Source organism: Chiloscyllium punctatum, chromosome 24 (assembly GCF_047496795.1).
Source record: "Chiloscyllium punctatum isolate Juve2018m chromosome 24, sChiPun1.3, whole genome shotgun sequence".
Lineage (NCBI taxonomy): Eukaryota > Metazoa > Chordata > Chondrichthyes > Orectolobiformes > Hemiscylliidae > Chiloscyllium > Chiloscyllium punctatum.
Window position 1 is genome coordinate 68,816,262 of NC_092762.1, and position 72,089 is coordinate 68,888,350.

The 72,089-nt window shown below is 42.0% G+C and overlaps 1 long non-coding RNA gene across 1 annotated transcript; it reads left to right on the top strand.

The window, feature by feature from the left end:
* The first annotated feature begins 25,201 nt into the window (after nt 1-25,201).
* On the top strand, nt 25,202-30,764 carry LOC140494668 (uncharacterized). Its single transcript, XR_011964024.1, has 3 exons — nt 25,202-25,430; nt 28,011-28,279; nt 29,381-30,764. It is a non-coding gene; the product is annotated as an uncharacterized lncRNA (long non-coding RNA).
* The last annotated feature ends 41,325 nt before the right edge of the window (nt 30,765-72,089 follow it).

A 72,089-nucleotide genomic window follows, 5' to 3' on the forward strand; every position in this document is an offset into this window, starting at 1 on the left:
GTTTTGTGTGGAATAAAATTGATAAAGTGACCTGTTATTTATGAAATATTATGGGCTGTTTATAGATCCAGCATCGAGATTAGGTGGGACTTCAGTTTAGTGTCTCATGTGAAAGAGACTGCGCATATTTCTACATTCCTGTATACCTCTGACAATGTAGTATTGTCTGAGTACTGCACAGAAGTGTCAATGTGAAATGATCCTATTTTTCAGTGTTTAGTTAAAAGAGATTCATGACATCTGGTCTACCTGGCATGAAGTGCCTTTTAACACACAATCTCCCATTCCTCACTACTTTAATTATGCAACTGGTCTTTTTGACTCCATCTCAGGAGTTATGTGGCAGGAGAGAGAGAAATGCTTGCTAATGGTGTGATCTTATGCTGTTCATGCTACCAGGTACCATATTTAAAGCCAGCTGCATGCCACTTCAAATGCTGCATGTCAGGAACCAGTCCTCACCTGATGGCGCCCCACCATTGTGAACCAGAGAAGAGCAAATCTTGCTGTCCGCAACCATGATATTGTAGGTCCTGGAAAATTGGGTGCTGGTGATGACGGCACCCCTTTTCCAGCTGTCCCCACACAGGAAGCCATGTCACTACACCTAGCCAGTGTTGACCCAAATAGCACCCAAACTCAGTCTTGTGTCCCAGATGATGTAGGATGCACAGTAGTGTGAAAAGAAGCTCAATGATCTTCAGCAATCCCCAAGGGTAAATGCCATTATCTTCTACCTCATACTCAGAGGATCAGCACTCACTCTGACACTGCCACTACACACACATATCACCAAAGCTGATGGGATACAACTCCCACTATTGTATGTCCGCTCAATGGCTCACATGAACTTCATCCTTGAAAGCTATCCTCGATACTTCCAATTCGCCCACTGGCAACAACTCAGTGCTTCTCCTGGTCAGTGTGTTTGCTGTGTTAGCTATTGCTGTATGTTGCAGGTATGATGTTGATGTAACATGGTGCCTCATAGCAACACATTCATCCATTTGAGTGTTCAGTGCTCTGCACTGTGACAATCTGTTTCCTCTCCCCAGCACCAAAACTCAATACAGGCAACAGAGGCTGCAGCCTGTAACTGAGTACTAAAGAACACTCAGAAAATAACGTAACCCACATGGAGGCTGGCAGCTGGAAATCAGTGAGTGTGTACTAGGTGGGCAATGTGAAGTAGACATAGTCAGCTGCTTTGAAGTAATCACAAAGTAAGTACGTTCTTAGAGGGCAAGCTAAGAGTCATAAAATGCTTCCAATGCAGATGCATAAGATGCCTATGTTCCTGTGCATAAGTAGGCCTGCAAAAGCTTGCAAGCCATAGGTGTCTCTGAGCTCCAAAATATATTGTTGAAGGTCTGAAGTGGCATGTGAGTTGGTCTGAGAGCACGCATAGTGATAGGATAAGGTTGATGGCTTGCAATTGCTCACTTGTATGGACAAAAAGTCAAGGAAGATGGTGTCCCCAGAGTAGGTGAAAAAGGATTTGGGTGATGGCTGGGATGAGTATTCAGTGAGATGGTCCCACCAGGTACTCGTGCTGACCTCTATGTCAGGAATTTGTGCCGTCTAGTTTCTTGGTGAAAGAAAGGAGAATTGAAGTGGCAAGAAAATAAAGTACCTTCTTTAATGAGATGCAAGTGCTTGGAAATAAACTGTGGCGAGATTCAACGTTGCCGTGTCAGCTTCAGGACAAAGTCGCAAAGATTTTCTCAAAATCTAGATTTGATTTTTTTTCATTCCATTCATATTTTCCCAACCTTCTTACCATTGCTCACACCACACCAGAAAGGGGAAAATTCCATCCTTCATCTAAACTGTATGCTTATCCCTGGTATGTAGCTCAAACCTGTGGTCTGCTGACTGTAGACAAGAATCCTACTTCTGAACAGGATTATATCTGAAATGCATGAAATTTATTTGGAGAAAATGAGGAACTATCTTGTTTTTCTGTTGTACCTATTCCTTTCTATGGATACAAGCCCCTCATATTTTTTTCCATGCGTTCCCTAATTCACATGCACATTAATTGGAAATGTATTCAAGTTTTTTAAAAACTTCTTCATGAGATATGGGTGTCACTAGTTGGGACTGGATTTAACAACCATCCCTGTTTTCCCCTTGAACTGGCTTGCGAGGGTCAATTCAGAAGGCAGAGAGAAGTGTGCTTGGAATCATACATAGTATGGGCATGGTAAGGACAACAAATTTCCCTCCCTCAAGGACCACATAATAGTGAAATACATTGTTTTGATAAAAAGCAGTAATAGTTGCTATTGCATCAGTGCCTTTAATTCCAGATTTTTGTTGAATTCAAATTTGACCATCTGCCATGGTGAAATTTGAGGCCTTATCTTTGCCTGATGATGATTCCAATTTTTTGCTGTTCTCTGCACAGAAGTATACCCTGTACTTAGCACTGCCCAACATTAAACACCCAAGATCATAGATGTTTACAACACAGCGGCCAGAAAATAGGAAGTCAGTCTTTCTCACTTTCCATCTCTTTGGAAGATGCCTTGCAGGTCTGTGCACGTCAAGTGCGTATCTATGAATTTCCTAAATGCTATGATGGTTTCTGCCTCCACCACTCTTTCAGCAGTGGGTTCCAAATCCGCACCACTCTCTTGGTGAAAATCAATCTCTTTGAATCTGCTTTTAACTTCCTACCTCTTCTCCTAGTTATGATTATGGACCCTTCTATCAAGGATAACAGAGCATTGCTATCCATGATCGAAATCCTGCAAAACTTTATATACTTCAATGAGGAATCCTTTTTGCTTCCTCTGTTCCAAACCAAACTTGTCCAATCTTTGTTCATAACGTAAATTCTCCAGTCTAGGCAAAATTCTCATGGATTTCCTGCATATTTCCTCTACTGCTAACATAACTTTCCTCTAAATCAGTCATTAGAACTGTACACAGTGCTTCAATTGTGGACTAAACAGTGTTATATACATTTTGAGCATTACTTCTTACTTCTTGAATTCTCTGCTTTGACTAGTAAAGGTAATTACCTTGCATACCTTTTTGACCAACTTATATCTTGACCAGAAATCTTACGGACATGCACTCTAAAGTCTCTCTTCTCCTCCACACTTCAAGCAGCCTTCCAGTTACTGTGAAATTCCTTACCTAGTTACCGTTCTCAAAATGTACTTCCTCACTCTTCTCAGAATGAACTTCATTTGCCACTGATTCATCCAGTTTGTACAAAATGAGTTAATTGTTATTTCCAGATATGGAAAGAAATTCAAAGGAAATTTCTACATTTGTAATAAAAATATGTATATATAATAAAAATGATGGAAATTTTCAGCAGATCAGGCAGCGATATCTGGGGAAAGAAATAAATGAGTTAAGTGGCAGAATCTTGCAGCATAAAGACACTGACGGTGTCCAGTTTCAGGGAGACCTACTGAAACACACACCAATGTATAGTTGAGGTAACTGTTGGAGTTGCTGGGCTTGCTGTGTATATCAGTTGCCAGCTTATCCCCAGAAATGGAAACAGAGATGTGAGGGAGGGAAGGAAGAAGTCAGCGATGGACCAGGTAAAGACGAGGTAAAAACAATGACTGCAGATGCTGGAAAGCAAATACTGGATTAGTGGTGCTGGAAGAGCACAGCAGTTCAGGCAGCATCCAACGAGCAGCGAAATCAACGTTTCGGGCAAAAGCCCTTCATCAGGAATAAAGGCAGTGAGCCTAAAGCATGGAGAGATAAGCTAGAGGAGGGTGGGGGTGGGGAGAGAGTAGCATAGAATACAATGGGTGAGTGGGGGAGGAGATGAAGGTGATAGGTCAAGGAGGAGAGGGTGGAGTGGATAGGTGGAAAAGGAGATAGGCCGGTTCAACAAGTCCGGACCAGCCAAGGAGAGTGTGCTGAGCTGGAAGTTTGAAACTAGGATGAGGTGGGGGAAGGGGAAATGAGGAAGCTGTTGAAGTCCACATTGATGCCCTGGGGTTGAAGTGTTCCGAGGCGGAAGATGAGGCGTTCTTCCTCCAGGCGTCTGGTGGTGAGGGAGCGGCGGTGAAGGAGACCCAGGACCTCCATGTCCTCAGCAGAGTGGGAGGGGGAGTTGAAATGTTGGTCCTCGGCAGAGTGGTAAAGACGAGGGCAGGCAAGAAATTGGAAGCATAATTGATATGTTTTTCCAATCCCAAATGAAAGAGGCAAGCAGCACTGACAATGTCATCAATGTACCAGAGAAACATTTGTGGGGAGAGACCTGACTAAGATTGGAAGAAGGAATGTTCAACAGTGACCATTCCCTCTGGGACACTCTGGTACATTCCACCTTTATTTCCAAAATCTCCTCACACTCCCACAGCACATCCCAGAAGGTGTAATACCTGTCCATTTACCTCCTCCAACCTCTGTGTATCCAAGGCCACAGACATACCTTCCAAGTGAAGCAGCAATTTGCCTGCACTTCATTTAATCTATCTACTGTATTCACTGTTCACAATGTGGTCTCTTCTACAATGGAAAGACAAAGCACAGGTTGGGTGACCACTTTGCAGAACACCTATGTTCTGTCCACGTGAATGACCCTGAGCTCCCAGTTGCCTGCCACCGTGTTTCCACGTCAACATTTCTGTCGCAGGCCTGCTGCAATGTTCCAGTGTGCCCCAATGTCAGCTTGTACAACACCATCTCTTTTTCCATTTGGGGAGCCTGCAGCCTCTGGGACTCAACATCAAGGTTGAGTTCAATAACTCAAGAGCCTGATTCTATCTTTCCATGCTTTTTACCTACTCCACAACCAGTCCTGTTATGACATGGGTTGCTTATAGCACAGTCCATTTCCACATTCTCATAGGCCCATTGCCAAGTTATATGGATTACATTCAGCACAGCTGACCCATTTTCTTCCTCTTAGATCTTGTTATCCCTTATTCAGGTTTTCATCTGTCCTGGCCAGCTACGCATTTTTTTCCTTATTTACCTTCCCCATATTACCTCTAACCCCTCACCCTTCCTCTTGCCAACTTCAGCTTCAGCTAGTTTTCCCTAGCTACTAATGTCTGATGAAGGGTCACCAGACTTGAAATGTTAACTTTGCTTTCTTCCCACAGTTACTGCCAGACCTGCTTGTTTCCCCAATAGTTTCTGTTTTCGTTATACATATGATTTCATTGATTAAAAACGATCCAAACCAGCTGTGCAGCACAAGAGGTAGACATTGGAAAATGTTATTAATATACAATATTCACAATTCTGTTTTCTGCCTCCCATATGGAATTTTAGAGAAAAATAGTTCAGTTGGTCAAAGGAAGTAAAAACCACTGCTGGAAGTAGCTCACACAGAAAAGAAGTATCACTTCATATGAATTGTGTGATTTTTAGAAAGATGACATCAAATTCCAGTTTATTATGACACATTACATGTGGTCTAACCTGTCAACGTAATGGGTATTAAAACCACATCCAGGTTAATGAGCAAATATCTACCTTCTTGATCATCTGCATTCAAAAATATCATAATTAATCTTTAATTGTGTGGAGAATTTTATGAAAGATTGAATATTTAGTTTCTGAAAGTGAAAGTGAAAATCAACAAATGTGAAATGACGATTAGTATTTATTAGCAGCAAGTAGGATCAATTCTAGGTTTTTAAAAAAAAGGCTTTCTTGTGGTTTATATCAAAAATCTTTAACATTAATGGACTATCTCAACAAGGAAGATACGTCTTTAAATTTGTTTGGGAGAATAAAAAGCAGTATAGCTGACATTCTGCTGCTGCTCGTGAATAATTAACAGAAGTTTTCATACATTTTGGCAAATTAGTGTAATCAGATTATTGTGAAATAAATATAAAACTTTTGCACTTGTAAGATTATTTATTATAGCTCAGAACAGTTCTTAGTTTTTAACAGATGTTACAGAAAGATATCACTTTGATATTTGCAGAACTGTATCACTTTAGTTAGGTTGAGTCAAATGTTTGTTTTATCACTGATTCATCAGTCTTTCAGAACCATATCTTTCTCAGTAATTGCCCTGATTCAAAGGTGTGGGAATTTTGATTTTAACATTAGACTGACAAAGTGATTTTCCTTAACTTGAATCACAGTTTTGCAATCTACCCACACATAAACTGTTGCTTATGATATCACTACCTTTGTAGGCTTCTAGACAATCTTCCACTCAGCCAGCTCATATTTTCCACTCATAGTTCTTGATTGTCTAAAGTTCATCATATTGCATAGAATGCAATACAAGAATGATACTCCACAACATGTGGACAAAGCTCATATTGCAGTAGTAAATTCAGTTTACCACACTTGAAGGAACCAAAAGGATATTAAAAAGTCAAGCATGAGTAGACCCTTCAGCCTTACAAACCTGATTTCTTCATTCCCTAAGACCACAGTTCATTTTCCACCTCATCCTCACATTCTCGTAGAATACCTCAATGCTTTGATTCTCATGGTATCTAAACATCTGTTAATCTCTGTTTACGCTTTATACAGAGCACCGACAGCTCTCTGGAGTAGAGAATTTCAAAGATTTACAACCCTTTAAATGAAGACATTTCTCCTCATTTTTGTTCTAAGTGGCCAATTGTAATGGTTTAACTGTGACCTTGAATTCTACATTTCATAGTCAGCCAACAGCATTGCATATTCTGCTCTGGTTTACCCCTTAATAATTGCAATGAAATCACATGTTATTTGTCTAAACTTCATGGAACATAGACCTAGTTTTTCCTCAAAGAACAATCCCATAGCCCAGGAACAAAACAGCAATTGCTGGAAAAGCTCAGCAGGTCTGGCAGCATCTGGGGCAAGAAATCAGAGTTAACGTTTTGGGTCAAGTGACCCTTCTTCAGAACAGCCTAGGAGTCAGGCTATTGAATCTCTCTTGCGCTCTCTCTTAGGTAAGTTGTTCCTTCCACCCTTCCTTAAATAGGAAGAATAAAATGGTTCACAGTACTTCAGGTGTAAGCTCACCAATGCCCACACTTCTTTCCTTTTGTATTCCAATCCCTATACTAAAGACACAAACTTTGCATTGCTTATCACAAGTGGTACACATTGCGGCCTTTCTGCATCAGTGGTGAATGGACTGTAAGTTGAAAGTGGTGAAAGGAGTGCAAATAAAGTAGGTCGCCTTGCCCTGGATGGTAGTGAGCTTTTTAAATGGTCTCAAGCTGTTACTATCCAGGCAAACAGAAAGCATTCCATCAAACTCCCGACTTGTGTCTTGTTGATGTTGAACAGGCATTGAGGAGACTGTACACGAGTTCCTAGCTGCAGAATTCCTTGCCTCTGACCTGCTCTTAGCTCTTGTAGCCATGATAATTATATGGTTGGTTTAGTTTCTGGTCAATGATATCACAGAATCACAGAAATGTTACATCACAGAAGGAGGGCATTGAGAGCATTGGGTCTGCACTATCTATCCAAATGAGCGTCATTATATACTGTCAATTTTCTGCTTTGATCCACACATTTGCACATTATTTTTATCCATGTAATCACCCAATACTCTCTTGAATGTCTCAGTTGAACCTGCCTCCACCACATTTCCAGACACTGCATTCTATACCCCAACTACTCGCTGTGTGAAAGAAGTTTTTCTCAAATCATTTTTGTTCCTTTTGCAAATCACTTCAAATCTGGTAACCCCCGCCAAGATGTTGATCATAGGGGAATTCAGCAATTAGAATGCTATTAAACGTTTAAAGAAGATTGTTAGATTCTCTTTTGTTTAAAATAGTTATTGACTGGCATTTGTGTAGTGTGAATGTCACTTGCCATTTAGCAGGCCAAAACTGGCTATGTCCAGGTCCTGCTGCATTTGGACATGGACTGCTTCAGTATCTACATGTTGCAAATGTTGCTGAATACTCAGTAATCATCAGTGAATATCCCCTCTTTTGACCTTTATGGATGACGAAAGATAATTGATGAAGCAGTTGAAGATGGTTAGCTCAAGGTTAGTACCTTAAAGAATTCCTGCAGAGATGCCCTGGAGCTGAGATACCCAATCTGAAACAATTACTCCACCTTCCTATGTGTCAGGTTTGCAGGATTTGAGAGTTTTCCCTCTGATTTCCATTGATGCCAGTTTTGTTCAGGCTTCTTGTTGTTACAGTCCATTGAATGTGGCCCTATTTGTGGGCGGCATGGTGGCACAGTGGTTAGCACTGCTGCCTCACAGCGCCAGAGATCCGGGTTCAATTCCTGCCTCAGGCGACTAACTGTGTGGAGTTTGCACGTTCTCCCCGTGTCTGCGTGGGTTTCCTCCGGGTGCTCCGGTTTCCTCCCACAGTCCAAAGATGTGCAGGTCAGGTGAATTGGCCATGCTAAATTGCCCGTAGTGTTAAGTAGGGGTAGATGTAGGGGTATGGGTGGGTTGCGCTTCGGCGGGGCGGTGTGGACTTGTTGAGCCGAAGGGCCTGTTTCCACACTGTAAGTAATCTAATCTAATCTAAAGTCAAGGGCAGTCTCTCTTATCTCACCACTAGACCTCAGCTCTTCTGTCCAGGTTTGAACTAAGGCTGTAATGAGATCAGGGTCTAAGTGGGCCCTGGCAGAACCGAAACTGTGTTTCGGTGAGCAAGTTATTGCTAAGAAAATGCTGCTCGATATTTCTGATGATGGTACTTTCCATCACTTTACTGATGATTGAGAGTAGACTGGTGGTGAAGTCATTGGCTGGGTTGAATTTGTGCTGCTTTTTGTGCAGCATATAACTGGGTAACCTTTCACATTGCCAGGTAGATACTAGTATTGTAGCTATTCTGGAACAACTTGGCTAGGTACTTAGGTACTTGGCCTGTTTGGTCAATGTAGATATCAAGTCATTCTTGGTCTCCCAACCAAAATACATTCTATGCCCTTGTCACTCTCAGTGCTCCTTTCAATTGGTTTTCAACATGGAGGAATACAGATTCATCAGCCAAGTATTGAGGGTGGGGCATGGAGTCATGTGATCAGAAGGAGACTCCCTTGTTCATGTTTGACCTAATGTCATGCAGCTCCACAGGGTCCAGAATCAATGTTGAGGACTCCTAAGACAATTCCTAACTGTACACCACTACGCTGCCACCTGTTGCCTGTGAAACAGGACATACCCAGAGATGGTGACAGTGGTGTCTGGGGAATTGTCTGTCAGTAAGATTATGTCAGGCTGTTGCTTGACCACTCCGTGCAAGAACTCTCCCAATTTTGGAACAAACACCCAGATATTAGTAAGGAAAACATTCCAAGGGCTGGATTTGCCATTGTTGTTTTTAATGCCTCATAGAGTCATTGAGTCATAGAGATGTACAGCATGGAAACAGACCCTTCGGTCCAACCTGTCCATGCCAACCAGATATCCCAACCCAATCCAGTACCCCCTGCCAGCACCCAGCCCATATCCCTCCAAACTCTTCTTATTCATACACCTATCCAAATGCCTCTTAAATGTTGCAATTGTACCAACCTCCACCACTTCCTCTGGCAACTCTTTCCATACACATACCACCCTCTCTGTGAAAAGGTTGCCCCTTAGGTCTCTATTATATCTTTCCCCTCTCACCCTAAACCTATGCCCTCTAGTTCTGGACTCCCCAACCCCAGGGAAAAGACTTTCTCTATTTACCCTATCCATGCTCCTCATAATTTTGTAAACCTCTATAAGGTCACCCCTCAGCCTCCGATCCTCCAGGGAAAACAACCCCAGCCTGTTCAGCCTCTGTTTATAGCTCAAATCCTTCAACCCTGGCAACATCCTTGTAAATCTTTTCTGAACCCTTTCAAGTTTCACAACATCTTTCCGATAGGAAGGAGACCAGAAATGCACGCAATATTCCAACAGTGGCCGAACCAATGTCCTGTACAGCCACAACATGACCTCCCAACCCCTGTACTCCATACTCTGACCAATAAAGGAAAGCATACCAAATGCCTTCTTCACTCTCTTACCTACCTGTGACTCCACTTTCAAGGAGCTATGAACCTGCACTCCAAGGTCTCTTTGTTCAGCAACACTCCCTAGGATATTACCATTAAGTTAATACGTCCTGCTAAGATTTGCTTTCCCAAAATGCAGCACCTCGCATTTATCTAAATTAAACTCCATCTTCCACTTCTCAGCCCATTGGCCCATCTGGTCAAGATCCTGTTGTAATCTGAGGTAACCCACTTCGCTGTCCACTACACCTCTAATTTTGGTGTCATCTGCAAACGTACTAACTGTACCTCTTATGCTTGCATCCAAATCATTTATGTAAATGACAAAAAGTAGAGGACCCAGCACCGATCCTTGTGGCACTCCATTGGTCACAGGCCTCCAGTTTGAAAAACAATCCTCCACCACCACCCTCAAGTAGTCAATCCATTATGCATCCTTTTCTTTAGAATTTATAGCCATTTGATATAACTTGAGCAGTGAGCTGTTTCAGAACAATTCAAAGTCATATACCAGCCAGATAATGCAAAGACAGCAGGTCACCTTTCATTTGTGAATTAGGTTGTTTTTTAAACTACTGTCAAGAATGGTTGCTTGGTTGCATAAGACCAGTTTTAATTTCAGATTTGCAAATTGAATTCAAATTTCATCATCTGCTGTGGTGGGATTTGAGTGCCAGAGCATTTGCTTCTGGATGTTCATTGGCATTGCCACTACACCACCAGCAACCCCAGGATCATGTCCTCCAGTTAAAATACAAGCCCGCCACCTCCTTGAAAAGTCTTTCTGAATGCCAACATATCCAAGTCTGTGACCACTTTAAAAAAGTCTGCTTATTTTTACTTCTGAATTTGATAGTTTCTCAACTCTTCACATGATATTTTCATTTATGGAAATGTATAGAACTGTAAAAATAAATTGATGAGATGACAGGAGTATATTGTTATCTATGACATTTTTTTTAACATTAACAGTATAAAATAACTCTTTCATATAACATGATAATTACTATCAAAATGTTTTTTTTAAACTGCAAATGTGAGAAACTTTCAAAAGAATATACAAATTGTATAGTTACACTAGTGTATTGCTAATCATAGAACTGGAGGCATTTTAATTCTTCAGGGGTACAGCATTCATGGGAACTGGAGACTGGAGGATAAAAGCAACTTTCCAGAGAGAAATGAGAGCAAAAAGAAATAAAGGTCACTTGACGGGAATACAGATTCTTTCAAGGTCTAAAAGGCCAGCAAACACTTTTTTTTGAAGAGTTAAGGGTGAGGTCTGGCGGTGACATGCAAAGTTCCTCAGCAAGGCATCAAAATCCTTTCAAAGATTAAAGAGATTAAAAATAGTTACTGAGAGGGGAGTTCAAAAGGGCAGAACGTTGGGGCTGAGCAAGCAAAAGTACACGATAAGGATAACATTAGATAATTGAGGGATGTGAAAAGAAACATCTGGCAGAGAGAGACCACTGAAGAATTGCAGGATAAGAATATGCAGTGCCCTGGGAGTTCTCAATACTGTATTGACTTTAGGCATGATGAAATCTCTTGGCATCAAGCCATACATGGAAATATCTTACTGATTACCACCTTCTGCCTCCCTCAACTGATACATCAGAACTCCTTCATGATGAGAAGTACTGAAAAGAGCAAGGGCACAGAATGTACTATGAGCTGGATTTTTAATGTTGAATCTGTGAGTGAATCAGCAGTATGACTACTGTACTTACTGAGCTGGTAAAGTTCTGAAAGAATTAGATTTGGTTAGCAGCAACTGATTAATAAGAAATAATCAGAGGCAAAACCTCACCAGTCAACCTAGTGCAGATGCAACCAGCCATGGCTGAATAGGGAGGCCTGACAACTCCATAGTTTTTGTGGAGAGGAAGTCCCATTTTCACATTGACAACATCCTTTGTCATGCTGTGTGACACCACTGTGGTTATGAATGACATAAACGCAAAATAAATCGAGCATCTCAAAACCAATCATCCGTGAGGATCTGTGTGTCATCAACAAAATTGCATGTTACTACAATCTGATGGTCCAACTTGTCTTTCATTCCACCTTTACCAATCAGTCAAGGCACACATATTTTACACGGGAGGTAATGGCCTCGTGATATTATCAATGGACTATTAATCTAGAGATCAAAGTACTGTCCGCGGAACTTGAGTTTGAATCCCACCTTGCAGATGATGGAATTTGAATCCTCTAAAAAATCTGTAATTAAGACTTGACTGTCTTTGATTGTTGGGAAAACCCCATCTGATTAATGATTGTCCTTTAAGGAAGGAAATTGCTGTCTTTACTCGGTCTGACCTACATGAGACTGCAGACCCATAGCAATGTGACTGTTCTCTGGGAAATTAGGGATGGGTAATAAATACTGGCCTAGCCAACAACATCCACATTCCATGAATGAATAAAAACAAACAAGAGAGTATCAGATAGCATGCCAGGAGCAACGGCAGACAATTTTAAAAATGACATGTCAACCTTGTGTAGCTACAACATAAGACTGCATGCATGGCAAAAACAGTGAAAGCAGCACATTGGACACAGAGTTAAGTGATCCTATAGTCAATCAAAAGGCTATACTCCAGTTGTGAATGGAGTAGATAAGTAACAATTAATGAGGAATGAGTCTCCACAAATATTTCCCTTTCCAACAATGGCAGAAACTAGCACTTAGGTACAAAAGGCTGAAACAGTCACACCTATTTTCAGCTGGAAATGTCAAGTGGATAATCAGTCTTGACCTTCTCTTAAGGTTCAACTATCACAGGAGCCAAGTTAATGCTTTCCAAAGGCTACCAAGAAATTGTTGGGTAAAGTGGATACAACAAAGTCCATGGTGTCCGACAATAATCTAGCTATCATGCTGGAATTTTCTCAAAGTTGCACCCCTTGCCAAGCTATTCCAGTACAATTAACACACTGACAAATACCTAACAAAATGAAAATGTGCCCAGTTATGTATTGGTCATAAAACAAACAGGATAAATCCAGCTAGTCAACCAAGGTAAATTTGTCATAGTCCCAGAGGATCATGGGGCTGCTCTTTCATTAGACAGAGATGACTGGTAGTGGTTTAACTAGAGGGTAACCATGCATCAAGCAAGGGGAGATTAAGAAGGAGAGTCCTTCATGGTAACCTTAGGAGTGTGAAAATTAAACCCACGCTGTTGGCATCATTCTGCATTGCAAAACAGTCATCCAACCAACTGAGCTCATCTATCCTGAGTCAATTACTGCTCCACTCCTGTGTACCAGCACAGTAAACTGTTGACAGTACTATAATGGTTACACTTACGTACCTGCTCATTGATGTTCAGTTTGACTTCTTTATAGCCTTGGTCCAAACATGGATAAATGAGCTGACTCACACAGTAGTACGAGAATAGTTGACTTTGACATATAGGGAACATTTGACTGAATATGGTATCAAGGAGACCTAGCAAGATTGAACTCAGTAGGGATTTACAGAAGTGGTAACATCCCCAGAAGCCCTGGACTCTGAAATGCCACTTCAAGACTTGTTGGCCATGGAAGAAACATTCAGAATGTGACAAGCAGGTTGACTATTTGCCTGTAAAGCTTTACAAAATGCCAGGTGACAGGAGGGAAGAGGAGAAGAGTTCCTGGTCATCCATACTGTAGGTGGCAACAGCAAACCACTGGAGTACATTGCCAGGCAAAATCATGGACTAATCCAATGGAAGTCCATGGTTGTCAATGCCCTCAAAAGGTTGATTTTTGGAAGCCATTCACCAAGGTTCAAGACAAGAACAACAAATACAGGTTCCTCAGGGCATCATCCTTGGACCAACCATCATCAGTTCCTTCATTAATGGCTTTCCCTCCACCATAAAGTCAGAACTGCTGATGATTCCACAGTGTTTTGTTCCATTCTCAAATCCTCAGTTAAAAAAAGCAGTCTATAGTCACATACAGCATGGTCTGGGCACCATTCAGATTTCAACTAATCAGTGACAAAGTACAATGTGATTTGGAAGATGGCAATACCAGTGCAATATTATCCCAATTGTGGCCTGACCCTAAATGCAGAAGAGTTTGCAGAACCAAACTGGTTCCCATTCATCCTTGGAATAGTTTTGCTGCAGTGGAATGAGTCAGGGAGCTGGCCTATTTTCCTGGCCACCCACTTCATATCTAACCCTGTTTCCACTGGACTGGGGATATTGAGCTCGTTGTATCAGTGCAAGCTTGTCGTATCTGAGCATGCAAAAGGAAAGGAACTCTCTATGGACAAGAAGACCAAAGCTCACAATCAGAATTACCACAGGATTCTAGAAATTGTGGGCAATCTTTAATTTATTAATTAGTGTTGTCTTTCATTATTGATTCAATTCTGAAGACAGAATTTCTTATCATTACCCTCAGCACAACAATAAAATGAAAGTACATTTTGACTTTCTTAAATTAACTGTACCACTCACAAGCAAACATTTCTTATGACTCAGCAGAATGGCTCTGCAATTAAACAGGTTCTAAATATATTTTAGATCATGTTTGGTTTCAAGAGTACATAGGATAAGGCAGAAAAAGTCATGAACAGAAAGTCTGTTCATGATGTGCATATTGTCAGGAACATACATGTGTTTATTAGGCCAGAGTCACACTTCCTGAGTGTGCCTCTGGCCTCATAATCATTACTAACTGAGAATGGTGTAGATTTTATATCGATGTGTATATAGAACAAAAGGTTGATTTTTGGAAGCCATTCACCAAGGTTCAAGACAAGAACAGCAAATACAGGTTCCTCAGGGCATCATCCTTGGACCAACCATCATCAGTTGAACATTTTTAGAATTGTTGTCGTTGAACATTTTCTGCCCTAGCCTAGACCTAACTAAATGTTCAAATTTCTAAAATAACAAAATAGTTTTGCTTATCATTTAAAGACATTCATGAACCTCCATAGCAGTATATTATATATACTCTGTATTGACACCTGAATGGGAGGAAGTGCTGCTGGCAGCATGGGAATTTAAGTTAACCAGTTTTAAAACAAACTAACAAGATATTACCCCTAAATCAAACCCTCATTGTTCAATTTCCTACATTAATTTATATTTATTAGTATTTTAAGAAATTTAAAAAGAGGTTTTTCGACAGTAATAGCTTTGTTATTAATAGCTCCTACAGATTTTAACTATGGGCAATGCTGTTTTGGTGGCAAAAGTATGCTTTGAATTTATTCGGTACATAGGAGCTATTGATTTCTTTGGTAATTTTGAGGTTGGCACTTGCAGAATTTTCACTTCCCTGGTGCACAGTGAGCAAAAGCACACAGCTGGGAAAATACAGTGAGATGACATCAATAAAGATTTCCCCAATTTTCGCCTCAAACCTTAAATGGCACTTCAGAGTCTTGCCATTGAGCAGTGACTACCTTATTTTCATACATTTGTAACGCATTAGAGCACCAACCCTTTATATCTCACTTCTAATTCTCTTCTCCTTCACCCAGAAACTGAACAGAGCAAAATCCCACAAGTAAATTACAGAGGTCCAGGCAGCTGCAGCTTACTGAATGCTTGGCCCAGCCATCATGCAACTGCTTCATCAGAATAAGATTCCAGCATGCTCCATGACCGCCGTCCTCCGCAATCCTTCATCTTTGCAACGCACTATCAGCCTCACCATATCATCACGCCTGTTGTCAGGTCAATTCAGACAGTACTTCAGCACTTTAGGACTTCGGTCTTGGTAGACCTAAAACTTACATGCTTCTGTCAGATCACATTGTGTGCAAGAACATATGTGCATCTGATCCAATGATGCATCTTATCACCCTTAACTTGTTTGCTTGGGAGTGACTCACATTGGGCTGACTTGGAAGTTGTCCGACTCAGTATACTCCACATTGCTTTCCTAGCACACGTTCACCGACTTATAGGCTGTCCGCCTTTGTGTGGCTCACATTATTTTTTAGCACAGATGGAGAGTCAGAGACAATTTGTCACAGTAGGGAGCACAGAACAGTCATGAGAGTGGATGAACTGCCTATAATCCCCAGACTGCTTGCATTTAACTTGCAGAACTGAGCGCGGCCCAATTCAATGACACAAATTCTGGAATCTGGTAGGACCAAGCAGCGTGACAGAGGCGATTTGTCACATTGGGGAGCACAGCACAGTCAAGAGGGTGGATGTGTCGCTGTGATGCTCCATGCTATGTCAATGTTACACCCAGCAAACACACTGCATGTGCTTCAAGCAAATGGCCATATGTCAAAGGAGGGTTGTCCTGAGAAAAGTGAAGAAGGACAACCATCAGACCTAAATGACTGTGACCTCCTAAACACCCTGGACAGGGTTTGGACAAGCCCTTGACTGACTGTGACGGCACCCCTTGTCTAATGGTTGTCCTCCTTCACTTTTCTCAGAACGACCCTCCTTTGACACATGGCCATTTGCTTGAAGCACATGCAGTGTGTTTGCTGGGTGTAACATTGACATAGCATGGAGCATCACAGCGACACATCCACCCTCTTGACTGTTTTGTGCTCCCCACTGTGACAAATCGCCTCTGTCTCACTGCTTGGTCCTACCAGATTCCAGGAATTGTGTCACTGAATTGGGCCGCGCTCAGTTCTGCAAGTTAAATGCAAGCAGTCTGGGGATTATAGGCAGCTCAGTGTTGTAGAGACATCAGTCTGGGAGGCGTTGGGGAGGAATTAGAGTGAGTGATGGCCCTATTTATGTAAGGTAGCAGAGAGAAGATGATGGTATCTGCCCTTGTAGAACACAGAATATCATTGACTCTCTTCCTGCTTTGGTGGACATTCTGCTACACCTGGGACGTAGCCCTGTATGAACTGGATGGAAAAATCCTGATCAATTATAGCTTTATTTTTTGATATTCTCAAGATACTGCAAGTTTGTATTATATTCTTGTCAATGCTAATTCATACCAAAAAAATCCTTTGATCTTGAATGATAAAAATCTAAATCAAATCACACAAATTCTACATTTAACAATGTGCAGCTTGAGTGTTGATCATGATCCTCAAGACAGTCTGCTTTATGTTGCTGGAGATCAGTTGCCAATGGAACAATTCATTTAACTGAAATTAAAGAAAGGAATTTATAATACGTTTAACATCAATAGCTTTAATAAACCTGTTTATGTCAGCATTTAAAATGTTTTCTTTGGAAATTGCGCTAATCACTTACATAGTAAGGACTATCTCATGATTGCGTAACAGACACAATATGCAACATACTCAGGGAAGGCATCTCCCTGTAAGCTTAACCTCAATCTGATAAATCTCCTGGTCTGACATCTGTTTCACTGTTTGATTTATCCAATGAATGGTCAACTATAGTGCATCAATTTGATCTCTTTTCATCTTGAAAGTTAGATCTTATTTTGCCTTGTCTTTTTGATCGAAATTTGGTCAGCAGACATTTAATGGTATTAAAATGATTAATGGCCTTTATAACATTATTTAATTGCTTGGATTAAACAGCATGTCTATTAAGGGGCTAATCATTATCCTAACTCTGCTAAGTGCTATTGCCTTCGAAAACATTCGATATTTATTGTTTTCAACATATGAAACTCAAGCATTTGGCTGCTTTCTGTTCATAATTGCACAAAAAGCTTGTTACCATGTAGTTCTATAAGCATTCATATTATAATTTATTTAATTGCATGAGGAAATATCATTGTTCTCACCTTGTAAGCAATTTTGTTTATCCTTATACTTTTTAAAAATAATTATTTTCACAAGAACCTGCAGGAGAGTGCTATGTCCATTCAATTCCTAATAGCTGTGACTATATAACAGAAGGCAAAGTAATCATTTTGGGTGTACCCATTCCACAGTATTAGAAAGAATAGTTGTAATTAGTAAATGGGCAAACACTCAACTATTTTTCTTCCTGCTGTCTGTCCAATCCTTAATAGTCATTATTCAGTTTTTGGCAAATAATTTTCTTCAGAACCTGAAAATAAAAATATAAACAGACCAAGAGCACAGATACACACAATAAACACACAATTTACCAATATCACAGAACACTGAGCCAAACATTAAAGTTCCTTGTTAAGTTGCTCAAATTACATCCAACTCTTACATATGATTTTAATTTCAAAACTATGCATCTGTTGCTCCCAAACCAATATCTGTGGAGTATGATGTGCTCTGGGCAGACCAAAGTTTAAAGTGCTGACTGTGCATTATTGCAAATTGACTTCGGCCAGCGACAAATGAATCACCATATATCATGTTTGGAGCTCCATGCTTTTTCGGGTAAGTGTTTGGGAATGATAGACTACACCTAACATTAAGTGGGTTTTTGATTTTTTTCAAAATGTCTCTGAGTGAAATTATATGAGATACAGTCAAATTCCAACTGCTGAAAATAACCTTTTGGCAGAAGTATTGTAAAGATTGTCTTTAGTCCATTTCAGAAATACGTCAGGTCTTAATTCTTGCCATTTTTGTGTCATTGCTTTCCAGAAACCATTTCTCAGTGGCTAAAAAGTGGTAGTAAAACTGGATCATATAATTGTACAAGAATACAGGAACAAATAGTAAAAATGGATATGACTAACGTAGAAACGGTCACTTTGAGGCAAGTTGAGTGACAAAATTAAACCCTTTGCCCTTGGTGCACAGTAGCTGGATCCTGAGATGATGAGTGAAATAACTCCACAGAGGCTGGTATCTCATCACCAAGTCGCCCTTTATTTACACATGCATAGTACTTGACACTGGTCCAAGTTCCTCAAAGCCAGCTACCAGAGTGAATAGAACCTCTGACACTCCTGTTTATATGTTTCAGCTAGGACCCCCTGATTGGGACTGTTCACCTTTCGAATCAGGGAACTCATATTCTGTGAGATCCACCTGGCTGACATCACTGCATTCATTACAACGACAGTCTCCAAATTCAAACTAGCCTAATTCATGGTAACATAAAAGGCTAAGTTATTGGACAACTTTAGCAAGATTGAACCAGGAGTTTCATGGAGAATTCAAATTCCACTATGCTGCCTAGTGAATTTAATTTTCATGAATTAAATAAAATCTTGACTAAAAGATTTGTGTCAAGTATGGTGACCATGAAATTACAGGATTGTCACCTGATTTCCATTGTCCCTTAGGCAAGGCAATCTGCACTGTGTGGTCTACATCTGCCTCCAAACCAACAAACATATGGTTGACTTAAATTGATCTCTGAAATGATCTTTCATCTATCCAATTGTTGTCAAGAAGATGCCTTATCAGTGTCTTCACAAGGGAAATTTCAGATGAGCAATCAATTCCAAGAGTAAAATTTGAATACGATTTATGGCGTATTCATGAAAGAATAAAATCAAGCCCCTGAACTGAAGAAAAAAGACATGACTAGTTAACCTATTTTTACAAACATTTGAACTGTTATCCTAAATAATCAGGAACAATGGGATTTGGAACTGAACCTTTCCTGTCACCAACTCATAAAAGATAGGTTCATAGAGTATTATAGCCACAAAGGAGGACGTGTTGATAAAGTTATCCAATTTTATCCAGTCTGCCGTCCTCTCCCTAAAGAAACTATAGATTTTCTTTTGTGTGTATATAGAATCCTTTTTAATGGTTGCAATTGAATCATCTTCCTCCACCCTTTCAGAAGATTAAATCTTAACTGTATATTCTGCAAAATCTCTACAAAACCGTTTTGTACTTGTTTTTACTTATAGATAATCCATGAATAAATTGTATTTTTGAAATTTTAAAAATTGCAACATTATCATTAAGATAACAATATAAACTGTATTCATCTAAAAACAAGAAAAGGCATGCACAAAAGAACTCACAATTGGAGTAGTGTGGAATGGTAAGGTGAGAGATAGCTTAATGTGTAAGCCTCTAGTTAGGGTATGGCCAATGATGGATTCACATTATAATGGTAAAATATCCCATCCTGGAATGCCTCAAATATATCAAGCAGCCATGTGTTCAAAGTCAGTTCCAACAATTCCATGGTCAAAGGTTATTAAAACTAAAGTGTGAGCTTTTAAGGTCTGGTTAATCACATTGCTGAGTTTATTTCTGTCTCGATTTAAGAAGAACAGGTGGTGGCTATTAATTGTCTGAGTGTTTACCCCTCTGAACAGATTGATTGGAAAAATAGGTTAAATAAAAAATATTTTAAAATTTATAAGGAAGTCGAGAGGGCTCTCGTGGCTTAGTGCCGCACCTCTCCCACTGAGCTAAAAGGCTCAGGTTCAAATCCCATCTGTTCCAAGAGGTGTGTAATAATATTTCTGAACAGGTTGATTGAAAAAATTATAAGGAGCTCCAGAGGTGTATAATAACATCTCTAAACAGGAATCAATCAGATTATAGTGGGGGCTAATGAGAAGAAATATAAAAGAAAGACAAGTATTTTGTCTGCTAATCAAATCAAGAGAGTGGATTTTCTTGTATTATATGTTGTTTGAAGCATTATGGAACAATTTAGAGTCTGGAATTATGTATCAGTCACATTAACTCTGCAGAATGAACCAAATTCTTGGTTTTACATTGATGTTATTTCAACAAATTGCTGAAGATTTCCATCAACTTGAAGACTGGAAAACCTCATATGAGGTCATAGAGTCATAGAGATGTAAAGCATGGAAACAGACCCTTCAGTCCAACCTGTCCATGCCGACCAGATATCCCAACCCAATCTCGTCCCACTTGCCAGCACCCGGCCCATACCCCTCCAAAACCTTCCTATTCATATACCCATCCAAATGCCTCTTAAATGTTGCAATTGTACCAGCCTCCACCACTTCCTCTGGCAGCTCATTCCATACACGTACCATGCTCTGTGTGAAAAGGTTGCCCCTTAGGTCTCTATTATATCTTTCCCCTCTCACCCCAAACCTATGCCCTCTAGTTCTGGAGCCCCCCCCCCAATCCCAGGGAAAAGACTTTGTCTATTTACCCTATCCATGCCCCTCATAATTTTGTAAACCTCTATAAGGTCACCCCTCAGCCTCTGATGCTCCAGGGAAAACAGCCCCAGCCTGTTCAACCTCTCCCTGTAGCTCAAATCCTCCAACCCTGGCAATATCCTTGTAAATCTTTTCTGAACCGTTTCAAGTTTCACAACATCTTTCCAATAGGATAGAGATCAGAATTGCATGCAATATTCCAACAGTGGCCTAACCAATGTCCTGTACAGCCGCAACATGACCTCCCAACTGCTGTACTCAATACTCAGACCATTAAAAGAAAGCATACCAAACGCCTTCTTCACTATCCTATCTACCTGTGACTCCATTTTCAAGGAACTATGAACCTGCACTCCAAGGTCTCTTTGTTCAGCAACACTCCCTCGGACCTTACCACATGTGAAGATCACAATGTCTTGCTCATAGAACAAGGGCGTATTTTTGCTGCGAACTTCTTGCAGTAATTGCCACCTTACCACCTAATATTCCTATCATATTTCTCTAACAGTGGTTTAGAAATTGAGAGACAAAGTGATACTAATCCGAAAATACCAACACCAGACCCAAACTTTGTAGCCTCATAGACTGCATTTACAACTTCCTTGCCAAAAAAAAGCTTTACATTACACTGACTTGAAAAGTTTCAAGTATGAAGACATTATTTCCAGGAAGCATTCACCATTTGTGTTCCAGAGTTAGATTTACCCTTACTACAGTTTTACACTACAGGCTTTATTTTCTAAGGCTGTACTAACAGTATGAGAAACCTAGCTGACTTGGCATGAACTGCACACATCCCTTTGAATTTTATGTTATTTTGAAAAATCTTCCATTTGTTTGGCTGCCAGAGCTGGGAGAAAACTCTGCTTGGAGGTTATCATAATTGTTCATATGAATTGATCAAACAAAGTTGAGAATCAGTTTGTCAATTGCTACCTTTAAGGTAGCTAACCATTATTAGCTCAGCAGCTCTCACAAAAGTTGAGGTGGTGTGAAGCTCAGCATTGGCATAAACCTTATAAACCTTATAAGGAAGTGGGACTAATTTCATTTGGGAACATGGTTGGTGAGTGCTAAAGTTGGACTAAAGCTCTGTTTCCATGTTGTATGACTCAATGACTCATTTTAAAAATTAGATTATACTTAAAACAAACAATGCTAACTCTAATATTTATAATTTAGGATAGAGTAATAATAAAGTTCAAAGTCTATAGATAATTGTAATTCATCATCAAAGCATTCTGCCCACACTAAATTAGAAGCCATGTTGTGGGGAATGAATGGAAAAGTGTTCACACTCATTGCATCTTGAGTTCACATTTTCAATAATGCTATTAGACCCCATAAAATTCGCTTTAATTAGCATCGACGATGAGTAAAAGAATACAAAATATCCGAACAGGATTTTAAAAATTACCAGAGTGTTGCTGGGAATGGAGGGTTTTGAGTTATAAAGGCAAGTTGGTTTATGAAATCATGAGGGGCATAGATAAAGTGGTAAGGAACGTTTTTTTTTCCCAAGAGTGGGGTAGTTCAAAACTATTGGCATATTTTTAAGGTGAGAGGAGAAAAGTTTTAAAAGGACATCAGGCAACATTTTCACACAGAGGGTGTTCAAGCGTGGAATGAACTGCCAGAGGAAGTAATAGATGCAGGTACAATTATAACATTTAAAAGACATTTGGATAAGTACATGGATAGGAAAGGTTTCAAGGGATATGGGCCAAACACAGGGAAGTGGGACTAATTTCATTTGGGAACATGGTTGGTGAGTGCTAAAGTTGGACTAAAGCTCTGTTTCCATGTTGTATGACTCAATGACTCATTTTTAAAATTAGATTATACTTAAAACAAACAATGCTAACTCTAATATTTATAATTTAGGATAGAGTAATAATAAAGTTCAAAGTCTATAGATAATTGTAATTCATCATCAACCTTTCGATTTTGCTGAGTTCAAAACAGCGGCACAGTGGCACAGTGGTTAGCACTGCTGCCTCACAGCGCCAGAGACCTGGGTTCAATTCGCGCCTCAGGCGACTGACTGTGTGGAGTTTGCACGTTCTCCCTATGTCTGCGTGGGTTTCCTCCGGGTGCTCCGGTTTCCTCCCACAGTCCAAAGATGTGCAGGTCAGGTGAATTGGCCATGATAAATTGCCTGTAGTGTTAGATAAGGAGTAAATGTAGGGGTGTGGGTGGGTTGCGCTTCGGCGGGGCAGTGTGGACTTGTTGGGCCGAAGGGCCTGTTTCCACACTGTAAGTAATCTAAAGCTCCGCCCATTAAAGATACTAAATTTGCTCTGAATCTGTTCAAGCTTTCAGGTGCAAGTTTGCAGTAACTTTGACAAGAATGCACTGAAAGGCTGTAAAATTTGGAAGCTCACTAGAAATGTCTGAGGGAGTATTACTTTGGGACAAACCTCTTATTGGTCTTGATCTTACAATGCAGAGTTGCCCTCAACCGGGTGTTGCAGACTGCCACTTTCCAACGTCCAGGACTATGTGCTGAGTGATATACTGAAGCTCAGGCAGCTATGTCAAGTCCCAATAGGAAATGTCCACTGTCTATGTCCATTCTGACATGATATCCTGAATGTCTATTAACTTTTAGAACCCCCTCATATCTTGTACTGGAGCGTAAATAATTTCTCGTAAAATTTAGTAAATGTTCCAATTTGGCATTTGAATGGAAGCACTAAAGAGTGCAATGCTCAAATGATAAATATAATATATTTTATTGCATTTTCTGTAATGTCCAACTTGAACTGTTTAGAAATGTATTTTTAGATAATTTATAAATAGAATATATTTTTACAACAAAAAACAGATCCCCCTGTTTTCAGGCACCAGGAGGGGACAAGAGGGCTCCTTCAAAGGAACTTTTATCAAGTGAAACATTTATCAGCTTGCTTAAAAGTTGTGGTCAGTGGGAGAGCACGGAATACTTATAACACAGAAGGCAGCTATTCAGCCTGTCATGTCTGCACTAGCTGTTCAAAGCAATAATATGCCGAATATCATCTTCTCTCCATAGCTGTGCACATTCTTCCTTTTCAGATAATAATCTAGCTCCCTCTTGAATAATTTGAGTAAACATGCTTCCACCACACATTCAAAGTGCCATCCATATTTTGACCAATCATTGAATGAAAATATTTTCATGTTACCATTAATTCTTTTGCTAATCATTTTAAATCCGTGCCGTTATGCCCTCGATCAGTCCAGTTTCTCTGTTTCGTTCTGTCAGATACTACATCATTTTGAGAGAGTGAGCATTGCAGATGCTGGCGGTCAGAGTCGACAGTGTGGTGCTGGAAAAGCACAGCAGGTCAGGCAGCATCCGAGGAACAGGAGAATCGACATTTCGGGCATAAGCCTTTCATCAGGACTCTTGCCCCAAATGTCGATTCTCCTGCTCCTTGGATGCTGCCTCACCTGCTGTGCTTTTCTAGCACCACACTGTTGACTCTACATCATTTTGAATCCATCTGTCAAAACCCCTTTCCACCTTCTCCAAAGAAAACAGTTTCAACTTCCCCATATTATTAACATAACTGAAGTTTATTATTACTGGAACGTTCACTGATTTGAAAACAGTCACTGATTTGAGAGCTTTCTGGAGCTGTCAAAGTGGAAAACTTATTTCTTTGGGTCGGTGTGAGTAGAAAGGTTACTGGTCACCCCATCAGATAGTGATAGGCACTGGGGTTTCCACACTAAGTGGGCTGAAAGGCACAGAGAGTGCATTTGTAATGTTGTGGCCATGCAATAGGATGCCTTCACATTGATCTCGTACAGTCTACTGGGATCACAGGGTGGCATCACTTGATTGCAAATGCAGCACAAATGTCAGTTTCTGTCCATGCAAACTCAGCACCACTGAGCCCGGCCCGGCCACAGAACAGAAAAAAAACAAATTGCACAAACTGTTTGAATACACAGAACAATTCTTTTTAATCAAAACAAATACATGTAATCTGCTTTAATTTAATGCTGATCTCAATAAAGTTGTACCATGAGTCATCTTAATGCCAAAGTTACAATTTGAGTGTCGATGAAATTCTCCCACAGTTAGCAAGTACGTAACAGAAGTAAAGTTTAGTCATTTCACATGAATATCAAAGCTAATTTTAACCTTCAACTCTCAATGATGTCATCACTGAAAACTTCATGGGTTTCTTTTTGTTTCAGCTTTTGTGGGGTTTGGGGTGTGTCTGACTTTTCCTATGTACATGTAAAAATATAGTGTGATTTTTTTTTTGGCAGGGATTTTAAGCACCCTCCCTCTTGACAATGGCTTGTGGGAGGGGTTAAAATGAGAAAATCGTCGCTCAGCTTCAGGCAGCTGTGTTCCTGGCCCCAGCAGTTTTTCCCGATGGAGCCTCATTCCTGCAAAGGTCAGGCACGCTGCTGCTTTGATCTTCAGAAATGGTGGCCTAATGACATCAGCGGTATTCCAACCTAATGTTAACTTCAATCCATGTGCAGTCTGCAGAATCACGGTGGGAGGAACTGACTGGCCAGAAGAAGCCAGTGTAAGTTTAACCAAATTTGCTTTTGTTTGCACTTCGTGTGTTCCAAACAGAGCAGGATTGCCATTTGAGGAGTTGTTTGGCCTCCAAAGCTCTGGCCTATCTTTCATCATATTCTGCTTTTTACCTCAATTACCAGTTGCCTCCAGAACTGATTATCAGAACAATCCCATTAGTTTTATTTTGCCTTCCTGCTGCCAATTTCCTGATCCTGCCCACCAGCCGAGTGACAAATCTACAGGGTATTGGTCAGGACTCCTGGACCTTTGTTGTAAAGACTTCCTGCCTGTAAAATCAGCTGCCATATCCCTGAATTCTCTGGGCATGTCACAAGCTGGAGAATACTGCAGCCTTCCCCAGTAGTAAATACTGAGACCTTTTTCTAATTATGTCTTAGTAATTGTGTGTGTTAACTGGGACAGAGTAAAAAAAGTAAAATAACAGAAATATTGGCAAAACACAAGATTGAAAGGGTTCCCAGATTTGGAAAATTATAACAGTGCTCTTTACAGTGGCAGCACTTCATCACTCAGTGATGTTGTCATGAAATTATAGCATGCATGAGTTAAGCACTCTACTTAAAATAAATCTTGTTTCATTCCTATTTGTTTCTTGTTTTGCATTCCCTATATTTACACCAGCTGAGAAATTGGCACAATCTTAATGGCAGAAGCATAGAACCACATTGACTTCTGGATGTGGCCAGTGAGTTTAGGGTTACTGCCAATTTATTGCAATTATAGTCGTACATAGCTGGTAGAGAGTAGTGACATGACTCATGGCTGTGAACCATCCTGTTTCTTATTTGGTATTTGATCGGTCAGAGAGAACATAATGATAAAAGGGGGCATTTATAAAATGCTTTGAGACATTTATAGTATTCTGTTCCGTGACAAGTTCTGTGAGATCCTTGTGAGTGATACACGTTCAGGCAATCTAGTTGACTATTTGTAGACTTTAGCAGGAGCACAGAAGGTAAAGTCTGAATGATCTCAACCTAGATTTTTCTGAATACTGTCCTGGAATTTGATAATTAAGTGAACGATCCTCAAGAAATGTATGTTGCTGGCATGTACAGGAGGCTGGCAGGCTTTTCCCTCATGGATTGGAGCCAATTAATAGGCTGTTTTGCCAGGGGGCCATTCTATTGTCGATGGAATACTTGCCCCCTAGAGCTACTTGCTTAGAGGACTAGCAACTCGGCAAACTCAGCAGCGCCATTGGGAGCAGTGGCCATTACTGAGGAAGCCTAGAGCAGCTATGCAAATAAATTTCAAAGAAAATTCCAGGACCGAAGATAATCGCGTCCAGGGAGATAATTAAACTGCAGGCAATTGCCTTCCCTACCTGCAGCTCACTCTTTGGTTTAAAAGATTATTCCTCCTGTCGGCCATGAAAAGGCTGTCACTATTTAACATGACATCCTCCTCATAAGGAGGTGGAGTGAGGGTGTTGGTGGTCTGGTGGAAAAGTGCCAATAGTCTCATTGGGAATTTCCTCATGGAAGTTGACTGCCTGCCCCCAAGGGTTTCCAATTCCATCGGTGATCTAATTTCCCAATGACCTGATTTTGCCAGAAATGCATGTTGCTGGTAAAATGCAGCCAATTGTGTCTGAACGATGCACTCTGTGGTTAATGCACAAACAAACATATGAACAGACAAATTTGGATCAGAAGAAGAAGGCCACTTGGCCCCTCAAGCCAGCTGTGCTATTCAATGAGCTTGTGGCTGTTCAGGGACTCCACATTTGAAGTTACCATGGTAACCAATCAAGCTCTGGCTGAACAAGAATCTACCTACCTTTGCATTCAATATTTCCAAGGAATCTGCTTCTCCACCTTTTGATGAAGAGAGTTCCAAAAAAATGACAACCCTCTAAAAAAAAATTTCCTCATCTGTAACCTAAATGGGCAACTCCTTATTTTTAAACAGAGACGCCCAATTTCCAACAGAGGAAACAATCTTTCCAGACTCGTCCCATAAAGATCACTCAGGTTCTCACATGCTTCAGTCAATTCACCACTTTCCCTTCTAATCTCTAATGGATACAAGCTTATACAAACCCAGCTTTCCTCAGAAGATAATTCATCTATTAGTCTAGTAAACCTTCTATGATCTGCTTCCAGTGTGCTTATATCCCTTTTTAAATACAAAGCAGCAAGTAAACTGCTGCAGATATGATGGGCTGATTGTCCTTTTTCCATGCTGCAAAAACTCTATGACTCTCTATCTCTAGCTTCTGGCAAGGAAAATATTCACCATAAATTATAACGGCATTTCACTGTTAACCATCCTGCGAATTACATGAAGTTCTTGAATTTGGACATTTTTGTACATTGAACTTGTTGCAACAAGTTAAAGTATGATGATTAGAATAAATACACTGAGCAATGTGTTAATTGTTGATGATTACTAATCAACTTCGCTTGTCTAGAAAGTAATGTAGAATATCATTCTTTCAGTTTGTACATTGTTGGAGATTTTGAAAATGTTAAGTTTTAAATAGGAAACTTGTTTTCTTTGTTTTCCTTTTTCTCATTCCATTTTTCTTCATTTAACTTTTCTTTTTCTCTCTTTGCAGCTGATTGAAGGTTGAATTAATTTATTCCTTTTCAGTGCATTCCTCAATCCTTTCATCTCATTGGTCATTGGTTGGTGTCTCCCAAGAGCTGAGATGTCCTTTCGCCTTGCAGCAATTTGCCATTCCAGGAACCACTGTGGAAATTATTTTGAAAAATTTTGAAACAGTCAAAAACAAGTTTAACAAACAAGGCTCATGATAGGATGAGCTGTTCCAAAATAATCTGGGTACTTGAGTTTCTGCTAAGTACCAGACTTAAAGCAGGTCAGGTAAGAAACACAGGAAGCCATCTTGATTGGTCTGTTAGATTTTCTTTTTCACAAACCTTGGGCATGGTTCAAAGCACCTGTCAGTATGAGGTTCAGGGGTGCTAAAAATTCCATTGCTGATTTGTCTGCTGATTTCCTAGCTCCAGTTTGCTCACAGTCCATTTTTGTCGAGATGGACTGAGAGATGGAGGATGGCAGGAGGGTAACTGATCCAAGACATTATGGGTCAATTTAGGACAATTAAGGGATTTGGAATTTTCTAGTAAGCACCCAGTTCCTGCAAAGTGCCTAGTGGTACAGCCCTACCTCTAGACTGGAAGGCCTGTATTCAGATCCCACCTGGCCTGGAGGTGTGTCATTACATATCTGAGCAGCTTGATTAAAAATAACTCCAGTTTCTGCAGCAGTGGCAGCTATTTTAATTGGCCAGTGATGGCCTCCCAGCAGCAGAACTGGAGGCCTGAATTTCCTCCATTCAAAGCCATTATACACAGATCATAACTGCAAAAGTTTTTTTTTGCAGGATTAAAACATGTCATTTACCACTCATTTGTACAGGACAAGTAATCCTTTTCACTGCATCAGAAAGCATCTCTCCAGTGGATTTCCCACTGTGCGAAATTATCCCTCATACAAAGAGCAGATGGTTATGTTCTCATGGGAGCAATGTGAAATGCTCCCTTTAAAGTGAAAATGTTCAACTTGCATATCACTCTTGCGATATTTCAGTTTTGGGTTTTTGTTGGATTAGTGGTGCTGGAAGAGCACAGCAGTTCAGGCAGCATCTCCTCTAGCTTATCTCTCCATGCTTCAGGCTCACTGCCTTTATTCCTGATGAAGGGCTTTTGCCCGAAACGTTGATTTCTCTGCTCGTTGGATGCTGCCTGAACTGCTGTGCTCTTCCAGCACCACTAATCCAGTATTTGGTTTTCAGCATCTGCAGTCATTGTTTTTACCTTTTTGGGTTTTTGTTGTCAAGTTTCATCTGAACCAATGAAATACAATAAAGTAAAAGACAGGAGAAGTCCAGTATTTTAAACAAGAATGTAAAAGGTTCAAGCAGAATAACCTGTCAAAATTTCTCTTCCACTTTGTTTGTAGGCAGCAATGCAGACTGATGCGGCTATCACATCCCCTGTTACACTGAGGATAGGCAGTGGTCACAGGAAAGCGTGGGTGGGGTATTGGTATGACAGACATGCTAATTCCGCTGTTTTCGCCTAGTTTCCACTTTGTCTTGGCGGCAAGTCTCGAGGTGCTCAACACCTTCCCAGATGCTCCTCCTCCACTTTATACAGTCTTGGAACAGTGATTGTCAGGTGTCTGTGGAAATGCTGCACTTCACCACTGAGGCTATCATTGAAGAGCTTCCTCCGTCCACTCGGGGCTTGCGAAGTTGGGACACATAGGATAGATGTCCGAAAACAGGAAGCGGAAATCACAAAGAATGACTTTTTCCTCTTTGACAAACTGACCACAAATGAAGGAAAAGGTGAATCTGAGTCTGCAATTTGTTAAGATAAGATGCAGTTAGATACATAGGACTCCCAAAGAAAATGGGAGTCTCCACACATTTCAGGACATAACTCTCAAGATGAAATTACTGAAGTTAGGATTGAGCCTGCACCTTCTTATCAATCAGGACACAACATGTCATTTAGTGACAGGTAATTAGAAAGTTAAGCATTGAAACTACAATGTAATATTATTAGGAAAATAAGTTAACTATCTCCTGTCTTCAGTGTGCAGGTATTCAGCTTTAAACAAGTTTATCCACATAATTATCGGAAGGTTACACTTTTAAAGCTGCTCAGGTTCCTTTTTTACGAGGAGTCTTGGAGGCTGAAGGGTGAACTTAGAGGTTTATAAAATGATGAGGGACATGGACAGGGCGAAGAGTTAAGGTCTTTTCACCAGGTTTGTGGAATCCAAACCGAGATGGTATAGGTTTAAGGTGAGAGGGGGAAGGTTTAAAAAGGACCTGAGGGATAACATTTTCACACAGAGAGTGGTGTATGTATGGAATGAGCTACCAGAGGAAGTGGTGGAGGCTGGTACAATTACAACATTTAAAAGGCATCTGGATGAGTATATGAATAAGAAGGGTTTAGAGGGACGTGGACCAAATGCCTCAAAATGGGACTAGGTCAGATTGAGATGTCTAGTTGGCGTGGTTGAGTTGGACTAAAGGGTCTGTTTCCGTGCTGTACATCTCAATGACTCTATGACACCTGAATAGTCAGGTTTAAACATTTATTTAGCAGTTTGAACATGTAGATTGTCCACCCAAAATGACGGCCGAAGCTATATTTTATGTATAAAAATCATAAGTATTTGTAACTTAGTAGAGAGCCTTTGAGCTGCTGCTCCCTGCATGCATGTGAAGAAACCATTTATATCTTGGACTGGGAGTACTAAATGTAGACTGTCTTATTTAGCACCATCCATGTAATTTTTCACAGCCAATAAATTTCCTAATCTTAAAGTTATTCTCAAATTTTGTCAGAAAATTGAGAAAGTCAATAACCATATGACATCCTCTATTACATTTCTGTGCCTTTCAAAAGGTTTTCGTGAATTGTTTTGCATGTTTTCTGCAATACCTCTTATGTGAAGACTGAACTAACTTCACAGAGTCGTGAGAATAGAGAGAGTAGAGGGAGAGAGAGTAGAGTGGCTTTTATTTGTCATTTCTACCATATACAACTGATACAGTAAAAAACAAGACAGCGTTCCTCCAGTACTGAGGGTGCTACATTGACAGCACAAACTTCACAATCGTACACAGCATAAAGTGTATAACAGGTGCAAAACACATAAGTTACAGTGTAACAGAAGAATGATGAATGATAGACATTTTTCTAGCAGAAACACAAAAAGAATTTCAGTTGGAAAAGGGTCAGATTATACTGTGTTAAGGAGCCTGATGGCTTGGGGGAAGAAACTGTTGCACAGTCTGGCTGAGAGAAACCGTATACTGCGCTATCTTCTGCCAGATGGCAGGAGAGAAAAGAGTTTGATTGAGGGGTCTGTGGAGTCTTCCACAATACTCTTAGCCTTTGGGTGCATTGTGTGGAATAAATATCTGTAATGGAGGGAAAAAACATCCCGATGGTCTTCTCAGGTGTGCTCACTATCCATTGTAGGGTCTTACGATCCGAGACGGTGCAAATCACAAACCAGGCAGTGATGCAGCAGCTCAGGGTACTCTCAGTGAACCCTCTGTAGAATGTGGTGAGGATGGGGGTGGGAGGTCAGCTTTCCTCAGCCTGCGCAGAAAGTAAATATGCAGCTGGTCTTTCTTGGCTATGGAACTGGTGTTAAGGGTCTAGGTGCAATTTTCTGCCAAGTGAATGCCAAGAAATGTGGTGCTCTTCACAATCTCCATGGGGAAGCCGTCCATGTCCACCAGAGAGTGGTCGCTCCATGCCCACCTGAAGTCAACAACCATCTCTTTTGTCTGATAACCCATCACCAAGTCACCCTTTATTTCCACATTAATCGTCCTTGATTCTAGTACTGCCTCTTCACAGTCAGTTATCCAAATGTCAGTATCATAAACACTCCTGTCTATATTGTCAGCCAGGGCTCCATGTTCAGACCAGATTAACAGCCGCAATCAGGGAACTCATATTCTATATGGTCCAGTTGGCTGACTTTGTTACAATCACGACATCCCTTCACGTCTGAGTCCAAGGACATTTTCTTGGAGAGTCCTTTTTATTGGAGAGATTCCAGAGCCACAGAACAAGCAATTGGGCTGGGAGTCTGTGAACCACCGCAATCTGCGGTTGCAGGGGACTGCTGCGTGCAGCACCCTCCACCCCAGATCCCCGAGAGAAAGGGTGAGGACTCCCGCGTAGAGAGCCCTCCACTGGGGATCCCCACCGCCCGGTGGCAAATGGGCACGCCAAGGCATATCCGGACGGTGGATGAGGGAGAAGAGGTGGACGGTGTGCAGCAGCAGTCTATACAGGGCCCGCCTTTTTACATCCTTGAAAGGGACAAAATTAAAATTCCGGAGGCGGCTCAGGTTGTGGGGCACAGGCTCCCGCAGGAAGTACGGGACCTTGGGGCCAATGTGAAATTCCGTCCGGGCTGAGGTGAGCGCGGACGGGATCCCACGGCACACCTGAGCGTCCTCCAACTGGTGCACTATGTCGGGTCTGAGCACCGCCATTTTAAGGCGTCGGATGGCGGTGGCCACGTACCGGACGTCTACCACTGCCCTGCTCTCTATGTCCTGCGGCAGCGTCCAACCCAGGCCCCCAGCACCCAGCACGTCCCCGACCCTGGTCGCCCTCGCCGCCACGGCCCTCCCCTCCGACAGCCACTCGAACCCGCGAGTACGGAGGTGCGGATTGCTGAGCAACGGCTCCCTGACGACAGCCGCTACTCCAGCCGGAGGGTAGGCGCGACGCGATTCGACCATGTTCCAGACAGTGATCAGGTCCTGGTAAAAGACAGGCAGCATCTTGAGGGCGACCTCCAAACCGTCACGGTCGACGAACAGGAGCTGCGTGTCGTAGTTGAGGCTACGCACCTGGCGGAAAAAATACGTCGCCAGGGCGCCCCACCTCGGAGGAGGCTCGACGTAAAGGTATTGCTGCAAGGTAAAATAAGTCAGACCAGGTAAGAATGGCAGCTTCCTTCCCTAAAGGACATGAGTGAATCAGATGGGTTTTTCTAACAAACAGCAATGGATTCATGATCATCATTAGATTCTTAATTCCAGACTTTTTTATTGAATTCAAATTCCACTATTTGCCATAGTGGGATTTGAACCTGGAATCAAAGAACAGTACCTGGGTCTGTAGATTAACAGTCCAGTGATAATGCCACTAGGCCATCACCTCCCAGTTAAGGAGGTCCAGCCCTTTCATGAGGTCCAGCTGACTGATCTCGTTACAATCACGACAAATACCTCCAAAAATAGAAACAATATTTAAATATATGGTGAATATTTTGGTTTCTGTTCATTTATGAGGTTTTGGTGTCCCTAGATGGGATCCATGACACCTTCCCAAGCAATTGCAGAACATGCAACATTTGCCTGTTTACCTCCTCCCTCCTCACCATCCAAGGCCCTAGACATACCTTCCAGATAAAGGAGCAATTTACCTGCATCTCACTCATCTAATCTGCTGTTTTCACTGTTCACAACACTATCTCCTCTACACTGGGGAGGCAAAACGCAATCTGAATGACTGCTTTGCCAAATACCTGCAGACTGTCTATAAAAATGGCCCCGAGCTTCCAGTTCCTCATCACTTCAACAAACCACTATGTTCCCTTGCCAACCTTTCTGTTTTGGGTCTGCTGCAGTGCTTCAGTGAGGCTCAGCACAAGCTGGAAGAACGTCACCTCATCTTCCTCTTGGGATCCTTACAACTGTCAAGACTCAACATCAAGTTTAACAATTTAAGAGAAGAACTCTTCCTTCCTTGTCTAAGAATCTACCTCCACAGCCCCTGGTCCTACCACGATATGAGTTGCTTTCAGCACAGCCAACTCATTTTCAAATACTCATTGAAAATATCCAGTTTCTCTTCTTCCCTGGCTTATGATCAACCGCCTCTTTCTCTGCCAAGCTTCTTTCTTCCTCTCTGTGGGCTCCACCTCCACTTATCTGCTCACATTTCCAACCCTTTCCCAACTCCATCATCAGCATACATACCACCTTTTCCAACTAGCATCGAGGAAGAACGGTCACTGAACTCAAAACATGAACTCTAATATTAACACTACTTCCTTTCAACAAATGTTGCTGGAGCTGCTGAATTTCTCCAGCAATTTCTGTTTGTAGTGTTCATCTTTAATTAACTTTCAGAAGTTTGTGTGCCTCATCTTCTTGAACCCCTGAAGACACTGTAATACTCTTCCACCTACTGTGCTTTTCAGGAGGACTTTCCAGGGTTTTGACCCAACCATGATGAAGAGACAGTGGTAAACATATCCATGTTTAGGTGGTTGTGAATTGGAGAGGTACTTGTACAGTGATCTTGTTTCCATATGCCTGCTGCCCTTGCCCCTAAAGAGATAGAGAGCACAGCTTTGGGATGTGCATTTGAAGGAAATCTTAAATACATTAAATTCTTGCCTGAGAAGTTTAATTTGGATAAATGTGAGGTATTGCATGAATAAGGGCCAGACTTATCCAGTGAAGAGTAGGGCCCTGTGTAGTGTTGTTGAACAGTGAGACCAAAGGTTCAGGTATTAGATTAGATTACCTACAGTGTGGAAACAGGCCCTTTGGCCCAACCAGTACACACTGACCCTCCAAAGAGTAACCCACCCAGACCCATTTCCCTCTGACTAATGCACCTAACACTATGGGCAATTCACCTGACTTGCACATCTTTATGACTGTGGGAGGAAACCGGAGCACACCCACATAGACACGGGGGGAATGTGCAAACTCCACACAGACAGTCGCCCAAAGCTGGAATCAAACTTGGGAGCCTGGTGCTGTGAAGCAGCAGAGCTAACCACTGAGCCACTGTGTCCCCCTAATATGCCTAAGCTGCAGTTCTTTGAAGATTGCATCATAGGTAGACAGGGTGGTTAAGAAGTTTTTTAACATGTTTACCTTCATTGCTCAAACTATTGACCATAGGAATTGGGATGTCATGTTGCGATTATACAAAGACATTGGTGAGACTACTTTTGTAGTACTGTGTACAGTCTGGTCACCCCACTATAGCAAACATGTAATTCAATTGGAAACGGTTCAGAAAAGTTGACAAGGCTGTTGCCGGGACTGGGGAAGGGGGTTGAGTTAAAAGGAGAGCTGGATAGGCTGGGACATTTTTCGCTGGAGCACAGGAGGTTGAGGGTGACCTTATAGGGGTTTATAAAATTATGAAGAGTATAGATAAGGTGAATAGCCAAGGTTGTTTTCCTAGAGTAGGGGAGTTCAAAACTAGGGGGCATATTTTTAAGGTGAGAGGGGAAAGATTTAAAAGGGACCTGAGGGACAACTTTTTCACACAGAGGGTGGTGCGTATATGGAATGAACTGCCAAAGGGAGTGGTAGATGTAGGGACAATTACAACATTTAAAAGATATTTAAACAGGTGTATAGATAGGAAAGGTTTAGAGGGATGTGGGCCAAGCACAGGCAAGTGGAACTAGTCTAGTTTGAGAAATCTGGTTGGCATGGACAAGTTGGACCAGAGGGTTTGATTCCATATTGTCTGACTCCATGACTCTAAACTGGTTCATGGCAGCCTGTCTGGGTGAAAGGGCACAGAGCAAAGTCCCTGCACTAGAATGGGTAGGGTGGCTAGGTATGGTGGGAGTTGGGTTCCTCAGGCCTCAAATCGGTGAACTGTAGGAACATCCTGGCAGTCCCACACAACTTGCTGACAAATCAACTGTGGATTCTGGGCTGCCACATCCCTCTTAGTAGTTCCCAGGCATGTCCTGGGAAGTGGGAGGATCGCACATAGGGGTAGTAATTGCCAAGGGGGTCAGTGATTGACTGGGTGAGAGGCTATCAGAGCACAATGGATTGGCAATGAGTCAAGGAGGCAGTAATAATTGTCTTCAGGACTGCAGCAGAGCTGATGGAATCATTCCTGCTAATTTCAATTTTGGCTAGGTATTTATGACCACACTTACTCTTTTGGTGATGTTTTCTAATGGTCCCTTTAAGAGTCAAAAACAGAAAATGCTAAGAAAAATACAGTAGATCTGGCAGCATCTGTGGAGAGAGAAGCAGAGTTAAAGCTTTGAGCCCAAAATAACTCTCAAAATATTAACTCTGCTTTTCTTTCCACTGGCGCTGAGTTTCTTCAGCATTTTCTGTTTTTGTTTCAGATTTCCAACATCTATAGTATTTTGCTATTATCTGCAAGTTTCTTGAAGGAATCCTGGATCAGCAGCATGTAGATCCTGTCCAGCTATGCAGCAATCAAACTGATTGATTTGATCTTCATTCACCTGGATAAAATAAAACATGGGGAGTGATGAAATAAATTGATATGAATGGATAAATGAATGAAAGAAAACTGAGGTGTCAGTGGGGGAGCACTTTGGGGCCAGCGACCATAATTCTATTCATTTTAACATCGTGATGGAAAAGGATAGACCAGATCTAAAAGTTGAAGTTCTAAATTGGAGAAAGGCCAATTTTTACAGTATTAGGCAAGAACTTTCAAGAGCTAATTGGGGGCAGTTGTTCGCAGGTAAAGGGATGGCTAGAAAATGGGAAGCTTTCAGAAATGAGATAACAAGAATCCAGAGAAAGTATATTCCCGTTAGGGTGAAAGGGAAGGCTTGTAGGTATAAGGAATGCTGGATGACTAAAGAAATTGAGGGTTTAGTTAAGAAAAAGAAGGAAACATATGTCAGGAATAGACAGGATAGATCGAGTGAATCCTTAGAAGAGTATAAAGGCAGTAGGAGTATACTTAAGAGGGAAATCAGGAGGGCAAAAAGGGGACATGAGATAGCTTTGGCAAATAGATTAAGGAGAATCCAAAGGGTTTTTACAAATACATTAAGGACAAAAGGGTAACTAGAGAGAGAATAGGGCCCCTCAAAGATCAGCAAGACGGATTTTGTGTGGAGCCGCGGAAAATGGGGGAGATACTAAATGAGTATTTTGCATCAGTACTTACTGTGGAGAAGGTCATCTAAGATATAGAATGCAAGGAAATAGATGGTGACACATTGTGAAATGTCCATATTACAGAGGAGGAAGTGCTAGATGTCTTGAAACGCATTGATTGCTGGGCCCCTTGCTGAGAAAGTTGTATCATCGATTGTCACAGGTGAGGTGCTGGAAGACTGAAGATTGGCTAACATGGTGCCACTGTTTAAAAAGAGTGGTAAGGACAAGTCAGGGAACTATAGACCAGTGAGCCTGACGTCGGTGGTGGGCAAGTTATTGGAGGGAATCCTGAGGGACAGGATGTAATGTATTTGGAAAGGCAAGGACTGATTAGAGATAGTCAACATAGCTTTGTGTGGAAAATCATGTCTCACAAACTTGATTGAGTTTTTTGAAGAAGTAACAAAGAGGATTGATGAGGCAGAACGGTAGATGTGATCTATATGGACTTCAGTAAGGTGTTCGACAAGGTTCCCCATGGGAGACTGATTAGCAAGGTTAGGTCTCATGGAATACAGGGAGAACTAGCCATTTGAAAACAGAACTGGCTCAAAGGTAGAAGACAGAGGGTGGTGGTGGAGGGTTGTTTTTCAGACTGGAGGCCTGTGACCAGTGGAGTGCCACAAGGATCGGTGCTGGACCCTCTACGTTTTGTCATTTACATAAATGATTTGGATGTGAGCATAAGAGGTACAGTTAGTACGTTTGCAGATGACACCAAAATTGGAGGTGTAGTGGACAGCGAAAAACGTTACCTCAGATTACAACAGGATCTTGACCAGATGGGCCAATAGGCTGAGAAGTGGCAGATGGAGTTTAATTCAGATAAATGTGAGGTAAAGCATTTTGGGAAAGCAAATCTTAGCAAGACTTATACACCTAATGATAAGATCCTAGGGAGTGTTGCTGAACAAAGAGACCTTGGAGTGCAGGTTCATAGCTCCTTGAATGTGGAGTCGCAGGTAGATAGGATAGTGAAGAAGGCGTTTGATAGAATATTGAGTACAGGAGTTAGGAGGTCATGTTGCAGCTGTACAGAACATTGGTTAGGCCACTGTTGAAATATATTTGCAATTCTGGTCTCCTTCCTATTGGAAAGATGTTGTGAAACTTGAAAGGGTTCAGAAAAGATTTACAAGGATGTTGCCAGGGTTGGAGGATCTGAGCTACAGGGAGAGGCTGAACAGGCTGGGGCTTTTTTCCCTGGAGCGTGGGAGGCTGAGGGGTGACCATATAGAGGTTTACAAATTTATGAGGGGCATGGATAGGATAAATAGAGAAAGTCTTTTCCTTGGGGTCGGGGAGTCCAGAACTAGAGGGCATAGATTTAGGGTGAAAGGGGAAAGATATAAAAGAGACCTAAGGGGCAACTTTTTCACACAGAGGATGGTATGTGTATGGAATGAGCTGCCAGAGGAAATGGTGGAAGCTGGTACAATTGCAACATTTAAAAGGCATTTGGATGGGTATATGAATAGGAGGGGTTTGTAGCGATTTGGGTTGGGTGCTGGCAGGTGGGACTGGATTGCGTTGGGATATCTGGTCGGCCTGGACGGGTTGGACCGAAGGGTCTGTTTCCATGTTGTACATCTCTATGACTCTAAATGGATTGGGAGGTTTCCTCATGGTTAAAGCTAATTGTACATTATGAGCAATTTTTAAGAAATTTATAACAGATTTTTCCACTTTAATGACTGTTATTTAGTCCTATACTGAAGTATCTTTCCAAAAGCTTACTCACAGAAAAATGCTTGTTAAGCAATGTAGCTTATTAAAAGGCAATCAAGCCAAATTTGCACAATTTTGCTCAGGTTGGAATACACACAAGCTAGTTTATGAAGGAGGGATGGAAGATCATAGTTTAAGCAGGGCACTAGAGTTTTGATGGAATAAAACAAAGATTGGGGAGATTTAACCAACTTGAATTGGAAATGTCAAACTTGCTTTTAATGGCAGCTCCAACACTCCAATGAATGACAGCCAATGATTATATTCAGTTGTAAAAGACAAAATACTGCAGATGCTGAAAATCTGAAACATAAACCTAAACTGCTGCTTAAATTCAGCAAGACTAGTAGCATTAATGGAAAAAGGAATTAATTTTTCAGATCAGTGATCTTTTGTGGGTACTGCAAAAGGTTAGAGATATAAGTCCAGACCTCTTTATCACAATCTCGGTTTGCAAAGTGCCTCCAAGCACTCTACACCCAATCGGCTACTTCTGTAATATGGTCACTGTTGTTTCATTCATTTGTGTAGCAGTCAAGATGCACACAGTAGGTTTCACAAGCAGCAAATAAACAAATACCAAAGTAAACTGTTTGGGAACTTGTTGCTTGTGGCAGGATTTGGGCCAGGATGCCAGAAGTATCTCCTGGTTTTCTTTGAAGAGCAACAAGGGAATTAAAATAATTCCTCAGAGACCAGTACCCCATCACCAAGTGATCCTTTATGTACACATGAACAGTCCTTGATTTTTGTACTGCCTCATTCAGAGTCAGGCACCAGAGAGTCGGTATCTCTGCCAGTATGTCAGCCAGGGCTCCCTGATTTTATCAGATTAATTGTCTCAATCAGAGAACTCATGTACTGAAGTCCACCTGCCTGACCTTATTAGAATCACTATACAAATCTTTTGTGCCAATTTAGAATAGCAGGTTTATTATCTCAATTGGATGATACTATATTTGACAAGGCAGCATTCTTTTAGTAACACATTGAAAAGTCAGTTTCAATTACATTACAACATTCTGACATTGCAACTTCATTTAATTATAAAGCAACTCAGAAATCTGTAAAGTTGTGAAATATGCTACGTCATTGCAAGGCTTTTTTCTTTGTTTCGACTATTTCACTAAACTCCGAATTTGCTCACTACACTTCACTGCATTTTAACCTCAGTTTTTCCACTTAAGACACTTCTTAAAATGTGAACGAATTGTCCCTCTATAGCACAACATCGCACTGTTTTATAAAATACTTACTGAAAGCAATTTGAGACTATGTCATTTCTATTGTTATTCTGTACAAAAATGTAATTGTTTCAGTTGTTGTTCTTGATGTTTGATAACATATACAAGCTTGTGGTTAGCCTATTAAACGAGAACTTCTGACTTGGATGAGACTGTGCTACTATGTGAGCCAGGCTAACAATGCTAACTCTGTGTAAAAATTTGTGATGTCATCTTTCGTCATTTACACTAGTCATGAATTCCTTCACGGGTCATCAAAAATATTAATGCTGCAGCTACGAAAATAAGTCAAAGGTTGGGGATTCTGCAGCAAGTAATTGACCTCCTGACTCATCAAGGCCATCCAAAAGGCACAAGTAAGATGTGTGATGGAATACTCTCCACTTGCCAAACAAGTGCAGCTCCAACGACGCTCAAGAAACTTGGCACCATCCTGGACCAAGCAACCCTTTTCACTGGTGCCCTACTCATCACCTTAAATTACTGGTCTGCTGTGACAATAGTGTGTACCATCCATATCAACAACTCACCAAGGTTCTGTATTGATTGGGACCAGATTGACCCAGGTTAACAACCCACATCAAGAAGCTTGTTGTTAATGAGGTCAACCTAGTCCCAATCACCACAGGTTCCTTTGACAATATCTTCCAATCCTGCATCCTCAGCAGTTACTATGCCAATAGACAGTGAAATAGTAACTGCTGAGGATGTGAAGTTGTGAAGCTCAAATCCGGTGATTTTACAGTGGAGTGCCTGTCAGTTCACAGTTTGTCTTACACCTCCAAGTTTATAAAGTCTTTGATATGGAACTATGAATACAAATTCTATCCTACCTAAGGCGGCACGGTGGCACAGTGGTTAGCACTACTGCCTCACAGCACCAGAGACCAAGGTTCAATTCCTGCCTCAGGCGACTGACTGTGTGGAGTTTGCACATTCGCCCTGTATCTGCATGGGTTCACTCTGGTTTCCTCCCACAGTCCAAAGATGTGCAGGCCAGGTGAATTGGCCGTGCTAAATTGCCCGTAGTGTTAGGTGAAGGGGTAAATGTGTGGGTGGGCCACACTTCAGTGGTTAGTATGGACTTGTTGGGCCGAAGGACCTGTTTCCACACTGTAAGGAATCTAATCTAAAATACAAATATATGTCTACTTGAATAATTAGCTAACAGTAACAGCTCAGAAGGTGCCTTGAGAAGATATGTAAATCCTTCAGAAGAAAGCCAAATCCTTTTTCTGTTGCTGCTGATCTAGTGTTATCAATGGCCTCTCTGGAATTCCGTTATATCAAACCAAACTTTTTTTTAGGTTTTTCTAACTAGTATTCACAATTCTTATAATTTATTTGTGCACAATGTCAAAGAGGGTCTAGCACATGTCACTTTTGTAGTTTTATGTCAAAACACAAACAAGATGTTCTGGGCCTCAGAAAGATTGAAGTATGGGGTCCCAGAGGGTGAAAAATAAATTGTGCTATTGCACTGCACCACCCAATCCCCCTTGCCTTGGTTGAACTGAAAACAATGAGTTTCATATAAGCCTTCAGTCTCAGAGAGGTAACACTCAGTTGTGTCAGGATGACCTGAACTGAGTCTTGTCCCTGAGGGTTTATAGTCGGGCTGCACTAATTTAGTTCTTCATCAAAAGTAACAAATTTACCTGCCTAACACATGTACACGTTTTCCCAAGAAACTCATTGTTGCCTTTTTCTATACAATTTGATTTGAATCATCTGTTTCTAACCTCCAGCCATCTGTAATAGCAAGCAGATGAATGAACTTTAGAATGCATAATTCAACAAGATGTATAATGAATTTGTCTCTGTCATGAACATGTATGTTTATTGTCAAGGTATTAGTTCCTTTTTAAAAAAAGACTTGTGTCAAAAACATCCTCACTGCACTAAATAAACACACAAAACCCCTGATATTGACACTTAGAATATCTTTATACCATTTTATTTCATATTTATGGATTAGTTCAGAAAACTCATAGTGCATGATCATGTCAACTGCTGAACCTAACCACTGCCACATTCTCATCACATTTATGACAACATCAACCAGAAAAAGACAGAAATGCAAGTGGAAGCTCCTAAGACCAGAACTGGGGCAATAGGCCAAGGTGGGAGGTGTTGTAAATGTGCGCTATACAAGAACACACCCTTAAAGTGGCTTGTCATTTCAATAGTGGTCCCTATAAAAAACATTTTCCTCCAGCAGGATCTTCTGTCACGATACAACTGTAGACTCAACGGTGGGATTCCACATCCACTGGTTTCTGCAAGGCATGCCTGGTTGGAACAATTATACACATGAAAATGTTACAACAGTTCCCAAACAAGGGCTGAGAAAAGATTGGTTCCACATGCATCAGTTTCGAGAGTCAGCTGGTTTTGAACAATGATCTCTATGTTGATTTTATAACAGTTACCAACTAAGGGCCGAGGAGCAGGAATTCTCATCATAGGCTGAAAAGTCTTAATACAGAATCATTACTTACTTCCAACCAACGTGAGAAATGCTTTTAATTCCTACTTTTTGTTTCCCCTCAAATAATCAGTTTTGAATTCAATTTGCTACCTGTCTCCCAAGTTCTCCTAAACATTCTCCAATCATCAGTTTTGTAATCAGTTTTGCCTAAAGGCTTCTAAATATTCATATACAGTACATCACATTCACTGTACTTCCTCCATCAACTAAATTTGTTTTCTCAAATCCTCATCAGTTTTGTCAAGCATTTGTCTTTTATTTATGATTTGGAGGTGCTGGTGTTGGACTGGGGTGTACAAAGTTAAAAGTCACACAGCACCAGGATATAGTCCAATTAAGGACAGCTACTAAATTAAAGACTAAAAATCACAAAACACCAGGTTATAGTCCAACAGGTTTATTTGGAAGCACTAACTTTTGGAGAGCAGCTCCTTCATCAGGTGGTTGTGGAGTATAAGATCGTAGGACACAGAATTTATAGCAATGTGATGTAACTGAAATTATATTTTGAAAAAGACGGGAATTGTTTATTAAATCTTTCATCTTTTAGAATTGGCATGTTGTTTCAGTTCTTTCATATGCAAGTTCCAGAACTTTCTTCAAGTTACGTTCTCAAGTAAACTTTAACAATAGGTGCCACGTTGGCCCAGATAATGCATTGAAGGTGTGAGGTGCCCTGTGTGAGGCTGTCTGTGCTCCAATGTTGAGACTAATTCTAATCTAAGAAATGGATTTACAGAATCTTACATGAATTCATGCAGTTTTTGAGCAAAATAGAATGTAATTCTGCAAGTAAAAATTGACCCCACAAACTTATATGTGTATGTGTGTGTGCGTGTGGGGGTGGGGGGTGGGGGGTACAAGTGTCTGTGAAAGAGTGTGTGTATGTATATGTGTGTGAGTGTGAGCATAAAGGGATATAAGTCTGTGAGAGGGTGCGTGTGTGAGTATGGGAGTGTAAGTGTGAGCGTAAGAGAGAGAGCTTGACTGTGAGAGAGGGTCTGCATGAGTTTATGGGTCTGTAGAAGTGTGTGTGTGTGTGTGTGTGTGTATAGTGCAATGGTGCTCACTTGTAGTGTGACATGAACCCATCCGCCTTGGAGGATGGTCACCCGAAGGTCCAAGTTCAAACGTCCCTGAGGCGTGGTATATTGGTGAGACTGAACAGAGGCTACGGCAATGGATGACTGGACACCACACAACAATCAACAGACAGGATTGTTTCCTCCCAGTCGGAGAACACTTCAGCGTTCTGGGATATTCGACCTTGGACCTTTGGATGACCATCCTCCAAGGTGGAGGTTAGGACAGGTAGCAATGCAGAGTGGCCAAGCAGAGGCTGACAGCCAAGTTCGGTACCCATGGGGATGGCCTCAACCAGGACCTTGAGTTCACGTCACACTATAAGTGACCCCATTGCACTATGCACACACACATACAGGCACACACACACAGACATACACATTCATACAGACCCATAAACTCTTGCAGACCCTTTCTCACACACAAGCTCTCTCTCATATGCTCATAAGTGCACTCCCATACTCATGCACGCACCCTCTCACAGACTTATACCCCTTTATACTCACACTCACACACATGCACATACACACACTCTTTCACCGACACTCATACCCCCATACACTCATACATATAAGTTTGTGGGGTGAATTTGTACTTGCAGAATTACATTTTATTTTGCTCAAAACCTGCATGAACCCATGTAAGATTCTGAAAGTTCCTTTTTTAGATTAGAATCAGTCTGAACATTGGGGCACAGACAGCCTCACACAGGGCACCTCACGCCTTCAATGTATTATCTGGGCTGTACATATGAAAGAACTGAAACCAACATGCCCATTCTAAGAGATGACAGACTTAGCAAACAATCCAGGTCTTTTTCAATATACAATTTCAGTTACACCACACTGTAAACAGTTTCTATAAACTCTGAGTCCTACGATCTTATATTCCACAACCACCTGATGAAGGAGCAGAACTCCGAAAGCTAGTGCTTCCAATAAACTTGTTGGACTATAACCTGGTGTTTTGTTATTTTTAGTCTTTTATTTAGTAGCTGTCCTTCATTGTATTAATTTTAACTCATTCTACAACTTTTAAAAGTTTAGCCATTACTGATGTTGAATTGTCTGCCCTGTCATTTTCTAATCAGTCTCTTATGCCTTGCTTGAACAGAAATTTTACATTGATAAATTTTCAGTATTTTAATACAACTTCCATTTCAAATGATCTTTAAAAGACTGCAGTTGGAGTGGCTTTTAGATCAGATTAAAACACTGCAACTAGTTAACAAGCATTTCTACTGATAAAATGATATCATGCTGTAAATTCATGATGGGCACAAAGTGATCTTACAGATGCTTTCCCTTGATAAATCTTTAACTTTCATTTGTCCTTTATGATGATACTGCTGAAGTCTCAGGGATAAAAGAAGAGAACAAGAAATATGTGACAAATGTGTTCTATGATGGACAACAAAGTGATTTAGTTTCATGGTGTGCTGTTTCAATTTTTAACTTATGATGAATGTTGTGGCTGTCCAGGACGTTAGTTAGGCCACTGTTGGAATATTGCGTGCAATTCTGGTCTCCTTCCTATCGGAAAGATGTTGTCAAACTTGAAAGGATTCAGAAAAGATTTACAAGGATGTTGCCAGGGTTGGAGGATTTGAGATATAGAGAGATATTGAATAGGCTGGGGTTATTTTCCCTGGAGCATCGAAGGCTGAGGGGTGACCTCATAGAGATTTATAAAATCATGAGGGGCATGGATAGGAAAAATAGACAAAGATTTTTCCCTCGGGTTGGAGAGTCCAGGACTGGAGGCCATAGGTTTAGGGTGAGAGGGGAAAGATACAAAACAGACCTAAGGAGCAACTTTTTCACACAGAGGGTAGTGTGTGTATGGAGTGAGCTGCCAGGGGAAGTGGTGAAGTTGACAATGTGTTGCTGGAAAAGCGCAGCAGGTCAGGCAGAATCCAAGGACCAGGACAATCGACGTTTCGGGCATGAGCCCTTCTTCAGGAATGAGGAAAGTGTGTCCAGCAGGCTAAAATAAAAAGTAGGGAGGAGGGACTTGGGGGAGGGGCGTTGGAAATGCGATAGGTGGAAGGAGGTCACGGTGAGGGTGATAGGCCGGAGTGGGGGTGGGGGCGGAGAGGTCAGGAAGAAGATTGCAGGTTAGGAAGATGGTGCTGAGTTCGAGGGTTGGTGAGGTGGTAGGTGAGGACCAGTGGGGTTCTGTCCTGGTGGTGATTGGAGGGGCGGGGCTCAAGGGCGGAGGACCGGGAAGTGGAGGAGATGCGGTGGAGGGCATTGTCGATCATGTCTGAGGGGAAATTGCGGTCTTTGAAGAAGTCCATCTGGGTTGTACGGTATTGGAACTGGTCCTCCTGGGAGCAGATGCGGCAGAGACGAAGGAATTGGGAATATGGGATGGCGTTTTTACAGGGGGCAGGGTGGGAGGAGGTGTAGTCTAGGTAGCTGTGGGAGTCGGTTGGTTTATAGTAAATGTCCGTGTTGACTCGGTTGCCCGAGATAGAAATGGAAAGGTCTAGGAAGGGGAGGGAGGAGTCTGGGATGGTCCAGGTGAATTTGAGGTCAGGGTGGAAGGTATTGGTAAAGTGGATGAACTATTCAACCTCCTCGTGGGAGCACGAGGCAGCGCCGATACAGTCATCGATGTAGCAGAGGAAAAGGTAGGGGGTGGTGCCAGTGTAGCTGCAGAAGATGAACTGTTCCACATATCCTACGAAGAGGCAGGCATAGCTGGGGCCCATGCAGGTGCCCATGGCTATTCCTTTGGTTTGGAGGAAGTGGGAGGATTGGAAAGAGAAGTTGTTCAAGGTGAGGACCAGTTCTGTCAGTTGAAGGAGGGTGTCAGTGGAAGGGTACTGGTTGGTACGGTGGGAGAGGAAGAAGCGGAGGGCTTTGAGTCCTTCGTGATGGGGGATGGGGGTGTACAGGGACTGGATGTCCATGGTGAAGATAAGGCGTTGGGACGGGGGAAGTGAAAATCATGGAGGAGGTAGAGGGCGTGGGTGGTGACCCGAATATAGGTGAGGAGTTCTTGGACCAAGTGGGAGAGGACCATGTCAAGGTTTGCAGAGATGAGTTCGGTGGGGCAGGAGCAGGCTGAGATAATGGGTCGGCCGGGGCAGTCAGGTTTATGGATTTTGGGCAGGAGGTAGAAACGGGCGGTGCGGGGTTGTGGGACTATGAGGTTGGAGGCGGTGGATAGGAGATCCCCTGAGATGATGAGGTCATGGATGGTCTGGGAGATAATGGTTTGGTGGTGGGAAGTGTGGTCATTGTCAAGGGGGCAGTTGGAGGAGGTGTCCGCGAGCTGGCGTTTAGCCTCAGCGGTGTAAAGGTCGGTGTGCCAAACTACTACCGCGCCTCCCTTGTCTGCCGGTTTGATAGTGAGGTTGAGGTTGGAACGGAGGAAGTGGAGGGCTGCACGTTCCGAGGGTGAGAGGTTGGAGTGGGTGAGAGGGGTGAAGGGGTTGAGGCGGTTAATGTCGCGGCGGCAGTTGGCTATGAAGAGATTGAGGGCAGGTAAGAGGCCAGCACGGGGTGTCCAAGTGGATGGGGTGTGTTGGAGGCGGGAGAAGGGGTTGTCAGAGGGTGGGCGAGAATCCTGGTTGAAGAAGTAGGCGCGGAGGTGAAGGCGGCGGAAGAATTGTTCGATGTCTCGCCGTGTGTTGAACTCGTTAATCCGAGGGCGTAGGGGAATGAAGGTGAGGCCTCTGCTGAGGACTGATCTTTCATCCTCAGAGAGGGGTAGTTCTGGACGGATGGTGAAAACACGGCAGGGCTGGGAGCTAGGACCTGGTGTGGGGCTGGAGCTGGGAGTGGGGATGCTGCCCTTGAGCCCTGCCCCTCCAATTGCCACCAGGATAGAACCCCACTGGTCCTCACCTACCACCCCACCAACCTCCATATACATCGTATCATCCGTCGTCATTTCCGCCACCTCCAAACGGACCCCACCACCAGGGATATATTTCCCTCCCCTCCCCTATCAGTGTTCCGAAAAGACCACTCCCTCCGTGACTCCCTCATCAGGTCCACACCCTCCACCAACCCAACCTCCACTCCCGGCACCTTCCCCTGCAACCGCAAGAAATGCAAAATTTGCGCCCACACCTCCCCCCTTACTTCCCTCCAAGGCCCCAAGGGATCCTTCCATATCCGCCACAAGTTCACCTGCACCTCCACACACATCGTTTACTATATCCGCTGCATCCGATGTGGCCTCCTCTATATTGGGGAGACAGGCCGCCTACTTGCGGAAGGTTTCAGAGAACACCTCTGGGACACCCGGACCAACCAACCCAACCACCCCATAGCTCAACACTTCAACTCCCCCTCCCACTCCACCAAGGACATGCAGGTCCTTGGACTCTTCCATTGCCAGACCATAGCAACACGATAGCTGGAGGAAGAGCGCCTCATCTTCCGCCTAGGAACCCTCCAACCACAAGGGATGAACTCAGATTTCTCCAGTTTCCTCATTTCACCTCCCCCCACCTTGTCTCAGTCCCAACCCTCAAACTCAGCACTGCCTTCCTACCCTGCAATCTTCTTCCTGACCTCTCCGCCCCCACCCCCACTCCGGCCTATCACCCTCACCTTGACCTCCCTCCACCTATCGCATTTCCAACGCCCCTCCCCCAAGTCCCTCCTCCCTACCTTTTATCTTAACCTGCTGGACACACTTTCCTCATTCCGGAAGAAGGGCTCATGCCCGAAACGTCGATTCTCCTGTTCCTTGGATGCTGCCTGACCTGCTGCGCTTTTCCAGCAACACATTTTCAGCTCTGATCTCCAGCATCTGCAATCCTCACTTTCTCCTCCTTCCCAGAGGAAGTGGTGGAGGCTGGTATAAATACAACATTTAAAATACATGTGGATGGGTATATGAATAGGAAGGTTTTCGGAGGGATATCGACCAACTGTTGGCAAATGGGACTAGATTAGGTTGGGATATCCAGTCAGCATAGATAGGTTGGACTGAAGGGTCTGTTTCCGTGCTGTACATGTCTATGACTCCATGAATCTTCAGAAAGAGAAAGATCATGGCTGGAAAAATGGTTTGTATTTCTGATTACACTCTTATCACTGCCCTTTTAAATAAATCAATGTCTGATGCTGGCTGCCTTCCAATATGTGTGATGCAAAATGAATTTTACTGCTTCACTTCACCCCATTGGCCTTTCTCACCTGAGATATTTGGTGGATTGAATGGCGAAGCAGACACGATGGGCTGAATGGCCTAATTTCTGCTCCTATGTCTTATTGTCTTCTAGATCTATAAGGATTCAAGATAAAACCTGAAAGGGTAAAAACAAGCTTGATTAAGGAAGCTGTAGGGACTTCAAATGAATTTTATCTGCAAGTTAGCGGAAGGAGAAATGCGATCAGTGTTAATTGTATATCATTTCATTATATACATTAATGATGTATGTTTTCTCTTATTTACTTGTTGGAGTTATTGACAATTACCATTTCTTGCCCATCCCTTGTTGCCCTTGATGATCCCTTGATGGTGGTGAGCTGCTTTTTTGAACTGCTGCAGTCCATGTGCTGCAGGTCAAACCATAATACACTAGGGAGGGCATTCCAGCACTTTGACACAGCAACAGTGAAGGAACATCAATACATTTCCAAGTCAGGATGCTGAGTGGCTTGGAGGGGAATTTGCAGGTGATGCTGTTCCCCTATATCTGCCACCCTTGACATTGTGGTTGTGGGTTTGAAAGCTGCTGTCTCAGAAAGTTTGGTGAATTTCTGCAATGCATCCTATAGACCGTACACACTGCTGCTACAGAGTGTAGGAGGTGGAAGAAATTGATATTTGTGGATGTGGTGCCAAATAAGTGGGCTGCTTTGTCCTTGATAGTGTCAAGCTTCTTCAGTGTTGTTGAAGCTGCACTTGTCCAGGCAAGAAGGGAGTATTCCATCACACTCCTGACTTTTGCCTGGTCGATGTGGACAGGCTTTGGGGAGTCAAGAGTCACCACAGTATTCCTAGCCTCTGACCTGCTCTTGTAACCACTGTATGTATATGGTAAGTCCAGTTGACTGTCTGATTAATCATAACCCTTAGAATGACAGTGGAGGATTCAGTGATGGCAACGCCATTGAATGTCAAGAAGCGGTGAGTAGATTGTCAATTATTGGTGATGGTCATGGCCTGGCATTTATGTGGTGTGAATGTTTCTTGCCGGTTTTCAGCCCAAGCCTAGATAATGTCTAGGTCGTGTTGCACTTGAACGGAGACTACTTCAGTATCTGAGGAGTTGCGAACAGTGCTGATCATTATGCAGCCACCAGCCGACATGCCCACTTCTGAACTTATGATGAAGGGAAGGCCACTGTTGAAACAGCTGAAGATAGTTGGGCCTAGAGCATAACCTTGAGGCACTCCTGCAGAAATGTCCTGGAGTTGAAATGACTGACCTCCAAAAACCACAACCACCTTCCTATGTGCCATGTGTCACTCCAACAGGCAGAGTGTTCTCCCTGATTCACATTGATTTGAGTTTTGCTAGGGCTCATTTGTGCTCCACTTGGTCAAATGCGGTCTTGATATCAAGGGCAGTCAGTCTCACCTCACCTCTGGAATTGAGCTCTTTGTCTCTGGTTGAATCAAGGCTATAATGAGGTCGGGAGCTGAGTGGCCCTGGCAGAATGCAAATTGGGCATCACCTGCTGAGCAGGTGCTGCTTGAGAACACTGATGATGACACTTTCCATATTCTATTGCTTTAATATTAGTGTTAGTTCAGCATTTGCATACATGTTGCCAAAGCTCAAGCCATTACCAGAAACTCCACTGTGAAGGACACTGGATTTGTCAAGGCCAACAACTGGGAAGACTCAGTTACAAACAGAACATCAGCCTTCAGAATATCTGGCTCATTTATATTGAACTTGCTACAGTCAGTGTAAAACACTCAGACTATTGAGTAAACGAGTTGGGGCATCATGCTGAAATTGTACAAGATATTGGTGAGACCACTTTTGGAGTACTGTTTACACTTCTGATCCCCCTGTCACAGAAAGAATATTTATTAAATTGGAGAGAGTTCAGAAAAGATTTACCAGGATGTTGCTGGGACTGGAGAATTTGAGCTATAGGGAGAGGTTAGATAGGCTGAGACTTTATTTATTGGAGCGTAGGAGGTTGAGGCGTGACTTTATAGATGTTTATAAAATCATGAGCGGCATAGATAAGGTGAATAGCAAAAGTCTTTTCCCTAGGGTGGGTGAGTCCTAAACTCAGGACATATTTTTAATGCAAGAGGAGAAAGATTTAAAAGGACCTGAGGGACAACTTTTTCACATGGAGGTTGATTCATACATGGAATGAACTGCCAGAGGAAGTGGTAGATGCAGGTACAGTTACATTTAAAAGATATTTGGACACATAGATGAATAGGAAAGATTAAGAGGGATATGGGCCAAATGCAGGTAAGTAGGACTGGCTTAGTTTGGGAAACTTGGTCAGCATGAGTGGGTTGGACCAAAGGGTTTGTTTCTGTACCCTATGACTCTATGAGAGTCTACTGACGCCGATATGCAAAGATCTTTAGGTTAAGTAATTCAGTACGAACAGGTTAGTTTGTATATTATACAACAACAGGTGCACTCTTGTGATGCAGTAGTAATGTCCATACCTCTGGGTTAGAAGGCCTAGGTTCAAATCCCACATGCCCCAGACATGGGTTGTAACATATCTGAACAGTTAATTAAAAATATCTGCAAAATTAGAAAGGATAGTTGAATCAAAGAAGGCAACCTATGAACTATTAAATCAGATGCAAAACATTGAAGTAGAAAACTAGCATATGGAATTTAATAAGAGTACATGTTACCACCAAACATCAAGTGAAAACACGAGTTATTAATTGTTGAATCAATTCAATGTGAAGTTGAAAGTGATTGAAGGCTCTGTCCAAACAATGATAATTAATGCAGCAAATAAATGTTGGCTTATATTTTTAAAACAGTAGAATACACGCGAAAGGAAACCATACATAGAGAGTTCTTCTGAGACCACATCCTGAGTACAGCATCTAATCCTGGTCACTGGCATGCAAAGGAGGCATCTGAGTTGATCAGTGCAGAAAAGACCTAATGTGAACTGCAATGACAGAGGACAAAGTAATTAAGAGAGTGAGACATTTTTTTAGTTTTGAAAGGAGACAATCTGTGGTTGCCACTTAAAAAAAATGCCTATGGTATTAAGTGGCATCAAAAATGGACACCTGGAATACTATTGCAATATAAACAAGGATATGGAGGCGCCGGTGTAGAACTGGACTGAACAAGGTCAAAAGTCACATGACATTAGGTTATAGTTCAATAGATTTATTTAAAATCACATGCTTTTGGAGCGCTGCTCCTTCATTAGGTGAAGTCAAATAAACCTGACTTATAAAGTGATTTCAAATAAACCTGTTAGATTATAACCTGCTGTCATGTGACTTCTGACAATATAAACAGTAGCAGTAGAACAAGAGAAATGAAATTCTGGTGCTGGGGAGGAATAAGTAGGCTCATTTACAAGCTGTTTAAAGCTGCGATGAGGGAATTGGACCATCTGGATTGGAATCTTCTTCATTCTTCATGATTGTAAGGAATTTTAGTTTCAGAGAGATATTGTCTGAAGCAGCACAATATTAGCCCTGCAGTGCAAGATTGTCAGATCAGGAGAAGGAATTAATCCAACTCCCCGTGCAAGCAGGAAGAGCTGCAGCTGTTTGTAATGCTTAAAGTGGACGTGCTGAGTGAATTACAATCACAAGAGAAAGAGGTGAGCGGGAAAATGACAATCTGCCAACTATTTATGACATTTTACCACAGGCCAATACATTTGTGAGATTAAGCCAACCTATCTCATGGGAAGAAGCCAAAATGCACAACAGCACAACACACAAAACATCACCACGGCTCCCCCCCGCCCCCTCCCCCGCCTTCCCCACTGCCCAATTAGGAAATTGGATATAGGTTTAGAAGAGTCAAATGAGGTGAGAGGTAGAAATTTATAAGTAGAATGCCAAATAAATCTTTTAAATGCAGAACAACTGTAAGTAGTGGTATATGTCAAAAGAAAATATAATAACAAAAATGCAAACTACTTAGCATACCCAGTGAGAATGCAAATATCAACTGTATCAAAGTAATAAAAATGAAATTCCACACACTAATTATTGCCACTAATACACAATCATAATACCATTCACTTATAATGAATCTCCTGTGGCTCATAGAAAATAATTTAATATTGTTAATCTTTCAGATATTCTTTCTTCATTGCTAATCCTACATTTGGAGTGTTCCTAGAAAACTATTTTGACGCCGAGGACAGAAACTGAAACCATAGATGCTGATCTCCACCGCCACTTTACGATTTTGGATTGGAGCCCAGGTCCTTCAGTGTCTGCTATCACTCTGTCATCCTCCATTTTAAAGTCAGTGTAACAGCTGTTTGCCTTGTCTTTTCTCAAATGGTTTGTCTTTGTGCGATTCAATTGCCAAACCCAAATCCAGTCCTCTGTTACAGAAATGTTGTATCTGAAATAAATAGAAAGGTCACCAACAGTTCACTGCATGATATTTCCAAGAAAAAGAAATCTGCCAATGTTAGTTTAGAGAACCAGAGATTGTGCAGTTGCCAAGAAAGTACAATCCAGTTTGACAAAACGATTCATTGGTCATTTCAGTGATTTCACTCAGCATAAACCTAAATCAGGCAACTTTCAGGCAGGCACACAGACAAACATTTGATGCATCTTTCTCAGAATGTTTTATAACTACCTAGTTTATAAACCCTCTCCAGCCATAGACCCCTCTCCAAACTTCCTTTGCTGTCCACAATTAACTCTTTTTGTTTACCCCTCAGAGAACAACTTGTTAAGAACCTACCAGCCACCTTGAGGACAAGGACTGCTATAGTCAATACTTCCAACGATATCCTCTAAGTCTGAAACAGTGGCATTATGTTCATGCTTGTCCTCCTTGGTGTCCATGTGCCATTAACCCATGCTATGAGCCAATTATCATAGCTGATGCTCTGCCCCTTCCAGTAGTCCATCCTCACTGGCCAACATGGTGGTATGTTTGCCAGGAGGGCAACTCAATTTTTAAATCACAGTTGGTAGCGATTGTGGGAGCTCACGCTTCATTGCATTGACAGAAGCTGTTGCTGTAAAGGCAGAGCTGCCCGCTCATTAAGTGTGCCTGGGCCTACGGATATTGCTGACGGGAATAGTCAATTTGGAGGGGATATTGACCATCCTGGCACATTTCTTTTCATGAAATGGCATTGAAAGCCAGGCACTGCCACTCAATTAATTGACACACAGTAATTAGATTGTTTTTTCAGGCACTATACGGTAGTAAGGATGGTTAACTTTCACATGTTATGGACCAGGCCAGACCCCCACAAAATACTTGAAGAAGGTAACCTAGACCGTGACATTTTCTTATTTTAAAGGCAGAAGTGTGGTGGATATTCCAGGTGTGATGCAGCTGGTCAAATCACTCAGCTTTAAGCAAAACAGAATTGATTTAAACAGTACAGTCTAAACACGAATAAAGGAAAACAGAATTTAGAATAACTTATGTATTGGAAAACATAGCCAAACAGATTCAGTAACTATTATTAATTAACTGTTCCAGTCCAGTAACATCCCACAAACACACACCTTGACAAAAAGGTAAATTCAAACAGATCCTTACAGGCAGGAGGGAACAATATCCAAAGAGATTTCAGAAGAGGATCTGAGGAGTTCTTTACTGAAGCTTGCAACTTTCCTGGACTCACAGATCATGTGACTGCTACAGCTAAAAAAAAGATAAAATCTGATCTGGGAGAACTGGCCACTCTCCTTCCATTGTTAAACTAGACCCTTCGGCATCTCTGCCTTTATGACCTCTCTTCAAAAAAAAGGACAAAATAACCTTTTTGAAGTGACAGCATTGTCACAATTTGTTGCCTCTATTGAGAAGAGAAACCTCTGTATGCTTTCATTATCTGTAAAGAAAGTGCTACGTTCACACTGCAAGAATTTAATTGGTTCTCAAAATATCCAAATATCTTAGATCAAACTGGAGATTCACGATGTGAGATCATTGGGATGAATCTTCCCCTATTTTAGCAAAGTGTCAATTTTAGTAAGTTTTATGAAGAGTTTCCCAGTGGGAGAACTGCCAACATTTCTCATGCAATTTTCTACAATTATCCTCATCAATTATGCATCCCACCTCTTGGCACTGTTCTTGCTGAACCACGCAGTCAGCAGAAGCAGAAGTTCTCTCTTGCTGCCAGGACATTAAGGCATTCATGCTCAGCTGCTGTATTCAAACCCTAGCTGTGCACCATTTCAAACATTGCAAGCCAGGAGTTGCCCTTAGTGTCTTGATGTGAATTTCAAACCACATAGCTGAGAGAGGCAAGTGAGTATCTCACTTCATAGACAGAGATCTGGAGGTCCTTGTCAGTGGGGTAGTGGAGAGCAGGGCCATCCTCTTTCCTGAGGGCCACCAGGGGTAGTCGTGTGCCAGGCATTGCCAGCCAGATTGGAAGTTGCCACTGCAGTGTCCACCAACCAGACGGACACTCAGTATCACAAAGCTGGTCCCTTTTTTCCGAAAAGCTGTTCCTTTTCTCAAGGATACTGTGTCCTTGATTCTTTTCAGAGAGGTCATAAATGCACCAGGCTCCAATTAGACTATTTTGATACAGACATGAAAAGGATTTTGAGAGGCCTTTTGGTTATACGTAAACAGATGAGACTTCAGGCCAAAGTGATCACGTTTTAGAAGTGACCTGTATAATGAAAGGGGATTGGTCAGCTCTCTAGCTGAGCAGTTCAGTCCAGAACTAGTTGGGAGTTCAGCAGTGTGAACAGGCTCTCTCTCTCTTCTGCTCTTCTAACTTCAATCTGTAAACATCTGTTCCTTTTTTAAAATTGTATTTTAAGGGAGTTTGCTTATTGGGACTGTTGTGTTTTTTGGAACAGCATACTTAAGTCTAGTTTGGATAGGCTGACTTCTGTAAGGATTCTTTATTCTGTTCTTTGTGTTTCATTGTGTAATGCTGTGAATAATTTTTTGTCTGTTTTAAAACCTGGTAGTCAACCTCGCTAACTTACTCTGGGTAATTTTCACTGTACACTTACCAAATTAAATTGCAAAGTTATGGTCTGGGCTGCCTGCTTAAGAATGGTTTGAGCCATCTGGCCTACTCCATAACAACAACAATGCCATAATAAGACTAATGACCTTCTACTAACAAAAAGGAAAGTGCGACCATCTCTTTGCTACTTTATGTTCATTCTGTCTGTCTCTCTCTCTCTCACTGCACTCAACTCCCAGAAAGACACATGGTCTACAGTCCCAGTATTGCATTTAGCATCTTCCCTTCATGGCATTTGCTACTCCATCTCCTCAAATGATTACCTCCTCCCCTACACACATTTCATACTTACTTCATCAGGTGGGATTCCTCAATAGCTTTCTTACCAGACTAGTCCCCTGACAGATTTATGTGTAGCTTCCTGACTGACGGATAGGTTGCACTTGACCTGTTGAACTATGTCCCCACCTCTGGAATGTGAAAACGCAGATCCCGATACCCTGATCGCACCAACCACCAGCCTGATCATGGCCAATCCCCTGACCTAAGGCCAGGCAATGTCCCGTATTAACTATGTAGCACCTCCTGATTAACCATACTCCCCCTTGACTGGACTGAGGACAACATCCTCAGATTTTCAGGCATGACCATTTGGTTGGAACATGTAACCATGTATTTGCTCCATAAACTGCTGCCACATGCTGTAAGTATGTCATTGACGTAACATTGTGCCAATATGTCTGCCCATTGACTGTTCAGTGCTGGCATGACAAGTTGCCTGGCTTTCTTTCTGCAAGGCAAGACACCAATGCTGTGAGCTGCAACTTCTGAATGAAGCAGCGATGCGCAGAGATGCTGTGAGCATCCAACTCAGTACAAAGTAAGTAAGCATTAAGAAAGCAAGTTAAAAGGCCTAAGATGCACCCTGTTCCGATGCGTGAGATGGGTGCCTATCCCTGCACTCAAGGTGACCAGGCAGCAGCATTACAATGGAAGGTGTTGAGGACCTCCAAAGTGCAGTATTGAAGTGCTGAACTATATTATAAATTAGTCCAAGCAGTACCATGATGATATGGTGAGAGTAACGATTTGGATAGTGTAGGCAGTCACTGTCTATGGACCATGGCCTCTCATGTTGGACAATGCTGGCCAACATGGAGGTCTGTAGGAGGCGCTGGTGAGTTGCAGCAGTCAGGTAACCACTCCAACTTCCAAGTCAGGAATTGGCTCCCTCTAGTTTATGAACAGTGTCTGGTAGAATAGCAACCTGCATAAAAGTTAAGTGAGGTGAGACAATGAGATATCAATTCCTGCAAACAGGCCCTTCAACTCTTAAGAGCAAGAATCTCATACAACTGTTGAAATACTAACCAGAAAATCTGACCTTTTTTCTTCGACATCACAAATTTAATTTTTTTTCATTGTTTTATTCATTCGTGGGGCATGGGCATCACTGGCCAGGTCAAAACTTATTTCCTGTCTCTATTTATCCTGAAGAAGATAACAGTGAGTTGTCTTCTTGAACTGCGACAGACCACATGCTGTTTCTTTGATGAGACTTTGATTGATACAATTGAGTGGTTTACTGGGCCATTTCAAAAAGCAGTTGAGAATCAAGCACGTTGCTATGGCTCTGAAATCACATGTAGGCCAGACCTGACAAAGACGTCAGATTTCTTTCCCTGAAAACATTAGCAAGTCAGATTGTTTTTTTCTGACAATCAGCAATGGTTTCATTGTCATCCATAGATTCTTAATTCTGGTTGTAAGTTTGCTCGCTGAGCTGGTAGATTTGTTCTCAGATCTTTTGTCACCATGACAGGTAACATCATCAGTGAGCCTCCGATGAAGCGCTGGTGTTCTGTCCCACTTGCTATTCATCTGTCTTGGTCTGTTGTGGTGGGTGATGTACCTCTGATTCTTTTTCTGAGAGGTTGGTAAATGGGGTCCAAATAGATATGTTTGTTAATGGAGTCCAGTTGTTAATTCTTAATTCTGGATTGAACTCAAATTCCACCATCTGCTGTGGTGGGATTAAAACCCAGGTCATCAGATCATTAGCTAAATTTCTGGATTAATAGTCTCATGATAATATCACTAGGCCATTGCCTTCTCATCTTATACTCTCTACTTTTTTGAATTGCCCACACAATTCATATGCTGGGAAAATTCTGCCCCTGGGTGGCTCAGTGGTTAGCACTGCTACCTTACAGCACTAGGGGCCTGGGTTCAATTCCCGCTTCGGGCAACTGTCTGTATGGAGTTTGCACATTCTCCCCGTGTCTGCATGGGTTTCCTCCGGGTGCTCCGGTTTCCTCCCACAGTCCCAATATGTGCAGACCAGGTGAATTGACCATGCTAAATTGCCCATGGTGTTAGGTACATTAGTCGGGGGTAAATGTAGGGGAATGGGGCTGGGTGGGTTGCTCTTTAGAGGGTCGATGTGGACTTGTTGGGCTGAAGGGCCTGTTTCCACACTGTAGGGAATCTAATCTAATTGTTTTTCTGGGAGACAAATTTATTTTACACAAAGGATTATTGGAACAAGTGTTCCAGGAGGGAAAAAAACAAAGAAACAAAAATATATTTATAGCAACTGAATGACACTCTCTTGCCACATATTTACACCCACTTCACAACCTAGGAGGCAATTTCAGATGGGCGTGATTTGCACACAATGGATCATTAAGCAATGATCTGGTATATGTCTCCAACCCCGAGCTTGATATTTAAATAAAACACCCATATATTTGAGGTAGGTGCAGTCAATACTTCTACCACACCCTTTAGAAACTTGAGTATCACACCCTTTAGAAACTTGACTGCACTGTAAAGTGGGTGCTGTTTTGACAGACTTGAATTGCTGCCTGCTTTCTGCTGTCAGCCACTTTGTTTCTGTTGGCAGACTAGGAGATCACGAATGGAAAATTCAAGTGCAGCAACAAGAATACACAATAAATCGGAAAGATTTACATGTCATGAGACAGAACAGGTCTCTGGGAATTTTAGTGCAAAACATCCATTGGTAGTCACGACAAAGTTAACAGTAATAAACTACAAGATAAAATATGATTGATGAATTATAGTTTGAGGAGTACAAATGGTCCGAATTGGCAGCTAATTTTCAACACGATTTGTAACATTCCCATCTTGTACATTGTGTATTGTTCACAGCATCATACGTCTGAGGGCAACTTGGTTTTCAAGAGAATGCAATGAAGGGTAATGAATTTGATAAATGTAACTGAGCATCTGAGTCCAACGGTACCCTAGATATTTGTTTACAATGGAAAAAAGTAATGTAAAGTTAGGCTCAATCCTCCCGCTAATGATATCCGTGGGTCTGCACAATACAGGATGCTTACATGTGCAGACGACAATGTCAAAACTTCAATTCAACAAATAATTTATATACCCAGAATTCAATATACAAGTGAGCTGTATTATGATTGAATCATTGTAAACTGGTTGTTTGCCAGCTGTCAGTGGTTGTGACTGTTCTTGAATCAGCTTTTGGATTTCTCAAACAACCTAGCCCAGAAATGCAAACAAGCTTTATAGCCTGGAATTTAGAACGATCCTGTTAATTTCTGACACGTTCTCTCAGGGGATTCTGAGCTCTCTTGAGTCCTTATGTTGCAAACTATATAAACTACAGGGATTTCTGCCTGCAGCTCACTGGCCTGGATATTCAGAATGGCAAACAACCTGAGCAATCAGTCTCACATTTCAAATCTGTGCTGTGGGGGTAGAATGGGACAATCATATTCACAATGGGAGGGTTTAATGTCGTCAATTCTTGATATGGTTTCAGATATGGTTTGATCTTTAACTCTTAGAAAGATACAGAATTAAAAAAGTAATCTGGTTTTTGTTATATAATCCATGCCATACTAATTTGCATTGTCCTACAGTACATGAGTAAATTATGTTTTTGTACAGTGTCTTAAACTGTCCAAGTGGTTAATGGTATCAGTCAGTTTTAATAGACAGCAGTTGTCCTCTGTGTTAAAATGTTTGGTTCAAGTTTCACTCCAGAGAATTGAGCATAAAAACTAGGCTGAAACCTATTTCAGTACTGAGAGTCTGCTGCATTGTCTGAGGTGCGGTTTCTCGAAAGAAATATGAAGCTGCCCCTTGCCTCTCAGGTAAATGCCATGGAAAGATTCCATGGCATTAATTTGAATGAAAACAGTGGACTGAATTCCCCTTCGTGTTTGGGCCAACAATATCCCTACATTGACATTACTCAAACAGATTATTCGATCATAGAGTCATAGAGATATACAGCACAGAAACAGACCCTTCGGTCTGGCTTGTCCATGTCGACCAGATGACCCAACCCAATCTAGTCCCACCTGCCAGCACATGGCCCATATCCCTCCAAACCCTTCCTATTCATATACCCATCCAGATGCCTTTTAAATGTTACAATTGTACCAGTATCCACCACTTCCTCTGACAGCTCATTCCACACAGGTACCACCCCCTGTGTGAAAAAGTTGCCCCAAAGATCTCTTTTATATCTTTCCCGTCTCACCCTAAACCTATGTCCTCTAGATCTGGATACCCCACTCCAGGGAAAATACTTTGTCTATTTGTCCTATCCATGCCCCTCATGACTTTATAAACCTTTATAAGGTCACCCCTCAGCCTCTGATACTTCAGGGAAAAAAAGACCCAGCCTATTCAACTTCTTTCTATAGCTCAAATCCTCCAACCCTGGCAACATCCTTGTAAATCTTTTCTGAACCCTTTCAAGTTTCACAACATCTTTCCAATAGGAAGGAGATCAGAATTACACGCAATATTCCAACAGTGGCCTAACTAATGTCCTGTACAGCCGCAACATGACCTCCCAACCCCTGTACTCAACACTTTGACCGATAAAGGAAACCCCTCCAAATGCCTTCTTCACTATCCTATCTACCTGCGACTCCACTTTCAAGGAGCTATGAACCTGCACTACAAGGTCTCTTCGTTCAGCACCACTCCCTAGGACCTTACCATTAAGTGTATACGTCCTGCTAAGATTTGCTTTCCCAAAATGCAGCACCTTGCATTTATCTAAATTAGACTCTATCTGCCACTTATCAGCCCATTATCCTATCTGATCAAGATCCTGGTGTAATCTGAGGTAACCCTCTTCGCTGTCCACTACACCTCCAATTTTGGTGTCATCTGCAAACTTACTAACTACACCTCTTATGCTCACATCCAAATCATTTATATAAATGATGAAACGTAGTGGAACTAGCACCAATCCTTGTGGCACTCCACTGGTCACAGGCCTTCAGTCTGAAAAACAACCCTCTACCACCACCCTCTGTCATCTATCTTTGAGCCATTTCTGTATCCAAATGGTTAGTTCTCCCTGTATTCCGTGACAACTAACCTTGTTAATCAGTCTCCCATGGAGAACCTTGTCGAACGCCTTACTGAAGTCCATATAGATCACATCTACTGCTCTGCCCTCATCAATCTTCTTTGTTACTTCTTCAAAAAACTCAATCAAGTTTGTGAGACATGATTTCCCACACACAAAGCCATGTTGACTATCCCGAATCAGTCCTTGCCTTTCCAAATACATGTACATCCTGTCCCTCAGGATTCCCTCCAATAACTTGCCCACCACTGACATCAGGCTCACTGGTCTATTGTCCCCTGGCTTGTCCTTACCACTTTTCTTAAATAGTGGTACCATATTAGCCAACCTCCAGTCTTCTGGCATCTCACCTGTGACTATCAATAATACAAATATCTCAGTAAGAGGCCCAGCAATCCTCTCCTAGCTTCCCACAGAGTTCTAGGGTACACCTGATCAGGTCCTGGGGATTTATCCACATTTATGCATTTCAAGACATCTATCACTTCCTCCTCTGTAATATGGACATTTTTCAAGATGTCACCACCTATTTCCCTACATTCTATATCTTCCGTGTCCTTTTCCACAGTAAATACTGATGCAAAATACTCGTTTAGTATCTCTCCCATCTCCTGCAGCTCCATACAAAGGCCGCATTGCTGATCTTTGAGGGACCCTATTCTCTCCCTAGTTACCCTGTTGTCCTTAATGTATTTGTAAAAACCCTTTGGATTCTCCTTAACTCTATTTGCCAAAGCTATCTTATGCCCCCTTTTTGCCCTCCTGATTTCTCTCTTAAGTATACTCCTACTGCCTTTATACTCTTCTAACGATTCACTCGATCTATCCTGTCTATTCCTGACATATGTTTCCTTCTTTTTCTTAACCAAACCCTCAATTTCTTTAGTCATCCAGCATTCCCTATATCTACCAGCCTTTCCTTTCGCCCTAACAGGAATATACTTTCTCTGGATTCTTGTTATATCATTTCTGAAGGCTTCCCATTTTCCAGCTGTACCTTTACCTGCAAACATCGGCCCCCAATCAACTTTTGAAAATTCTTGCCTAATACCGTCAAAATTGGCCTTTCTCTAATTTAGAACTTCAACTTTTAGACCTGATCTATCCTTTTCTAGTTGTTTGTCGGACTTTGTTGTTGCCAAAATGCTAACTATAACGACACTTTAAAAGTGCACACTATAAATGCAAAGTTTTTTTAATATAAAATTTAAATAATTGCTTTTAATACTTTCTGATTTTTGACCGAACTATGATTAATTATCATTGGTTTATTATGCTTAATCTATTCTCGGACATACAATGCACAAATTTAGAGCTAATTATGGGTAATTAGGGACATATTTGAGGAATTTTCTGCTCGGCACTACATAAATGCAATTTATCTGTTATGATGGTTGGTCGATTGGTTTCCCATATCATACCATCTTTCCTGCCAGACATATTCCAAGACTGCCATCAAATTCATTCTGGATTAAGTTAAGCAAGAAATGTCCTACGTTGGCCAGCAGCAGTTTTCCTCCTGCTCAGACCCAGCACCTTGTGTGTGTGATACTTCTATCAACAGCCCCAAGCATAACTTGCTGACTTTTCTTTTGGTGTTATAGGTATGTTTAATGATGGTTCACCATTCAGAATTGTTAAGAAACTATGCAAAGAACATACATCAAAAACCATGAACTGAGAGTTGAACCATTGTCAAACCACTCACTGAATCATGTGGCACTGAGTGCAGTAGCATCTGGGACATGCAAAATGATCACACTCTGCTGTCATTGAAATCATACCACCAGCAGCTCCTCCTGAAAGGGAACCCACTCAACAATACACCACTCATCAAGCTTACAAGCGCCAACTTAGCAATTTGAAAGCTGCTTGATAGCCATGGCTGGTGCTGTGACTTCCACAAAATTGTAAATCATCTATAAGGTTAAAATAATTGGGTGGCACGGTGGCTCAGTGGTTAGCACTGTTGCCTCACAGCTCCAGGGACCCAGATTCGATTCTAGCCTCGGACAACCGTTTGTGTGGAGTTTGCACGTTCTCTCATGCCTGTGTGGATTTCCTCCGTTTCCTCTCACAACCCAAAGAGGTGAATTAGCCATGCAAAATTGCCCATAGTCTTAGATGCATTAGTCAGAGGGAAATGGGTCTGGGTGGGTTACTCTTCAGAGGGTGGATGTGGACTTATTGGGCAGAAGGCCTGTTTCCACACAGTAGGGAATGTAATCTAATAGTTTCCTAGTAATGACCTTATTAGTTCTGCAGTTAAATCCAGGTTGTGACAAAGATTCACATGGATTTGTATCTGTAAGTAGATGAGACCTGGTGAACTGAAAGGGTTCCTAGAATGCACCGTGTCATTGGGTTGCTGGTGATACCTACATCCCACATTAAAAATGTGCTGACAAAGCCTCGGGGAACAGTCCTAGATTTAAGAGCCACACATCAGGCAATCTCCTCTGTCCCCCAGAGAACATGGGATGGCTGTTTTGTTCTTTTCCTTCACACCTGTAGCCATTGTTTCGTTTTCCTGGAGTTCTTCCTTGTTCAAAGTGAGCTGGATAGGATTGGCTGCAGGCCAAGTCCTTAAATAATGTATGTCAGGAAGGAAGACAATGGTGAGATTCAAAGCTGGATTCCAAACTGTGAGTGTGCAATTGTCATTTGTATTGGATAGAAATATTGTGAAATAATAGTAGCTATTCTTCTGATCTTCACACTGAGCAAAATTAGAGAGCTGTTTATCAAATACTCCAATTGCTGATCTGAGAGTTCTTGATTTTGATACCAAAATTGTTACTTTTGCAGTATCAGCATCCCTCACCTTGCTGAACAGATGAATTGCAATGTGTTTCTTAGATTGGAGATCACATTTTCAATCAATGATTTGTCGTTGATTTAGTTGGATTGGGACATTGTTGAGGTATACCCATGCTTCTGGGTTAATCCAAGGGCAAACAATGAACAAACTGTTAAGATTACCTTCGTAATGCCATTATCTGAGGTGAGATCTTCAGGCCCCAATTACAAGCAGTTTCATTTCCATATGCTATCAATCAGCCATGGTTCCATCTCGTTCTCATCTCTAAATCAGCAGGTTATTCTTTCACGATGCATTCTAAAATCTGACCAGAACATTCTCGACAGACACTTAAGTGCAGTTCTGAGGGAAGATTGCACTGCTGCAAGGGACATATTTTGAATGACTTGCTACAATGAGGGTAATCCACCTTTCCAGTGGAAATAATCATTCACTCTGATCATCTAGCACTGTTTTGAAGAGAACAGAGTAGTTGTACCTGGTATCTTTACTAATATTTAACCCTCAATATTGCTGCTTGTGAAATTTTATTGGGTGTGAACTTCCTGTGGTGTTTCTTGCATTATAGTGATGACCACCGTGGGGAGGCACGGTGGCTCAGTGGTTAGCACTGCTGCCTCACAGCTCCCAGGTTCACTTTCAGCCTTGGGCAACTGACTGTATGGAGTTTACATGTTCTCCCCAGGTCTGCGTGGGTTTTCTCCGGGTGCTCTGACTTCCTCCCACATTCCAAAGATGTGCAGTTGGGTTACACTTTGGAGCGTCGGTGTGGACTTGTTGGGCTGAACAGTCTGTTTCCACACTGTAGGTAATCTAATCATACAATTTTGTGTTTACAAAATTATCACATTTTGGGGCTGTGCCTTTAAAGTTGGGGTAAAATGAAGAGTGTAATGAGACTTTTGTTGACATTTAGCTGACAATAGGGCTAGGTGATAAGATTGCTAAAGATTAAATGAAAGCCTGGATTGTTTTACTGGGGAAAGGATGCATGATATTCACTCTTGAAGACAATAGAAAGGACTGCTTGTGGACAGACAATGGGCCTCCAAGTCCCAAGGAAGTGTTAAGAATGTCAGGTTGTAAAAGTGATTGGGAGAGGCCAGTGTTGGACTGGAGTATACAAAGTTAAAAATCATACAACACCATATTCCAGGCCAATAGATTTATTTGGAAGCACTAGCTTTCGGAGCGCTGCTCCTTCATCAGGTGGTTGTGGAGTATAAGATCATAAAACACAGAATTTATAGCAAAAGTTTACAGTGTGATGTAACTAAAATTATATATTGAAAAAGACCTGGGTTGTTTGTTAAGTCTCTCATCTTTTAGAATGAACGTGTTGGTTTCAAAGTTAAAAATCACACAACACCAGGTTATAGTCCAACAGGCTTAATTGAAAGCACACTAGCTTTCGGAGTGCCGCTCCTTCATCAGATGGTAGTGGAGGACACAGTTGTAAGGCACAGAAGTTATAGCAAAAATTTAGTGTGAAATAACTGAAATTGTACATTGAAAAATACGTTGTTGAGTCTTTCATCTGTTCGAATACAATGATAGTTTCACTTCTTTCATGCGTAAATGACAAAACATTTTAAAAAGTTGCATTCTCAGGTTAACTGTGACAATTGGTGTTAGCTAGACAATATGTTGAAGGTGTTAGCCCCCTGTGTTCTCTGTCTATGCCATGATGTTTAGATTGATTCTAATTTAAAAAGTGAGATAACGGAGTTTTACATGAATTCATGCAGTTTTTGAGCAAAGTACAATATAATCCTGCAAGTACAAATTCACCCGTGTGTGTGTGTGTGTGTGTGTGTGTGTGTGTCGGGGGTGGGGGTGGTTTGCGGTTTGGGGGTTTGTGAGTGTGAGAGAGTATATATGTCAGAATAATAGGGTAGTTATGGTAGGGGTTTTTAACTTTCCAAACATCAACTGCAACTGCCATGGTGTTAAAGGTTTAGATGGAGAGGAAATTCTTAAGTGCATACAAGACAATTTTCTGATTCAGTCTGTCGACATACCTACTAGAGAAGGTGCAAAACTTGACCCACTCTTGGGAAATAAGGCAGGGCAGGTGACTGAGGTGTCAGTGGGGGAGCACTTTGGGAGAACTAACCATTTGGATACAGAACTGGCTCAAAGGTAGAAGACAGAGGGTGGTGGCAGAGGGTTGTTTTTCAGACTGGAGGCCTGTGACCAGTGGAGTGCCACAAGGATCGCTGCTGGGCCCTCTACTTTTTGTCATTTACATAAATGATTTGGATGCGAGCAGAAGAGGTACAGTTAGTAAGTTTGCAGATGACACCAAAATTGGAGGTGTAGTGGACGGCGAAGAGGGTTACCTCAGATTACAACAGGATCTGGACCTGATGGGCCAATGGGCTGAGAAGTGGCAGATGGAGTTTAATTCAGATAAATGCGAGGCACTGCATTTTGGGAAAGCAAATCTTATCAGGACTTATACACTTAATGGTAATATCCTAGGGACTGTTGCTGAACAAAGAGACCTTGGAGTGCAGGTTCATAGCTCCTTGAAAGTGGAGTCGCAGGTAGATAGGATCGTGAAGAAGGCATTTGGTATGCTTTCCTTTATTGGTCAGAGTATTGAGTACAGGAATTGGGAGGTCATGTTGCGGCTATACAGGACATTGGTTAGGCCACTGTTGGAATATAGCGTGCACTTCTGGTCTCCTTCCTATCGGAAAGATGTTGTGAAACTTGAAAGGGTTCAGAAAAGTTTAAAAGGATGTTGCCAGGGTTGGAGGATTTAAGTTACAGGGAGAGGCTGAACAGGCTGGGATTATTTTCCCTGGAGCGTCGGAGGCTGAGGGGTGACCTTATAGAAGTTTACAAATTTATGAGGGACATGGATAGGATAAATAGACAAAGTCTTTTCCCTGGGGTTGGGGAGTCCAGAACTGGAGGCCATAGGTTTAGGGTGAGAGGGGAAAGATATAATAGAGACCTAAGGGCCAACTTTTTCACACAGAGAGTTTATATGTATGGAATGAGCTGCCAGAGGAAGTGGTGGAGGCTAGTACAATTGCAACATTTAAGAGGAATTCTGATGGGTATATGAATCGGAAGGGTTTGGAAGGATATGGGCCAGGTACTGGCAGGTGGGACTAGATTGGGTTGGGATTTCTGGTCGGCATGGACGGGTTGGACCGAAGGGTCGGTTTCTATGCTGTATATCTCTATGACTCTGTGACTTTATTTACATCATAGGAGATCACCTGATCACAACCCAATGCTAACCATGCTCTCAAAGCCAATCACAACATTGTCATCAAACCAGTAGATAAAGGAGGAGCCATCATCATTCAGAAAAGAACAGACTACTGCAAGGAAGTATACCGACAATTGAACAACCAGGAACACTACAGGCAACTACTGGCCGATCCAACCAAAAAGCACACCCGCGAACTAAACGCATTGATCAGGACTTTGGATTCAGTACTTCAGAGTTCCTTAAGCCTCCTCATCCCACGTAGTTCTCGCATAGGCGACTTCTACTGCCTTCTGAACATACACAAAGCCAACGTACCAGGATGTCCCATTGTATCAGGCAATGGGACCCTGTGTGAGAACCTCTCTGGTTATGTTGAAGGCATTTTGAAACCCATTGTACAGGGTACCCCCAGCTTCTGTCGCAACACTACAGATTTCTTATAGAAACTCAGCACCCACGGACCAGTTGAAGTGGGAACATTTCTCGTCATAATGGACGTTTCCGCACTCTACACCAGCATCCCCCATGATGACAGCATCGCTGCAACAGCCTCAGTATACAATACCCACCACTGCCAATCTCTGAGCACCATCCTACAACTCATCCACTTTATCCTTGACCACATTTTCACCAATGACAATCAGTTCTTCATCCACACGCACAAAACAGCCATGGGGACCACATTTGCACCCCAATATGCCAACATTTTCATGCACAGGTTCCAATAAGACTTCTTCTCTATGCAGGACCTCCAACCAACACTATACACCAGGTACATTGAAGACATTTTTTTTCCTCTGGACCCTTGGCAAGGAGCCACTTAAAAAACTACACAGGGATATCAACGAGTTTCATCCCACCATGAACTACACCATGGACTCTGTCTCATTCTTGGACACTATGGACTACTCTCTACCATCTGTTTCATTCTTGGACACATGCATCTCCATCAAGGATGTGCACCTCCGCACCTCACTCTACCGCAAACCCATGGGTAACTTCACAATGCTACGTTTCTCCAGCTTCCACCCAAACATATTAAAACAGCCACCCCCTATGGACAAGCCCTACACAGGATCTGTTCAGATGAGGAGGAAAATGATGGGCACCTGGAAGAACTCAAGGATGCCTCATAAGAACGGGGTACAATGCTTTACTCATCGACTGCCAGTTCCGACGTGCCACAGCAAGAAACCATAATGACCCCCTCAGGAGACAGACACACAAGTTACCACCGACAGAGTGTCTTTCGTTGTTCAGTATTTCCCAGGAGCCAAAAAACTATGCCATGTTCTTCGCAGCCCACGACATGTTATCAATGAGGATGGGCACCTGGCCAAGACTTTGCCCACGCCTCCACTTCTCGCCATTAAACAACCAGCAAAGCTCAAACAGATCATTGTCTGTAGCAAACTGCCCAGTTTTCAGGACAACACCACACAACCCTGTCACGGTAGACGCTGCAAGATGTGTCACAGTGTCAACAGGAAAATCACCATTACACGTGGGGACACCTCCCACCATGTCCATGGCAGGTACTCATGTGACTCAGCCAACATTGTCTATCTCAAACGCTGCAGGTAAGGATGCCCTGAGGCATGGTACACTGGCAAGAATGAGCAGAGGCTACGGCAACGGATGAATGGGCACCGCACAATAATCAACAGACAGGAGGGTTCCCTCCCAGTCGGAGAACACTTCAGCGGTCTGGGACATTCGACCTTGGACCTTTGGGTGACCATTCTCCAAGGTGGACTTCCGGACAGGCAACAACGCAGAGTGGCCGAGCAGAGGCTGATAGCCAATTCCGATATCCGTGGGGATGGCCTCAACCGGGACCTTCGGTTCATGTCACACTGCAGGTGACCCACTGCACCACACACACACACACACACACACACACACACACTCCTATACACACAATTACTCCAACAGACACCCACACTCCTGCAGACCCATACACTCATGCAGACCCTCTCTCGTACACAAGCTCTCTCTCATACGCTCACACATACACTCCCACACTCACACACACAACATGCACCCTCTCACAGACTTATATCCCTTTCTGCTCATAATCACACACTCTCTCATAGACACTCATAATCTCCCCCACACACACACACACCCACGCACACAAACACACAAACACATATAGGTTTGTGGGATGAATTTTTACTTGCAGAATTACATTTTATTTTGCTCAAAAAACTGCATGAATCCATGTAAGATTCTGTAAATTAGAATCAGCCTGAACATTGTGGCACAGACAGTCGCACACAGAGCACCTCATACCTTCAACGCACTATCTGGGCCAACATGGCACCTATTGTTTGAGTTCACTTGAGAATGTAAATTTTAAGAAGTTATGCAATTTACATATGAAAGAACTGAAACCAACATGTTCATTCTAAAAGATGAGAGACTTGACAACAATCCAGGTCTTTTTCAATATATCATTTAGTTACATCACACTGTAAACTTTTGGTATAAATTCTGTGTCCTACGATCTTATACTCCACAACTACCTGATGAAGGAGCAGCGCTTCCAAATAAACCTGTTGGGCTAGAGTCTGGCATTGTGTGATTTTCAACTTTAAGGTTGTAAAAGGATATACTTCGAGCCATTCATTTGACACAAAGAGTTGGGGTAAGGTCTAACCAATAGCAAAACACCTTTTATCCAGTATACAAGGCCCTAGATTCATGTTGTAATGGCGAAAGATGCAAAATTTAAATGTTTGATTAAGTAGAAGAGTTTGTACTTAACCAATGGCCAATTGATACCTAGCTCCCAAGATGATTCTGGGGTTTGTTATGACTCAAGTTCTGAAGTCTGAGGATCACGGGATTTCTTTCTTCATCCAATAATAGTTGATGTTCAATTCAATATGAGTCTCTGCTATTATCTGATGAAGCCAAATCCTGTTTCAAATTTTCATTCAAAGCAAGACCTCAGCATTGAAGTGACTAATTTAATGAAGTGGCTCTTAGTAATGAGAGATCCTGACTAGTTCTTGGTGTTTTTTTTTCACTTGCAGAATCATTGCCACAGTGCATGCCTTAAGTTCAGCTCATCACACTGAGTTGTTCTCAAACAGTTTGCCTGAAGACAATGGGATGTGACTAACATTCACAATGTGTAAGTTTATTGCATTCAGGGATCATTCCACATCACGATACTGCCTCAGCATGAATCATCCTGTTAGGGAAAGGCTAAAAGAAAATTAAATAAAAACATTGTGGGTTGTGTTCCGTGTTGTTTCAGCACTATATTGTATCACCCATGTGTAGCATGCAGCTTTATGTCTAATGAGTCAACTTGCAATTAACTTTCAATTTTATCTAAACTTTGAGGAGAATAGTTGTTGGCTAACTACATACTTCCTAGTAGCTGGTCACAAAGCAATGGGTTGTGAGCAGTTGCCTGTCACTTTCATATCGCAGAGATTATAGCATGTGGCAAGATACAAAAGAGAAAAGAATAAACATTTGGTACAAGGTCGAATGTTTCTGGTCCAAAGGGCAGGTTATATAGGGCAATAGATCTGCAGCCTTGTTCTTTGGCTTGGATCCATTGGCTGTGCAAAGATTACCTTAGAGCAGGGCCTGGGAAAAGGGATCCCAATAATTGGGGCCCTTGGGTATTGGGGGACCACTATGTGGAGGTTGAAGGGTAAGGGATTGCTGTATGACTGGGTTGTGGGCAAGACTGGGAGGCCCAGGCAAGGGGAAACATTGGGGCCTGTGTATCTTGTCCCTGCCCGTGCCCTTATGGATCAGTATCAAGCAATTAGAGGATTGCTAAGGATCCCCTTGCTCAAAGCCTGCAATGCCACTCTCAGAAGCACCACTTCAGGGTATATCAGTATTACAGTTTTTCACCTTCTGCATCGACCACCCTGTGACCTCTCTGAGTGATGTCGTGAACCTTTTGTTTATTTGGGAGAGTTATTTTGTGGAATGCTCCATACCTTGAGGAATTAGTTTGAGTTACTCAATCAGTTTCAGGTCATGTCCTATAGCTGCCTAATAAAGAAGAGGTCCGTCAGGGACTGGATTTTAATGCAGATGGTTGTCTCACTCGTAGCTGAGCCATTATTTTGATGATGATTGTAAATTGGTGAGTTGCTCAAGCCTGTGAGACAGAGGATGTGAAGATGGATTCCTTTATAGGTGTGTGCCCCAATTACTTGCTCCAATTTTTTGAGTTTTCATTTTAATTGTTTCAGTTTATTTCAACCAGGTTTTTCTTTGTGTCACATTGTTGAAACAGTTTGTATCAAAGTACCCCGTGTGATTCTTGGTGAGTGTGGCAAAGGCAGCCAATCCCTTTTCATCCTTCTCAAGGATGCAGCCATTTATACAGTTTATCACACTATGCACACCATCACACCATCCAACATCACTCCACCATCCAACTTTCATTGTCATGTGGCTAATAGGACTGTACTCATTTGGTTCCATATTTATTTATCCCATCATATCTGGGAGAATTAATTGTTTCTCTTTCTACTTCCGCACAATTACTTTTGGCTTTCCAAAGGTTCTATCGTTGGACCATTGTTGCTTCATGTCTTTATGCTTTCCCTTCTCTGAAAGTTTGTCAGTTTCAACATGTAGCTAGATGAACACCCAGCATTTACTCACTTCCATTTATCCCAATGCCTCCATTGGCTTTAAGTTGTCTAATTGTTTATCTGAAGTCCAGAACCAGAGGAACAGAAATTTCCTCGAATTAAATACTATGAAGACTGAAGCCACAAACTCTATTCCTTTGCCATTGACTTTATCACTCTCCATGGCAACTGTCTGTGACTAAGTAAAGTACTTAAAACTCCAGGTCACTTTTGACCTCAAGAGGAACTTTCAACCATATCTTCATCCCATTGCTAAATCACTCATTTCATTCCTCAGTAATGTTGCCAGTCTCTGTCCCTGCAACTACTGCTTTGCTGGTGAAAAACACATCCTTGCCTTTGTTAACTGCAAAAAATTCTAACATGTTAATTCATTCTTGACTGGTTTTCTACATTCTGACTTCCACAAAATTGAGGTCATCTATCATTCTAAAGTTTGGGACCTGGCACAGAACAAGTTGTGTTCCTCGGCTTCCCAGGTT